This window comes from Ambystoma mexicanum, chromosome 5p (assembly GCF_040938575.1).
Source record: "Ambystoma mexicanum isolate Mex_15411 chromosome 5p, UKY_AmexF1_1, whole genome shotgun sequence".
Taxonomy (NCBI): domain Eukaryota; kingdom Metazoa; phylum Chordata; class Amphibia; order Caudata; family Ambystomatidae; genus Ambystoma; species Ambystoma mexicanum.
This window is the reverse complement of record NC_090930.1, coordinates 11,611,450-11,682,643: the sequence shown is the minus strand read 5'-3', so window position 1 is coordinate 11,682,643 and position 71,194 is coordinate 11,611,450.

Genomic DNA, 71,194 nt, shown 5'->3' with positions numbered 1-71,194 from the left:
CCTGAGAGTCTTGTCATTTCTACGATCCTTGAATGTTTCCTGAGAGTCTTGTATTTCTAATGTCCTTGAATGTTCCCCGAGAGTCTTGTATTTCTAATGTCCTTGAATGTTCACTGAGAGTCTTGTATTTCTAATGTCCTTGAATGTTTCCTGAGAGTCTTGTATTTCTAATGCCCTTGAATGTTTCCCTGAGAGTCTTGTCATTTCTACGATCCTTGAATGTTTCCTGAGAGTCTTGTATTTCTAATGTCCTTGAATGTTCCCCGAGAGTCTTGTATTTCTAATGTCCTTGAATGTTCACTGAGAGTCTTGTATTTCTACGATCCTTGAATGTTTCCTGAGAGTCTTGTATTTCTAATGTCCTTGAATGTTCCCTGAGAGTCTTGTATTTATAATGTCCTTGAATGTTCACTGAGAGTCTTGTATTTCTAATGTCCTTGAATGTTTCCTGAGGGTCTTGTATTTATAATGTCCTTGAATGTTCACTGAGAGTCTTGTATTTCTAATGTCCTTGAATGTTTCCTGAGATTCTTGTATTTCTAATGTCCTTGAATGTTTCCCTGACTGCCTTGTATTTCTAATGACTGCCTTGTATTTCTAATGTCCTTGAATGTTTCCCTGACTGCCTTGTATTTCTAATGTCCTTGAATGTTCCCTGAGAGTCTTGTATTTCTAATGTCCTTGAATGTTTCCTGAGAATCTTGTATTTCTAATGCCCTTGAATGTTTCCCCGAGAGTCTTGTCCTTTCTACGATCCTTGAATGTTTCCTGAGAGTCTTGTATTTCTAATGTCCTTGAATGTTCCCTGAGAGTCTTGTATTTCTAATGTCCTTGAATGTTCACTGAGAGTCTTGTATTTCTAATGTCCTTGAATGTTCCCTGAGAGTCTTGTATTTCTAATGTCCTTGAATGTTTCCTGAGAGTCTTGTATTTCTAATGCCCTTGAATGTTTCCCTGAGAGTCTTGTCATTTCTACGATCCTTGAATGTTTCCTGAGAGTCTTGTATTTCTAATGTCCTTGAATGTTCCCCGAGAGTCTTGTATTTCTAATGTCCTTGAATGTTCACTGAGAGTCTTGTATTTCTAATGTCCTTGAATGTTTCCTGAGAGTCTTGTATTTCTAATGCCCTTGAATGTTTCCCTGAGAGTCTTGTCATTTCTACGATCCTTGAATGTTTCCTGAGAGTCTTGTATTTCTAATGTCCTTGAATGTTCCCCGAGAGTCTTGTATTTCTAATGTCCTTGAATGTTCACTGAGAGTCTTGTATTTCTAATGTCCTTGAATGTTTCCTGAGAGTCTTGTATTTCTAATGTCCTTGAATGTTCACTGAGAGTCTTGTATTTCTAATGTCCTTGAATGTTTCCCTGACTGCCTTGTATTTCTAATGTCCTTGAATGTTCCCTGAGAGTCTTGTATTTCTAATGCCCTTGCATCTTTCCCTGAGAGTCTTGTCATTTCTACGATCCTTGAATGTTTCCTGAGAGTCCTGTATTTCTAATGTCCTTGAATGTTCCCTGAGAGTCTTGTATTTCTAATGTCCTTGAATGTTTCCTGAGAATCTTGTATTTCTAATGCCCTTGAATGTTTCCCCGAGAGTCTTGTCCTTTCTACGATCCTTGAATGTTTCCTGAGAGTCTTGTATTTCTAATGTCCTTGAATGTTCCCTGAGAGTCTTGTATTTCTAATGTCCTTGAATGTTCACTGAGAGTCTTGTATTTCTAATGTCCTTGAATGTTCCCTGAGAGTCTTGTATTTCTAATGTCCTTGAATGTTTCCTGAGAGTCTTGTATTTCTAATGCCCTTGAATGTTTCCCTGAGAGTCTTGTCATTTCTACGATCCTTGAATGTTTCCTGAGAGTCTTGTATTTCTAATGTCCTTGAATGTTCCCCGAGAGTCTTGTATTTCTAATGTCCTTGAATGTTCACTGAGAGTCTTGTATTTCTAATGTCCTTGAATGTTTCCTGAGAGTCTTGTATTTCTAATGCCCTTGAATGTTTCCCTGAGAGTCTTGTCATTTCTACGATCCTTGAATGTTTCCTGAGAGTCTTGTATTTCTAATGTCCTTGAATGTTCCCCGAGAGTCTTGTATTTCTAATGTCCTTGAATGTTCACTGAGAGTCTTGTATTTCTAATGTCCTTGAATGTTTCCTGAGAGTCTTGTATTTCTAATGTCCTTGAATGTTCACTGAGAGTCTTGTATTTCTAATGTCCTTGAATGTTTCCCTGACTGCCTTGTATTTCTAATGTCCTTGAATGTTCCCTGAGAGTCTTGTATTTCTAATGCCCTTGAATCTTTCCCTGAGAGTCTTGTCATTTCTACGATCCTTGAATGTTTCCTGAGAGTCCTGTATTTCTAATGTCCTTGAATGTTCCCTGAGAGTCTTGTATTTCTAATGTCCTTGAATGTTTCCTGAGAATCTTGTATTTCTAATGCCCTTGAATGTTTCCCTGTGAGTCTTGTCCTTTCTACAATCCTTGAATGTTTCCTGAGAGTCTTGTATTTCTAATGCCCTTGAATGTTTCCCTGAGAGTCTTGTATTTCTAATGTCCTTGAATGTTCACTGAGAGTCTTGTATTTCTAATGTCCTTGAATGTTTCCTGAGAGTCTTGTATTTCTAATGTCCTTGAATGTTCACTGAGAGTCTTGTATTTCTAATGTCCTTGAATGTTTCCCCGACTGCCTTGTATTTCTAATGTCCTTGAATGTTCCCTGAGAGTCTTGTATTTCTAATGCCCTTGAATCTTTCCCTGAGAGTCTTGTCATTTCTACGATCCTTGAATGTTTCCTGAGAGTCCTGTATTTCTAATGTCCTTGAATGTTCACTGAGAGTCTTGTATTTCTAATGTCCTTGAATGTTCATTGAGAGTCTTGTATTTCTAATGTCCTTGAATGTTCCCTGAGAGTCTTGTATTTCTAATGTCCTTGAATGTTCACTGAGAGTCTTGTATTTCTAATGTCCTTGAATGTTTCCTGAGAGTCTTGTATTTCTAATGTCCTTGAATGTTCACTGAGAGTCTTGTATTTCTAATGTCCTTGAATGTTCACTGAGAGTCTTGTATTTCTAATGTCCTTGAATGTTTCCTGAGAGTCTTGTATTTCTAATGCCCTTGAATGTTTCCCTGAGAGTCTTGTCATTTCTACGATCCTTGAATGTTTCCTGAGAGTCTTGTATTTCTAATGTCCTTGAATGTTCCCCGAGAGTCTTGTATTTCTAATGTCCTTGAATGTTCACTGAGAGTCTTGTATTTCTAATGTCCTTGAATGTTTCCTGAGAGTCTTGTATTTCTAATGCCCTTGAATGTTTCCCTGAGAGTCTTGTATTTCTAATGTCCTTGAATGTTCACTGAGAGTCTTGTATTTCTAATGTCCTTGAATGTTTCCTGAGAGTCTTGTATTTCTAATGTCCTTGAATGTTCACTGAGAGTCTTGTATTTCTAATGTCCTTGAATGTTTCCCCGACTGCCTTGTATTTCTAATGTCCTTGAATGTTCCCTGAGAGTCTTGTATTTCTAATGCCCTTGAATCTTTCCCTGAGAGTCTTGTCATTTCTACGATCCTTGAATGTTTCCTGAGAGTCCTGTATTTCTAATGTCCTTGAATGTTCACTGAGAGTCTTGTATTTCTAATGTCCTTGAATGTTCATTGAGAGTCTTGTATTTCTAATGTCCTTGAATGTTCCCTGAGAGTCTTGTATTTCTAATGTCCTTGAATGTTCACTGAGAGTCTTGTATTTCTAATGTCCTTGAATGTTTCCTGAGAGTCTTGTATTTCTAATGTCCTTGAATGTTCACTGAGAGTCTTGTATTTCTAATGTCCTTGAATGTTCACTGAGAGTCTTGTATTTCTAATGTCCTTGAATGTTTCCTGAGAGTCTTGTATTTCTAATGCCCTTGAATGTTTCCCTGAGAGTCTTGTCATTTCTACGATCCTTGAATGTTTCCTGAGAGTCTTGTATTTCTAATGTCCTTGAATGTTCCCCGAGAGTCTTGTATTTCTAATGTCCTTGAATGTTCACTGAGAGTCTTGTATTTCTAATGTCCTTGAATGTTTCCTGAGAGTCTTGTATTTCTAATGTCCTTGAATGTTCACTGAGAGTCTTGTATTTCTAATGTCCTTGAATGTTTCCCTGACTGCTTTGTATTTCTAATGTCCTTGAATGTTCCCTGAGAGTCTTGTATTTCTAATGCCCTTGAATCTTTCCCTGAGAGTCTTGTCATTTCTACGTTCCTTGAATGTTTCCTGAGAGTCCTGTATTTCTAATGTCCTTGAATGTTCACTGAGAGTCTTGTATTTCTAATGTCCTTGAATGTTCATTGAGAGTCTTGTATTTCTAATGTCCTTGAATGTTCCCTGAGAGTCTTGTATTTCTAATGTCCTTGAATGTTCACTGAGAGTCTTGTATTTCTAATGTCCTTGAATGTTTCCTGAGAGTCTTGTATTTCTAATGTCCTTGAATGTTCACTGAGAGTCTTGTATTTCTAATGTCCTTGAATGTTCACTGAGAGTCTTGTATTTCTAATGTCCTTGAATGTTTCCTGAGAGTCTTGTATTTCTAATGCCCTTGAATGTTTCCCTGAGAGTCTTGTCATTTCTACGATCCTTGAATGTTTCCTGAGAGTCTTGTATTTCTAATGTCCTTGAATGTTCCCCGAGAGTCTTGTATTTCTAATGTCCTTGAATGTTCACTGAGAGTCTTGTATTTATAATGCCCTTGAATGTTTCCTGAGCGTCTTGTCATTTCAAATGTCCTTGAATGTTTCACTGAGTGCCTTGTATTTCTAATGTCCTTGCATGTTTCCCTGAGTGCCTTGTATTTCTAATGTCCTTGCATGTTTCCCTGAGTGCCTTGTATTTCTAATCTCCTTGAATATTTCCATGAGGGCCTTGTATTTCTAATGCCCTTGAATGTTTCCCTGAGTGCCTTGAATTTCTAATGTCCTTGCATGTTTCCCTGAGTGCCTTGTATTTCTAATGTCCTTGAATGTTTCCGTGACTGCCTTGTATTTCTAATGCCCTTGAATGTTTCCTGATTGTCTTGTCATTTCTAATGTCCTTGAATGTTTCCCTGAGTGCCTTGTATTTCTAATGTCCTTGCATGTTTCCCTGAGTGCCTTGTATTTCTAATGTCCTTGAATGTTTCCCTGACTGCCTTGTATTTCTAATGCCCTTGAATGTTTCCTGAGAGTCTTGTATTTCTAATGTCCTTGAATGTTTCCTGAGAGTCTTGTATTTCTAATGCCCTTGAATGTTTCCTGAGAGTCTTGTATTTCTAATGTCCTTGAATGTTTCCCTGAGTGCCTTGTATTTCTAATGTCCTTGAATGTTTCCCTGAGTGCCTTGTATTTCTAATGTCCTTGAATGGTTCCCTGACTGCCTTGTATTTCTAATGCCCTTGAATGTTTCCTGAGCGTCTTGTCATTTCTAATGTCCTTGAATGTTTCCCTGAGTGTCTTGTATTTCTAATGTCCTTGCATGTTTCCCTGAGTGCCTTGTATTTCTAATGTCCTTGCATGTTTCACTGAGTGCCTTGTATTTCTAATCTCCTTGAATGTTTCCCTGACTGCCTTGTATTTCTAATGTCCTTGAATGTTCACTGAGAGTCTTGTATTTCTAATGTCCTTGAATGTTCCCTGAGAGTCTTGTATTTCTAATTTCCTTGAATGTTCACTGAGAGTCTTGTATTTCTAATGTCCTTGAATATTTCCCTGAGTGCCTTGTATTTCTAATGTCCTTGAATGTTTCCCTGACTGCCTTGTATTTCTAATGCCCTTGAATGTTTCCTGATTGTCTTGTCATTTCTAATGTCCTTGAATGTTTCCCTGAGTGCCTTGTATTTCTAATGTCCTTGCATGTTTCCTTGAGTGCTTTGTATTTCTAATGCCCTTGAATGTTTCCTGAGCGTCTTGTATTTCTAATGTCCTTGAATGTTCCCCGAGAGTCTTGTATTTCTAATGTCCTTGAATGTTCACTGAGAGTCTTGTATTTCTAATGTCCTTGAATGTTTCCTGAGAGTCTTGTATTTCTAATGTCCTTGAATGTTCACTGAGAGTCTTGTATTTCTAATGTCCTTGAATGTTTCCCCGACTGCCTTGTATTTCTAATGTCCTTGAATGTTCCCTGAGAGTCTTGTATTTCTAATGCCCTTGAATCTTTCCCTGAGAGTCTTGTCATTTCTACGATCCTTGAATGTTTCCTGAGAGTCCTGTATTTCTAATGTCCTTGAATGTTCACTGAGAGTCTTGTATTTCTAATGTCCTTGAATGTTCACTGAGAGTCTTGTATTTCTAATGTCCTTGAATGTTTCCTGAGAGTCTTGTATTTCTAATGTCCTTGAATGTTCACTGAGAGTCTTGTATTTCTAATGTCCTTGAATGTTCACTGAGAGTCTTGTATTTCTAATGTTTACTGAGAGTCTTGTATTTCTAATGCCCTTGAATGTTTCCCTGAGAGTCTTGTCATTTCTACGATCCTTGAATGTTTCCTGAGAGTCTTGTATTTCTAATGTCCTTGAATGTTCCCCGAGAGTCTTGTATTTCTAATGTCCTTGAATGTTCACTGAGAGTCTTGTATTTCTAATGTCCTTGAATGTTTCCTGAGAGTCTTGTATTTCTAATGTCCTTGAATGTTCACTGAGAGTCTTGTATTTCTAATGTCCTTGAATGTTTCCCTGACTGCCTTGTATTTCTAATGCCCTTGAATCTTTCCCTGAGAGTCTTGTCATTTCTACGATCCTTGAATGTTTCCTGAGAGTCCTGTATTTCTAATGTCCTTGAATGTTCACTGAGAGTCTTGTATTTCTAATGTCCTTGAATGTTCACTGAGAGTCTTGTATTTCTAATGTCCTTGAATGTTCCCTGAGAGTCTTGTATTTCTAATGTCCTTGAATGTTTCCTGAGAGTCTTGTATTTCTAATGCCCTTGAATGTTTCCCTGACAGTCTTGTCATTTCTACGATCCTTGAATGTTTCCTGAGAGTCTTGTATTTCTAATGTCCTTGAATGTTCCCTGAGAGTCTTGTATTTATAATGTCCTTGAATGTTCACTGAGAGTCTTGTATTTCTAATGTCCTTGAATGTTTCCTGAGGGTCTTGTATTTCTAATGTCCTTGAATGTTCACTGAGAGTCTTGTATTTCTAATGTCCTTGAATGTTTCCTGAGATTCTTGTATTTCTAATGTCCTTGAATGCTTCCCTGACTGCCTTGTATTTCTAATGACTGCCTTGTATTTCTAATGTCCTTGAATGTTTCCCTGACTGCCTTGTATTTCTAATGTCCTTGAATGTTCCCTGAGAGTCTTGTATTTCTAATGTCCTTGAATGTTTCCTGAGAATCTTGTATTTCTAATGCCCTTGAATGTTTCCCCGAGAGTCTTGTCCTTTCTACGATCCTTGAATGTTTCCTGAGAGTCTTGTATTTCTAATGTCCTTGAATGTTCCCTGAGAGTCTTGTATTTCTAATGTCCTTGAATGTTCACTGAGAGTCTTGTATTTCTAATGTCCTTGAATGTTCCCTGAGAGTCTTGTATTTCTAATGTCCTTGAATGTTTCCTGAGAGTCTTGTATTTCTAATGCCCTTGAATGTTTCCCTGAGAGTCTTGTCATTTCTACGATCCTTGAATGTTTCCTGAGAGTCTTGTATTTCTAATGTCCTTGAATGTTCCCCGAGAGTCTTGTATTTCTAATGTCCTTGAATGTTCACTGAGAGTCTTGTATTTCTAATGTCCTTGAATGTTTCCTGAGAGTCTTGTATTTCTAATGCCCTTGAATGTTTACCTGAGAGTCTTGTCATTTCTACGATCCTTGAATGTTTCCTGAGAGTCTTGTATTTCTAATGTCCTTGAATGTTCCCCGAGAGTCTTGTATTTCTAATGTCCTTGAATGTTCACTGAGAGTCTTGTATTTCTAATGTCCTTGAATGTTTCCTGAGAGTCTTGTATTTCTAATGTCCTTGAATGTTCACTGAGAGTCTTGTATTTCTAATGTCCTTGAATGTTTCCCTGACTGCCTTGTATTTCTAATGTCCTTGAATGTTCCCTGAGAGTCTTGTATTTCTAATGCCCTTGAATCTTTCCCTGAGAGTCTTGTCATTTATACGATCCTTGAATGTTTCCTGAGAGTCCTGTATTTCTAATGTCCTTGAATGTTCCCTGAGAGTCTTGTATTTCTAATGTCCTTGAATGTTTCCTGAGAATCTTGTATTTCTAATGCCCTTGAATGTTTCCCTGTGAGTCTTGTCCTTTCTACAATCCTTGAATGTTTCCTGAGAGTCTTGTATTTCTAATGCCCTTGAATGTTTCCCTGAGAGTCTTGTCATTTCTACGATCCTTGAATGTTTCCTGAGCGTCTTGTATTTCTAATGTCCTTGAATGTTCCCCCGAGAGTCTTGTATTTCTAATGTCCTTGAATGTTCACTGAGAGTCTTGTATTTCTAATGTCCTTGAATGTTTCCTGAGAGTCTTGTATTTCTAATGTCCTTGAATGTTCACTGAGAGTCTTGTATTTCTAATGTCCTTGAATGTTTCCCCGACTGCCTTGTATTTCTAATGTCCTTGAATGTTCCCTGAGAGTCTTGTATTTCTAATGCCCTTGAATCTTTCCCTGAGAGTCTTGTCATTTCTACGATCCTTGAATGTTTCCTGAGAGTCCTGTATTTCTAATGTCCTTGAATGTTCACTGAGAGTCTTGTATTTCTAATGTCCTTGAATGTTCACTGAGAGTCTTGTATTTCTAATGTCCTTGAATGTTTCCTGAGAGTCTTGTATTTCTAATGTCCTTGAATGTTCACTGAGAGTCTTGTATTTCTAATGTCCTTGAATGTTCACTGAGAGTCTTGTATTTCTAATGTCCTTGAATGTTCACTGAGAGTCTTGTATTTCTAATGTCCTTGAATGTTTCCTGAGATTCTTGTATTTCTAATGTCCTTGAATGTTTCCCTGACTGCCTTGTATTTCTAATGACTGCCTTGTATTTCTAATGTCCTTGAATGTTTCCCTGACTGCCTTGTATTTCTAATGTCCTTGAATGTTCCCTGAGAGTCTTGTATTTCTAATGTCCTTGAATGTTTCCTGAGAGTCTTGTATTTCTAATGTCCTTGAATGTTCACTGAGAGTCTTGTATTTCTAATGTCCTTGAATGTTTCCCTGACTGCCTTGTATTTCTAATGCCCTTGAATCTTTCCCTGAGAGTCTTGTCATTTCTACGATCCTTGAATGTTTCCTGAGAGTCCTGTATTTCTAATGTCCTTGAATGTTCACTGAGAGTCTTGTATTTCTAATGTCCTTGAATGTTCACTGAGAGTCTTGTATTTCTAATGTCCTTGAATGTTCCCTGAGAGTCTTGTATTTCTAATGTCCTTGAATGTTTCCTGAGAGTCTTGTATTTCTAATGCCCTTGAATGTTTCCCTGACAGTCTTGTATTTCTAATGTCCTTGAATGTTCACTGAGAGTCTTGTATTTCTAATGTCCTTGAATGTTTCCTGAGAGTCTTGTATTTCTAATGTCCTTGAATGTTCACTGAGAGTCTTGTATTTCTAATGTCCTTGAATGTTCACTGAGAGTCTTGTATTTCTAATGTCCTTGAATGTTCACTGAGAGTCTTGTATTTCTAATGTCCTTGAATGTTTCCTGAGATTCTTGTATTTCTAATATCCTTGAATGTTTCCCTGACTGCCTTGTATTTCTAATGACTGCCTTGTATTTCTAATGTCCTTGAATGTTTCCCTGACTGCCTTGTATTTCTAATGTCCTTGAATGTTCCCTGAGAGTCTTGTATTTCTAATGTCCTTGAATGTTTCCTGAGAATCTTGTATTTCTAATGCCCTTGAATGTTTCCCCGAGAGTCTTGTCCTTTCTACGATCCTTGAATGTTTCCTGAGAGTCTTGTATTTCTAATGTCCTTGAATGTTCCCTGAGAGTCTTGTATTTCTAATGTCCTTGAATGTTCACTGAGAGTCTTGTATTTCTAATGTCCTTGAATGTTCCCTGAGAGTCTTGTATTTCTAATGTCCTTGAATGTTTCCTGAGAGTCTTGTATTTCTAATGCCCTTGAATGTTTCCCTGAGAGTCTTGTCATTTCTACGATCCTTGAATGTTTCCTGAGAGTCTTGTATTTCTAATGTCCTTGAATGTTCCCCGAGAGTCTTGTATTTCTAATGTCCTTGAATGTTCACTGAGAGTCTTGTATTTCTAATGTCCTTGAATGTTTCCTGAGAGTCTTGTATTTCTAATGCCCTTGAATGTTTCCCTGAGAGTCTTGTCATTTCTACGATCCTTGAATGTTTCCTGAGAGTCTTGTATTTCTAATGTCCTTGAATGTTCCCCGAGAGTCTTGTATTTCTAATGTCCTTGAATGTTCCCTGAGAGTCTTGTATTTCTAATGTCCTTGAATGTTTCCTGAGAGTCTTGTATTTCTAATGTCCTTGAATGTTCACTGAGAGTCTTGTATTTCTAATGTCCTTGAATGTTTCCCTGACTGCCTTGTATTTCTAATGCCCTTGAATCTTTCCCTGAGAGTCTTGTCATTTCTACGATCCTTGAATGTTTCCTGAGAGTCCTGTATTTCTAATGTCCTTGAATGTTCACTGAGAGTCTTGTGTTTCTAATGTCCTTGAATGTTCACTGAGAGTCTTGTATTTCTAATGTCCTTGAATGTTCCCTGAGAGTCTTGTATTTCTAATGTCCTTGAATGTTTCCTGAGAGTCTTGTATTTCTAATGCCCTTGAATGTTTCCCTGACAGTCTTGTATTTCTAATGTCCTTGAATGTTCACTGAGAGTCTTGTATTTCTAATGTCCTTGAATGTTTCCTGAGAGTCTTGTATTTCTAATGTCCTTGAATGTTCACTGAGAGTCTTGTATTTCTAATGTCCTTGAATGTTCACTGAGAGTCTTGTATTTCTAATGTCCTTGAATGTTCACTGAGAGTCTTGTATTTCTAATGTCCTTGAATGTTTCCTGAGATTCTTGTATTTCTAATGTCCTTGAATGTTTCCCTGACTGCCTTGTATTTCTAATGACTGCCTTGTATTTCTAATGTCCTTGAATGTTTCCCTGACTGCCTTGTATTTCTAATGTCCTTGAATGTTCCCTGAGAGTCTTGTATTTCTAATGTCCTTGAATGTTTCCTGAGAATCTTTTATTTCTAATGCCCTTGAATGTTTCCCCGAGAGTCTTGTCCTTTCTACGATCCTTGAATGTTTCCTGAGAGTCTTGTATTTCTAATGTCCTTGAATGTTCCCTGAGAGTCTTGTATTTCTAATGTCCTTGAATGTTCACTGAGAGTCTTGTATTTCTAATGTCCTTGAATGTTCCCTGAGAGTCTTGTATTTCTAATGTCCTTGAATGTTTCCTGAGAGTCTTGTATTTCTAATGCCCTTGAATGTTTCCCTGAGAGTCTTGTCATTTCTACGATCCTTGAATGTTTCCTGAGAGTCTTGTATTTCTAATGTCCTTGAATGTTCCCCGAGAGTCTTGTATTTCTAATGTCCTTGAATGTTCACTGAGAGTCTTGTATTTCTAATGTCCTTGAATGTTTCCTGAGAGTCTTGTATTTCTAATGCCCTTGAATGTTTCCCTGAGAGTCTTGTCATTTCTACGATCCTTGAATGTTTCCTGAGAGTCTTGTATTTCTAATGTCCTTGAATGTTCCCCGAGAGTCTTGTATTTCTAATGTCCTTGAATGTTCACTGAGAGTCTTGTATTTCTACGATCCTTGAATGTTTCCTGAGAGTCTTGTATTTCTAATGTCCTTGAATGTTCCCTGAGAGTCTTGTATTTATAATGTCCTTGAATGTTCACTGAGAGTCTTGTATTTCTAATGTCCTTGAATGTTTCCTGAGGGTCTTGTATTTATAATGTCCTTGAATGTTCACTGAGAGTCTTGTATTTCTAATGTCCTTGAATGTTTCCTGAGATTCTTGTATTTCTAATGTCCTTGAATGTTTCCCTGACTGCCTTGTATTTCTAATGACTGCCTTGTATTTCTAATGTCCTTGAATGTTTCCCTGACTGCCTTGTATTTCTAATGTCCTTGAATGTTCCCTGAGAGTCTTGTATTTCTAATGTCCTTGAATGTTTCCTGAGAATCTTGTATTTCTAATGCCCTTGAATGTTTCCCCGAGAGTCTTGTCCTTTCTACGATCCTTGAATGTTTCCTGAGAGTCTTGTATTTCTAATGTCCTTGAATGTTCCCTGAGAGTCTTGTATTTCTAATGTCCTTGAATGTTCACTGAGAGTCTTGTATTTCTAATGTCCTTGAATGTTCCCTGAGAGTCTTGTATTTCTAATGTCCTTGAATGTTTCCTGAGAGTCTTGTATTTCTAATGCCCTTGAATGTTTCCCTGAGAGTCTTGTCATTTCTACGATCCTTGAATGTTTCCTGAGAGTCTTGTATTTCTAATGTCCTTGAATGTTCCCCGAGAGTCTTGTATTTCTAATGTCCTTGAATGTTCACTGAGAGTCTTGTATTTCTAATGTCCTTGAATGTTTCCTGAGAGTCTTGTATTTCTAATGCCCTTGAATGTTTCCCTGAGAGTCTTGTCATTTCTACGATCCTTGAATGTTTCCTGAGAGTCTTGTATTTCTAATGTCCTTGAATGTTCCCCGAGAGTCTTGTATTTCTAATGTCCTTGAATGTTCACTGAGAGTCTTGTATTTCTAATGTCCTTGAATGTTTCCCTGACTGCCTTGTATTTCTAATGTCCTTGAATGTTCCCTGAGAGTCTTGTATTTCTAATGCCCTTGCATCTTTCCCTGAGAGTCTTGTCATTTCTACGATCCTTGAATGTTTCCTGAGAGTCCTGTATTTCTAATGTCCTTGAATGTTCCCTGAGAGTCTTGTATTTCTAATGTCCTTGAATGTTTCCTGAGAATCTTGTATTTCTAATGCCCTTGAATGTTTCCCCGAGAGTCTTGTCCTTTCTACGATCCTTGAATGTTTCCTGAGAGTCTTGTATTTCTAATGTCCTTGAATGTTCCCTGAGAGTCTTGTATTTCTAATGTCCTTGAATGTTCACTGAGAGTCTTGTATTTCTAATGTCCTTGAATGTTCCCTGAGAGTCTTGTATTTCTAATGTCCTTGAATGTTTCCTGAGAGTCTTGTATTTCTAATGCCCTTGAATGTTTCCCTGAGAGTCTTGTCATTTCTACGATCCTTGAATGTTTCCTGAGAGTCTTGTATTTCTAATGTCCTTGAATGTTCCCCGAGAGTCTTGTATTTCTAATGTCCTTGAATGTTCACTGAGAGTCTTGTATTTCTAATGTCCTTGAATGTTTCCTGAGAGTCTTGTATTTCTAATGCCCTTGAATGTTTCCCTGAGAGTCTTGTCATTTCTACGATCCTTGAATGTTTCCTGAGAGTCTTGTATTTCTAATGTCCTTGAATGTTCCCCGAGAGTCTTGTATTTCTAATGTCCTTGAATGTTCACTGAGAGTCTTGTATTTCTAATGTCCTTGAATGTTTCCTGAGAGTCTTGTATTTCTAATGTCCTTGAATGTTCACTGAGAGTCTTGTATTTCTAATGTCCTTGAATGTTTCCCTGACTGCCTTGTATTTCTAATGTCCTTGAATGTTCCCTGGGAGTCTTGTATTTCTAATGCCCTTGAATCTTTCCCTGAGAGTCTTGTCATTTCTACGATCCTTGAATGTTTCCTGAGAGTCCTGTATTTCTAATGTCCTTGAATGTTCCCTGAGAGTCTTGTATTTCTAATGTCCTTGAATGTTTCCTGAGAATCTTGTATTTCTAATGCCCTTGAATGTTTCCCTGTGAGTCTTGTCCTTTCTACAATCCTTGAATGTTTCCTGAGAGTCTTGTATTTCTAATGCCCTTGAATGTTTCCCTGAGAGTCTTGTATTTCTAATGTCCTTGAATGTTCACTGAGAGTCTTGTATTTCTAATGTCCTTGAATGTTTCCTGAGAGTCTTGTATTTCTAATGTCCTTGAATGTTCACTGAGAGTCTTGTATTTCTAATGTCCTTGAATGTTTCCCCGACTGCCTTGTATTTCTAATGTCCTTGAATGTTCCCTGAGAGTCTTGTATTTCTAATGCCCTTGAATCTTTCCCTGAGAGTCTTGTCATTTCTACGATCCTTGAATGTTTCCTGAGAGTCCTGTATTTCTAATGTCCTTGAATGTTCACTGAGAGTCTTGTATTTCTAATGTCCTTGAATGTTCACTGAGAGTCTTGTATTTCTAATGTCCTTGAATGTTTCCTGAGAGTCTTGTATTTCTAATGTCCTTGAATGTTCACTGAGAGTCTTGTATTTCTAATGTCCTTGAATGTTCACTGAGAGTCTTGTATTTCTAATGTCCTTGAATGTTCACTGAGAGTCTTGTATTTCTAATGTCCTTGAATGTTTCCTGAGATTCTTGTATTTCTAATGTCCTTGAATGTTTCCCTGACTGCCTTGTATTTCTAATGACTGCCTTGTATTTCTAATGTCCTTGAATGTTTCCCTGACTGCCTTGTATTTCTAATGTCCTTGAATGTTCCCTGAGAGTCTTGTATTTCTAATGTCCTTGAATGTTTCCTGAGAGTCTTGTATTTCTAATGTCCTTGAATGTTCACTGAGAGTCTTGTATTTCTAATGTCCTTGAATGTTTCCCTGACTGCCTTGTATTTCTAATGCCCTTGAATCTTTCCCTGAGAGTCTTGTCATTTCTACGATCCTTGAATGTTTCCTGAGAGTCCTGTATTTCTAATGTCCTTGAATGTTCACTGAGAGTCTTGTATTTCTAATGTCCTTGAATGTTCACTGAGAGTCTTGTATTTCTAATGTCCTTGAATGTTCCCTGAGAGTCTTGTATTTCTAATGTCCTTGAATGTTTCCTGAGAGTCTTGTATTTCTAATGCCCTTGAATGTTTCCCTGACAGTCTTGTATTTCTAATGTCCTTGAATGTTCACTGAGAGTCTTGTATTTCTAATGTCCTTGAATGTTTCCTGAGAGTCTTGTATTTCTAATGTCCTTGAATGTTCACTGAGAGTCTTGTATTTCTAATGTCCTTGAATGTTCACTGAGAGTCTTGTATTTCTAATGTCCTTGAATGTTCACTGAGAGTCTTGTATTTCTAATGTCCTTGAATGTTTCCTGAGATTCTTGTATTTCTAATGTCCTTGAATGTTTCCCTGACTGCCTTGTATTTCTAATGACTGCCTTGTATTTCTAATGTCCTTGAATGTTTCCCTGACTGCCTTGTATTTCTAATGTCCTTGAATGTTCCCTGAGAGTCTTGTATTTCTAATGTCCTTGAATGTTTCCTGAGAATCTTGTATTTCTAATGCCCTTGAATGTTTCCCCGAGAGTCTTGTCCTTTCTACGATCCTTGAATGTTTCCTGAGAGTCTTGTATTTCTAATGTCCTTGAATGTTCCCTGAGAGTCTTGTATTTCTAATGTCCTTGAATGTTTCCCTGAGAGTCTTGTCATTTCTACGATCCTTGAATGTTTCCTGAGCGTCTTGTATTTCTAATGTCCTTGAATGTTCCCCCGAGAGTCTTGTATTTCTAATGTCCTTGAATGTTCACTGAGAGTCTTGTATTTCTAATGTCCTTGAATGTTTCCTGAGAGTCTTGTATTTCTAATGTCCTTGAATGTTCACTGAGAGTCTTGTATTTCTAATGTCCTTGAATGTTTCCCCGACTGCCTTGTATTTCTAATGTCCTTGAATGTTCCCTGAGAGTCTTGTATTTCTAATGCCCTTGAATCTTTCCCTGAGAGTCTTGTCATTTCTACGATCCTTGAATGTTTCCTGAGAGTCCTGTATTTCTAATGTCCTTGAATGTTCACTGAGAGTCTTGTATTTCTAATGTCCTTGAATGTTCACTGAGAGTCTTGTATTTCTAATGTCCTTGAATGTTTCCTGAGAGTCTTGTATTTCTAATGTCCTTGAATGTTCACTGAGAGTCTTGTATTTCTAATGTCCTTGAATGTTCACTGAGAGTCTTGTATTTCTAATGTCCTTGAATGTTCACTGAGAGTCTTGTATTTCTAATGTCCTTGAATGTTTCCTGAGATTCTTGTATTTCTAATGTCCTTGAATGTTTCCCTGACTGCCTTGTATTTCTAATGACTGCCTTGTATTTCTAATGTCCTTGAATGTTTCCCTGACTGCCTTGTATTTCTAATGTCCTTGAATGTTCCCTGAGAGTCTTGTATTTCTAATGTCCTTGAATGTTTCCTGAGAGTCTTGTATTTCTAATGTCCTTGAATGTTCACTGAGAGTCTTGTATTTCTAATGTCCTTGAATGTTTCCCTGACTGCCTTGTATTTCTAATGCCCTTGAATCTTTCCCTGAGAGTCTTGTCATTTCTACGATCCTTGAATGTTTCCTGAGAGTCCTGTATTTCTAATGTCCTTGAATGTTCACTGAGAGTCTTGTATTTCTAATGTCCTTGAATGTTCACTGAGAGTCTTGTATTTCTAATGTCCTTGAATGTTCCCTGAGAGTCTTGTATTTCTAATGTCCTTGAATGTTTCCTGAGAGTCTTGTATTTCTAATGCCCTTGAATGTTTCCCTGACAGTCTTGTATTTCTAATGTCCTTGAATGTTCACTGAGAGTCTTGTATTTCTAATGTCCTTGAATGTTTCCTGAGAGTCTTGTATTTCTAATGTCCTTGAATGTTCACTGAGAATCTTGTATTTCTAATGTCCTTGAATGTTCACTGAGAGTCTTGTATTTCTAATGTCCTTGAATGTTCACTGAGAGTCTTGTATTTCTAATGTCCTTGAATGTTTCCTGAGATTCTTGTATTTCTAATATCCTTGAATGTTTCCCTGACTGCCTTGTATTTCTAATGACTGCCTTGTATTTCTAATGTCCTTGAATGTTTCCCTGACTGCCTTGTATTTCTAATGTCCTTGAATGTTCCCTGAGAGTCTTGTATTTCTAATGTCCTTGAATGTTTCCTGAGAATCTTGTATTCCTAATGCCCTTGAATGTTTCCCCGAGAGTCTTGTCCTTTCTACGATCCTTGAATGTTTCCTGAGAGTCTTGTATTTCTAATGTCCTTGAATGTTCCCTGAGAGTCTTGTATTTCTAATGTCCTTGAATGTTCACTGAGAGTCTTGTATTTCTAATGTCCTTGAATGTTCCCTGAGAGTCTTGTATTTCTAATGTCCTTGAATGTTTCCTGAGAGTCTTGTATTTCTAATGCCCTTGAATGTTTCCCTGAGAGTCTTGTCATTTCTACGATCCTTGAATGTTTCCTGAGAGTCTTGTATTTCTAATGCCCTTGAATGTTTCCCCGAGAGTCTTGTATTTCTAATGTCCTTGAATGTTTCCTGAGAATCTTGTATTTCTAATGCCCTTGAATGTTTCCCCGAGAGTCTTGTCCTTTCTACGATCCTTGAATGTTTCCTGAGAGTCTTGTATTTCTAATGTCCTTGAATGTTCCCTGAGAGTCTTGTATTTCTAATGTCCTTGAATGTTCACTGAGAGTCTTGTATTTCTAATGTCCTTGAATGTTCCCTGAGAGTCTTGTATTTCTAATGTCCTTGAATGTTTCCTGAGAGTCTTGTATTTCTAATGCCCTTGAATGTTTCCCTGAGAGTCTTGTCATTTCTACGATCCTTGAATGTTTCCTGAGAGTCTTGTATTTCTAATGTCCTTGAATGTTCCCCGAGAGTCTTGTATTTCTAATGTCCTTGAATGTTCACTGAGAGTCTTGTATTTCTAATGTCCTTGAATGTTTCCTGAGAGTCTTGTATTTCTAATGCCCTTGAATGTTTCCCTGAGAGTCTTGTCATTTCTACGATCCTTGAATGTTTCCTGAGAGTCTTGTATTTCTAATGTCCTTGAATGTTCCCCGAGAGTCTTGTATTTCTAATGTCCTTGAATGTTCCCTGAGAGTCTTGTATTTCTAATGTCCTTGAATGTTTCCTGAGAGTCTTGTATTTCTAATGTCCTTGAATGTTCACTGAGAGTCTTGTATTTCTAATGTCCTTGAATGTTTCCCTGACTGCCTTGTATTTCTAATGCCCTTGAATCTTTCCCTGAGAGTCTTGTCATTTCTACGATCCTTGAATGTTTCCTGAGAGTCCTGTATTTCTAATGTCCTTGAATGTTCACTGAGAGTCTTGTATTTCTAATGTCCTTGAATGTTCACTGAGAGTCTTGTATTTCTAATGTCCTTGAATGTTCCCTGAGAGTCTTGTATTTCTAATGTCCTTGAATGTTTCCTGAGAGTCTTGTATTTCTAATGCCCTTGAATGTTTCCCTGACAGTCTTGTATTTCTAATGTCCTTGAATGTTCACTGAGAGTCTTGTATTTCTAATGTCCTTGAATGTTTCCTGAGAGTCTTGTATTTCTAATGTCCTTGAATGTTCACTGAGAGTCTTGTATTTCTAATGTCCTTGAATGTTCACTGAGAGTCTTGTATTTCTAATGTCCTTGAATGTTCACTGAGAGTCTTGTATTTCTAATGTCCTTGAATGTTTCCTGAGATTCTTGTATTTCTAATGTCCTTGAATGTTTCCCTGACTGCCTTGTATTTCTAATGACTGCCTTGTATTTCTAATGTCCTTGAATGTTTCCCTGACTGCCTTGTATTTCTAATGTCCTTGAATGTTCCCTGAGAGTCTTGTATTTCTAATGTCCTTGAATGTTTCCTGAGAATCTTGTATTTCTAATGCCCTTGAATGTTTCCCCGAGAGTCTTGTCCTTTCTACGATCCTTGAATGTTTCCTGAGAGTCTTGTATTTCTAATGTCCTTGAATGTTCCCTGAGAGTCTTGTATTTCTAATGTCCTTGAATGTTTCCCTGAGAGTCTTGTCATTTCTACGATCCTTGAATGTTTCCTGAGCGTCTTGTATTTCTAATGTCCTTGAATGTTCCCCCGAGAGTCTTGTATTTCTAATGTCCTTGAATGTTCACTGAGAGTCTTGTATTTCTAATGTCCTTGAATGTTTCCTGAGAGTCTTGTATTTCTAATGTCCTTGAATGTTCACTGAGAGTCTTGTATTTCTAATGTCCTTGAATGTTTCCCCGACTGCCTTGTATTTCTAATGTCCTTGAATGTTCCCTGAGAGTCTTGTATTTCTAATGCCCTTGAATCTTTCCCTGAGAGTCTTGTCATTTCTACGATCCTTGAATGTTTCCTGAGAGTCCTGTATTTCTAATGTCCTTGAATGTTCACTGAGAGTCTTGTATTTCTAATGTCCTTGAATGTTCACTGAGAGTCTTGTATTTCTAATGTCCTTGAATGTTTCCTGAGAGTCTTGTATTTCTAATGTCCTTGAATGTTCACTGAGAGTCTTGTATTTCTAATGTCCTTGAATGTTCACTGAGAGTCTTGTATTTCTAATGTCCTTGAATGTTCACTGAGAGTCTTGTATTTCTAATGTCCTTGAATGTTTCCTGAGATTCTTGTATTTCTAATGTCCTTGAATGTTTCCCTGACTGCCTTGTATTTCTAATGACTGCCTTGTATTTCTAATGTCCTTGAATGTTTCCCTGACTGCCTTGTATTTCTAATGTCCTTGAATGTTCCCTGAGAGTCTTGTATTTCTAATGTCCTTGAATGTTTCCTGAGAGTCTTGTATTTCTAATGTCCTTGAATGTTCACTGAGAGTCTTGTATTTCTAATGTCCTTGAATGTTTCCCTGACTGCCTTGTATTTCTAATGCCCTTGAATCTTTCCCTGAGAGTCTTGTCATTTCTACGATCCTTGAATGTTTCCTGAGAGTCCTGTATTTCTAATGTCCTTGAATGTTCACTGAGAGTCTTGTATTTCTAATGTCCTTGAATGTTCACTGAGAGTCTTGTATTTCTAATGTCCTTGAATGTTCCCTGAGAGTCTTGTATTTCTAATGTCCTTGAATGTTTCCTGAGAGTCTTGTATTTCTAATGCCCTTGAATGTTTCCCTGACAGTCTTGTATTTCTAATGTCCTTGAATGTTCACTGAGAGTCTTGTATTTCTAATGTCCTTGAATGTTTCCTGAGAGTCTTGTATTTCTAATGTCCTTGAATGTTCACTGAGAATCTTGTATTTCTAATGTCCTTGAATGTTCACTGAGAGTCTTGTATTTCTAATGTCCTTGAATGTTCACTGAGAGTCTTGTATTTCTAATGTCCTTGAATGTTTCCTGAGATTCTTGTATTTCTAATATCCTTGAATGTTTCCCTGACTGCCTTGTATTTCTAATGACTGCCTTGTATTTCTAATGTCCTTGAATGTTTCCCTGACTGCCTTGTATTTCTAATGTCCTTGAATGTTCCCTGAGAGTCTTGTATTTCTAATGTCCTTGAATGTTTCCTGAGAATCTTGTATTCCTAATGCCCTTGAATGTTTCCCCGAGAGTCTTGTCCTTTCTACGATCCTTGAATGTTTCCTGAGAGTCTTGTATTTCTAATGTCCTTGAATGTTCCCTGAGAGTCTTGTATTTCTAATGTCCTTGAATGTTCACTGAGAGTCTTGTATTTCTAATGTCCTTGAATGTTCCCTGAGAGTCTTGTATTTCTAATGTCCTTGAATGTTTCCTGAGAGTCTTGTATTTCTAATGCCCTTGAATGTTTCCCTGAGAGTCTTGTCATTTCTACGATCCTTGAATGTTTCCTGAGAGTCTTGTATTTCTAATGCCCTTGAATGTTTCCCCGAGAGTCTTGTATTTCTAATGTCCTTGAATGTTTCCTGAGAATCTTGTATTTCTAATGCCCTTGAATGTTTCCCCGAGAGTCTTGTCCTTTCTACGATCCTTGAATGTTTCCTGAGAGTCTTGTATTTCTAATGTCCTTGAATGTTCCCTGAGAGTCTTGTATTTCTAATGTCCTTGAATGTTCACTGAGAGTCTTGTATTTCTAATGTCCTTGAATGTTCCCTGAGAGTCTTGTATTTCTAATGTCCTTGAATGTTTCCTGAGAGTCTTGTATTTCTAATGCCCTTGAATGTTTCCCTGAGAGTCTTGTCATTTCTACGATCCTTGAATGTTTCCTGAGAGTCTTGTATTTCTAATGTCCTTGAATGTTCCCCGAGAGTCTTGTATTTCTAATGTCCTTGAATGTTCACTGAGAGTCTTGTATTTCTAATGTCCTTGAATGTTTCCTGAGAGTCTTGTATTTCTAATGCCCTTGAATGTTTCCCTGAGAGTCTTGTCATTTCTACGATCCTTGAATGTTTCCTGAGAGTCTTGTATTTCTAATGTCCTTGAATGTTCCCCGAGAGTCTTGTATTTCTAATGTCCTTGAATGTTCCCTGAGAGTCTTGTATTTCTAATGTCCTTGAATGTTTCCTGAGAGTCTTGTATTTCTAATGTCCTTGAATGTTCACTGAGAGTCTTGTATTTCTAATGTCCTTGAATGTTTCCCTGACTGCCTTGTATTTCTAATGCCCTTGAATCTTTCCCTGAGAGTCTTGTCATTTCTACGATCCTTGAATGTTTCCTGAGAGTCCTGTATTTCTAATGTCCTTGAATGTTCACTGAGAGTCTTGTATTTCTAATGTCCTTGAATGTTCACTGAGAGTCTTGTATTTCTAATGTCCTTGAATGTTCCCTGAGAGTCTTGTATTTCTAATGTCCTTGAATGTTTCCTGAGAGTCTTGTATTTCTAATGCCCTTGAATGTTTCCCTGACAGTCTTGTATTTCTAATGTCCTTGAATGTTCACTGAGAGTCTTGTATTTCTAATGTCCTTGAATGTTTCCTGAGAGTCTTGTATTTCTAATGTCCTTGAATGTTCACTGAGAGTCTTGTATTTCTAATGTCCTTGAATGTTCACTGAGAGTCTTGTATTTCTAATGTCCTTGAATGTTCACTGAGAGTCTTGTATTTCTAATGTCCTTGAATGTTTCCTGAGATTCTTGTATTTCTAATGTCCTTGAATGTTTCCCTGACTGCCTTGTATTTCTAATGACTGCCTTGTATTTCTAATGTCCTTGAATGTTTCCCTGACTGCCTTGTATTTCTAATGTCCTTGAATGTTCCCTGAGAGTCTTGTATTTCTAATGTCCTTGAATGTTTCCTGAGAATCTTTTATTTCTAATGCCCTTGAATGTTTCCCCGAGAGTCTTGTCCTTTCTACGATCCTTGAATGTTTCCTGAGAGTCTTGTATTTCTAATGTCCTTGAATGTTCCCTGAGAGTCTTGTATTTCTAATGTCCTTGAATGTTCACTGAGAGTCTTGTATTTCTAATGTCCTTGAATGTTCCCTGAGAGTCTTGTATTTCTAATGTCCTTGAATGTTTCCTGAGAGTCTTGTATTTCTAATGCCCTTGAATGTTTCCCTGAGAGTCTTGTCATTTCTACGATCCTTGAATGTTTCCTGAGAGTCTTGTATTTCTAATGTCCTTGAATGTTCCCCGAGAGTCTTGTATTTCTAATGTCCTTGAATGTTCACTGAGAGTCTTGTATTTCTAATGTCCTTGAATGTTTCCTGAGAGTCTTGTATTTCTAATGCCCTTGAATGTTTCCCTGAGAGTCTTGTCATTTCTACGATCCTTGAATGTTTCCTGAGAGTCTTGTATTTCTAATGTCCTTGAATGTTCCCCGAGAGTCTTGTATTTCTAATGTCCTTGAATGTTCACTGAGAGTCTTGTATTTCTACGATCCTTGAATGTTTCCTGAGAGTCTTGTATTTCTAATGTCCTTGAATGTTCCCTGAGAGTCTTGTATTTATAATGTCCTTGAATGTTCACTGAGAGTCTTGTATTTCTAATGTCCTTGAATGTTTCCTGAGGGTCTTGTATTTATAATGTCCTTGAATGTTCACTGAGAGTCTTGTATTTCTAATGTCCTTGAATGTTTCCTGAGATTCTTGTATTTCTAATGTCCTTGAATGTTTCCCTGACTGCCTTGTATTTCTAATGACTGCCTTGTATTTCTAATGTCCTTGAATGTTTCCCTGACTGCCTTGTATTTCTAATGTCCTTGAATGTTCCCTGAGAGTCTTGTATTTCTAATGTCCTTGAATGTTTCCTGAGAATCTTGTATTTCTAATGCCCTTGAATGTTTCCCCGAGAGTCTTGTCCTTTCTACGATCCTTGAATGTTTCCTGAGAGTCTTGTATTTCTAATGTCCTTGAATGTTCCCTGAGAGTCTTGTATTTCTAATGTCCTTGAATGTTCACTGAGAGTCTTGTATTTCTAATGTCCTTGAATGTTCCCTGAGAGTCTTGTATTTCTAATGTCCTTGAATGTTTCCTGAGAGTCTTGTATTTCTAATGCCCTTGAATGTTTCCCTGAGAGTCTTGTCATTTCTACGATCCTTGAATGTTTCCTGAGAGTCTTGTATTTCTAATGTCCTTGAATGTTCCCCGAGAGTCTTGTATTTCTAATGTCCTTGAATGTTCACTGAGAGTCTTGTATTTCTAATGTCCTTGAATGTTTCCTGAGAGTCTTGTATTTCTAATGCCCTTGAATGTTTCCCTGAGAGTCTTGTCATTTCTACGATCCTTGAATGTTTCCTGAGAGTCTTGTATTTCTAATGTCCTTGAATGTTCCCCGAGAGTCTTGTATTTCTAATGTCCTTGAATGTTCACTGAGAGTCTTGTATTTCTAATGTCCTTGAATGTTTCCTGAGAGTCTTGTATTTCTAATGTCCTTGAATGTTCACTGAGAGTCTTGTATTTCTAATGTCCTTGAATGTTTCCCTGACTGCCTTGTATTTCTAATGTCCTTGAATGTTCCCTGAGAGTCTTGTATTTCTAATGCCCTTGCATCTTTCCCTGAGAGTCTTGTCATTTCTACGATCCTTGAATGTTTCCTGAGAGTCCTGTATTTCTAATGTCCTTGAATGTTCCCTGAGAGTCTTGTATTTCTAATGTCCTTGAATGTTTCCTGAGAATCTTGTATTTCTAATGCCCTTGAATGTTTCCCCGAGAGTCTTGTCCTTTCTACGATCCTTGAATGTTTCCTGAGAGTCTTGTATTTCTAATGTCCTTGAATGTTCCCTGAGAGTCTTGTATTTCTAATGTCCTTGAATGTTCACTGAGAGTCTTGTATTTCTAATGTCCTTGAATGTTTCCTGAGAGTCTTGTATTTCTAATGCCCTTGAATGTTTCCCTGAGAGTCTTGTCATTTCTACGATCCTTGAATGTTTCCTGAGAGTCTTGTATTTCTAATGTCCTTGAATGTTCCCCGAGAGTCTTGTATTTCTAATGTCCTTGAATGTTCACTGAGAGTCTTGTATTTCTAATGTCCTTGAATGTTTCCTGAGAGTCTTGTATTTCTAATGCCCTTGAATGTTTCCCTGAGAGTCTTGTCATTTCTACGATCCTTGAATGTTTCCTGAGAGTCTTGTATTTCTAATGTCCTTGAATGTTCCCCGAGAGTCTTGTATTTCTAATGTCCTTGAATGTTCACTGAGAGTCTTGTATTTCTAATGTCCTTGAATGTTTCCTGAGAGTCTTGTATTTCTAATGTCCTTGAATGTTCACTGAGAGTCTTGTATTTCTAATGTCCTTGAATGTTTCCCTGACTGCCTTGTATTTCTAATGTCCTTGAATGTTCCCTGAGAGTCTTGTATTTCTAATGCCCTTGAATCTTTCCCTGAGAGTCTTGTCATTTCTACGATCCTTGAATGTTTCCTGAGAGTCCTGTATTTCTAATGTCCTTGAATGTTCCCTGAGAGTCTTGTATTTCTAATGTCCTTGAATGTTTCCTGAGAATCTTGTATTTCTAATGCCCTTGAATGTTTCCCTGTGAGTCTTGTCCTTTCTACAATCCTTGAATGTTTCCTGAGAGTCTTGTATTTCTAATGCCCTTGAATGTTTCCCTGAGAGTCTTGTATTTCTAATGTCCTTGAATGTTCACTGAGAGTCTTGTATTTCTAATGTCCTTGAATGTTTCCTGAGAGTCTTGTATTTCTAATGTCCTTGAATGTTCACTGAGAGTCTTGTATTTCTAATGTCCTTGAATGTTTCCCCGACTGCCTTGTATTTCTAATGTCCTTGAATGTTCCCTGAGAGTCTTGTATTTCTAATGCCCTTGAATCTTTCCCTGAGAGTCTTGTCATTTCTACGATCCTTGAATGTTTCCTGAGAGTCCTGTATTTCTAATGTCCTTGAATGTTCACTGAGAGTCTTGTATTTCTAATGTCCTTGAATGTTCACTGAGAGTCTTGTATTTCTAATGTCCTTGAATGTTTCCTGAGAGTCTTGCATTTCTAATGTCCTTGAATGTTCACTGAGAGTCTTGTATTTCTAATGTCCTTGAATGTTCACTGAGAGTCTTGTATTTCTAATGTCCTTGAATGTTCACTGAGAGTCTTGTATTTCTAATGTCCTTGAATGTTTCCTGAGATTCTTGTATTTCTAATGTCCTTGAATGTTTCCCTGACTGCCTTGTATTTCTAATGACTGCCTTGTATTTCTAATGTCCTTGAATGTTTCCCTGACTGCCTTGTATTTCTAATGTCCTTGAATGTTCCCTGAGAGTCTTGTATTTCTAATGTCCTTGAATGTTTCCTGAGAGTCTGGTATTTCTAATGTCCTTGAATGTTCACTGAGAGTCTTGTATTTCTAATGTCCTTGAATGTTTCCCTGACTGCCTTGTATTTCTAATGCCCTTGAATCTTTCCCTGAGAGTCTTGTCATTTCTACGATCCTTGAATGTTTCCTGAGAGTCCTGTATTTCTAATGTCCTTGAATGTTCACTGAGAGTCTTGTATTTCTAATGTCCTTGAATGTTCACTGAGAGTCTTGTATTTCTAATGTCCTTGAATGTTCCCTGAGAGTCTTGTATTTCTAATGTCCTTGAATGTTTCCTGAGAGTCTTGTATTTCTAATGCCCTTGAATGTTTCCCTGACAGTCTTGTATTTCTAATGTCCTTGAATGTTCACTGAGAGTCTTGTATTTCTAATGTCCTTGAATGTTTCCTGAGAGTCTTGTATTTCTAATGTCCTTGAATGTTCACTGAGAGTCTTGTATTTCTAATGTCCTTGAATGTTCACTGAGAGTCTTGTATTTCTAATGTCCTTGAATGTTCACTGAGAGTCTTGTATTTCTAATGTCCTTGAATGTTTCCTGAGATTCTTGTATTTCTAATGTCCTTGAATGTTTCCCTGACTGCCTTGTATTTCTAATGACTGCCTTGTATTTCTAATGTCCTTGAATGTTTCCCTGACTGCCTTGTATTTCTAATGTCCTTGAATGTTCCCTGAGAGTCTTGTATTTCTAATGTCCTTGAATGTTTCCTGAGAATCTTGTATTTCTAATGCCCTTGAATGTTTCCCCGAGAGTCTTGTCCTTTCTACGATCCTTGAATGTTTCCTGAGAGTCTTGTATTTCTAATGTCCTTGAATGTTCCCTGAGAGTCTTGTATTTCTAATGTCCTTGAATGTTCACTGAGAGTCTTGTATTTCTAATGTCCTTGATTGTTCCCTGAGAGTCTTGTATTTCTAATGTCCTTGAATGTTTCCTGAGAGTCTTGTATTTCTAATGCCCTTGAATGTTTCCCTGAGAGTCTTGTCATTTCTACGATCCTTGAATGTTTCCTGAGAGTCTTGTATTTCTAATGTCCTTGAATGTTCCCCGAGAGTCTTGTATTTCTAATGTCCTTGAATGTTCACTGAGAGTCTTGTATTTCTAATGTCCTTGAATGTTTCCCTGACTGCCTTGTATTTCTAATGCCCTTGAATCTTTCCCTGAGAGTCTTGTCATTTCTACGATCCTTGAATGTTTCCTGAGAGTCCTGTATTTCTAATGTCCTTGAATATTCAATGAGAGTCTTGTATTTCTAATGTCCTTGAATGTTCACTGAGAGTCTTGTATTTCTAATGTCCTTGAATGTTCCCTGAGAGTCTTGTATTTCTAATGTCCTTGAATGTTTCCTGAGAGTCTTGTATTTCTAATGCCCTTGAATGTTTCCCTGACAGTCTTGTATTTCTAATGTCCTTGAATGTTCACTGAGAGTCTTGTATTTCTAATGTCCTTGAATGTTTCCTGAGAGTCTTGTATTTCTAATGTCCTTGAATGTTCACTGAGAGTCTTGTATTTCTAATGTCCTTGAATGTTCACTGAGAGTCTTGTATTTCTAATGTCCTTGAATGTTCACTGAGAGTCTTGTATTTCTAATGTCCTTGAATGTTTCCTGAGATTCTTGTATTTCTAATGTCCTTGAATGTTTCCCTGACTGCCTTGTATTTCTAATGACTGCCTTGTATTTCTAATGTCCTTGAATGTTTCCCTGACTGCCTTGTATTTCTAATGTCCTTGAATGTTCCCTGAGAGTCTTGTATTTCTAATGTCCTTGAATGTTTCCTGAGAATCTTGTATTTCTAATGCCCTTGAATGTTTCCCCGAGAGTCTTGTCCTTTCTACGATCCTTGAATGTTTCCTGAGAGTCTTGTATTTCTAATGTCCTTGAATGTTCCCTGAGAGTCTTGTATTTCTAATGTCCTTGAATGTTCACTGAGAGTCTTGTATTTCTAATGTCCTTGATTGTTCCCTGAGAGTCTTGTATTTCTAATGTCCTTGAATGTTTCCTGAGAGTCTTGTATTTCTAATGCCCTTGAATGTTTCCCTGAGAGTCTTGTCATTTCTACGATCCTTGAATGTTTCCTGAGAGTCTTGTATTTCTAATGTCCTTGAATGTTCCCCGAGAGTCTTGTATTTCTAATGTCCTTGAATGTTCACTGAGAGTCTTGTATTTCTAATGTCCTTGAATGTTTCCTGAGAGTCTTGTATTTCTAATGCCCTTGAATGTTTCCCTGAGAGTCTTGTCATTTCTACGATCCTTGAATGTTTCCTGAGAGTCTTGTATTTCTAATGTCCTTGAATGTTCCCCGAGAGTCTTGTATTTCTAATGTCCTTGAATGTTCACTGAGAGTCTTGTATTTCTAATGTCCTTGAATGTTTCCTGAGAGTCTTGTATTTCTAATGTCCTTGAATGTTCACTGAGAGTCTTGTATTTCTAATGTCCTTGAATGTTTCCCTGACTGCCTTGTATTTCTAATGTCCTTGAATGTTCCCTGAGAGTCTTGTATTTCTAATGCCCTTGAATCTTTCCCTGAGAGTCTTGTCATTTCTACGATCCTTGAATGTTTCCTGAGAGTCCTGTATTTCTAATGTCCTTGAATGTTCCCTGAGAGTCTTGTATTTCTAATGTCCTTGAATGTTTCCTGAGAATCTTGTATTTCTAATGCCCTTGAATGTTTCCCTGTGAGTCTTGTCTTTTCTACAATCCTTGAATGTTTCCTGAGAGTCTTGTATTTCTAATGCCCTTGAATTTTTCCCTCAGAGTCTTGTCATTTCTACGATCCTTGAATGTTTCCTGAGCGTCTTGTATTTCTAATGTCCTTGAATGTTCCCCCGAGAGTCTTGTATTTCTAATGTCCTTGAATGTTCACTGAGAGTCTTGTATTTCTAATGTCCTTGAATGTTTCCTGAGAGTCTTGTATTTCTAATGTCCTTGAATGTTCACTGAGAGTCTTGTATTTCTAATGTCCTTGAATGTTTCCCCGACTGCCTTGTATTTCTAATGTCCTTGAATGTTCCCTGAGAGTCTTGTATTTCTAATGCCCTTGAATCTTTCCCTGAGAGTCTTGTCATTTCTACGATCCTTGAATGTTTCCTGAGAGTCCTGTATTTCTAATGTCCTTGAATGTTCACTGAGAGTCTTGTATTTCTAATGTCCTTGAATGTTCACTGAGAGTCTTGTATTTCTAATGTCCTTGAATGTTTCCTGAGAGTCTTGTATTTCTAATGTCCTTGAATGTTCACTGAGAGTCTTGTATTTCTAATGTCCTTGAATGTTCACTGAGAGTCTTGTATTTCTAATGTCCTTGAGTGTTTCCTGAGAGTCTTGTATTTCTAATGCCCTAGAATGTTTCCCTGAGAGTCTTGTCATTTCTACGATCCTTGAATGTTTCCTGAGAGTCTTGTATTTCAAATGTCCTTGAATGTTCCCCGAGAGTCTTGTATTTCTAATGTCCTTGAATGTTCACTGAGAGTCTTGTATTTCTAATGTCCTTGAATGTTTCCTGAGAGTCTTGTATTTCTAATGTCCTTGAATGTTCACTGAGAGTCTTGTATTTCTAATGTCCTTGAATGTTTCCCTGACTGCCTTGTATTTCTAACGCCCTTGAATCTTTCCCCTGAGAGTCTTGTCATTTCTACGATCCTTGAATGTTTCCTGAGAGTCCTGTATTTCTAATGTCCTTGAATGTTCACTGAGAGTCTTGTATTTCTAATGTCCTTGAATGTTCACTGAGAGTCTTGTATTTCTAATGTCCTTGAATGTTCCCTGAGAGTCTTGTGTTTCTAATGTCCTTGAATGTTTCCTGAGAGTCTTGTATTTCTAATGCCCTTGAATGTTTCCCTGACAGTCTTGTCATTTCTACGATCCTTGAATGTTTCCTGAGAGTCTTGTATTTCTAATGTCCTTGAATGTTCCCTGAGAGTCTTGTATTTCTAATGTCCTTGAATGTTCACTGAGAGTCTTGTATTTCTAATGTCCTTGAATGTTTCCTGAGGGTCTTGTATTTCTAATGTCCTTGAATGTTCACTGAGAGTCTTGTATTTCTAATGTCCTTGAATGTTTCCTGAGATTCTTGTATTTCTAATGTCCTTGAATGTTTCACTGACTGCCTTGTATTTCTAATGACTGCCTTGTATTTCTAATGTCCTTGAATGTTTCCCTGACTGCCTTGTATTTCTAATGTCCTTGAATATTCCCTGAGAGTCTTGTATTTCTAATGTCCTTGAATGTTTCCTGAGAATCTTGTATTTCTAATGCCCTTGAATGTTTCCCTGAGAGTCTTGTCCTTTCTACGATCCTTGAATGTTTCCTGAGAGTCTTGTATTTCTAATGTCCTTGAATGTTCCCTGAGAGTCTTGTATTTCTAATGTCCTTGAATGTTCACTGAGAGTCTTGTATTTCTAATGTCCTTGAATGTTCCCTGAGAGTCTTGTATTTCTAATGTCCTTGAATGTTTCCCTGAGAGTCTTGTATTTCTAATGTCCTTGAATGTTCACTGAGAGTCTTGTATTTCTAATGTCCTTGAATGTTTCCTGAGAGTCTTGTATTTCTAATGTCCTTGAATGTTCACTGAGAGTCTTGTATTTCTAATGTCCTTGAATGTTTCCCCGACTGCCTTGTATTTCTAATGTCCTTGAATGTTCCCTGAGAGTCTTGTATTTCTAATGCCCTTGAATCTTTCCCTGAGAGTCTTGTCATTTCTACGATCCTTGAATGTTTCCTGAGAGTCCTGTATTTCTAATGTCCTTGAATGTTCACTGAGAGTCTTGTATTTCTAATGTCCTTGAATGTTCACTGAGAGTCTTGTATTTCTAATGTCCTTGAATGTTTCCTGAGAGTCTTGCATTTCTAATGTCCTTGAATGTTCACTGAGAGTCTTGTATTTCTAATGTCCTTGAATGTTCACTGAGAGTCTTGTATTTCTAATGTCCTTGAATGTTCACTGAGAGTCTTGTATTTCTAATGTCCTTGAATGTTTCCTGAGATTCTTGTATTTCTAATGTCCTTGAATGTTTCCCTGACTGCCTTGTATTTCTAATGACTGCCTTGTATTTCTAATGTCCTTGAATGTTTCCCTGACTGCCTTGTATTTCTAATGTCCTTGAATGTTCCCTGAGAGTCTTGTATTTCTAATGTCCTTGAATGTTTCCTGAGAGTCTGGTATTTCTAATGTCCTTGAATGTTCACTGAGAGTCTTGTATTTCTAATGTCCTTGAATGTTTCCCTGACTGCCTTGTATTTCTAATGCCCTTGAATCTTTCCCTGAGAGTCTTGTCATTTCTACGATCCTTGAATGTTTCCTGAGAGTCCTGTATTTCTAATGTCCTTGAATGTTCACTGAGAGTCTTGTATTTCTAATGTCCTTGAATGTTCACTGAGAGTCTTGTATTTCTAATGTCCTTGAATGTTCCCTGAGAGTCTTGTATTTCTAATGTCCTTGAATGTTTCCTGAGAGTCTTGTATTTCTAATGCCCTTGAATGTTTCCCTGACAGTCTTGTATTTCTAATGTCCTTGAATGTTCACTGAGAGTCTTGTATTTCTAATGTCCTTGAATGTTTCCTGAGAGTCTTGTATTTCTAATGTCCTTGAATGTTCACTGAGAGTCTTGTATTTCTAATGTCCTTGAATGTTCACTGAGAGTCTTGTATTTCTAATGTCCTTGAATGTTCACTGAGAGTCTTGTATTTCTAATGTCCTTGAATGTTTCCTGAGATTCTTGTATTTCTAATGTCCTTGAATGTTTCCCTGACTGCCTTGTATTTCTAATGACTGCCTTGTATTTCTAATGTCCTTGAATGTTTCCCTGACTGCCTTGTATTTCTAATGTCCTTGAATGTTCCCTGAGAGTCTTGTATTTCTAATGTCCTTGAATGTTTCCTGAGAATCTTGTATTTCTAATGCCCTTGAATGTTTCCCCGAGAGTCTTGTCCTTTCTACGATCCTTGAATGTTTCCTGAGAGTCTTGTATTTCTAATGTCCTTGAATGTTCCCTGAGAGTCTTGTATTTCTAATGTCCTTGAATGTTCACTGAGAGTCTTGTATTTCTAATGTCCTTGATTGTTCCCTGAGAGTCTTGTATTTCTAATGTCCTTGAATGTTTCCTGAGAGTCTTGTATTTCTAATGCCCTTGAATGTTTCCCTGAGAGTCTTGTCATTTCTACGATCCTTGAATGTTTCCTGAGAGTCTTGTATTTCTAATGTCCTTGAATGTTCCCCGAGAGTCTTGTATTTCTAATGTCCTTGAATGTTCACTGAGAGTCTTGTATTTCTAATGTCCTTGAATGTTTCCCTGACTGCCTTGTATTTCTAATGCCCTTGAATCTTTCCCTGAGAGTCTTGTCATTTCTACGATCCTTGAATGTTTCCTGAGAGTCCTGTATTTCTAATGTCCTTGAATATTCAATGAGAGTCTTGTATTTCTAATGTCCTTGAATGTTCACTGAGAGTCTTGTATTTCTAATGTCCTTGAATGTTCCCTGAGAGTCTTGTATTTCTAATGTCCTTGAATGTTTCCTGAGAGTCTTGTATTTCTAATGCCCTTGAATGTTTCCCTGACAGTCTTGTATTTCTAATGTCCTTGAATGTTCACTGAGAGTCTTGTATTTCTAATGTCCTTGAATGTTTCCTGAGAGTCTTGTATTTCTAATGTCCTTGAATGTTCACTGAGAGTCTTGTATTTCTAATGTCCTTGAATGTTCACTGAGAGTCTTGTATTTCTAATGTCCTTGAATGTTCACTGAGAGTCTTGTATTTCTAATGTCCTTGAATGTTTCCTGAGATTCTTGTATTTCTAATGTCCTTGAATGTTTCCCTGACTGCCTTGTATTTCTAATGACTGCCTTGTATTTCTAATGTCCTTGAATGTTTCCCTGACTGCCTTGTATTTCTAATGTCCTTGAATGTTCCCTGAGAGTCTTGTATTTCTAATGTCCTTGAATGTTTCCTGAGAATCTTGTATTTCTAATGCCCTTGAATGTTTCCCCGAGAGTCTTGTCCTTTCTACGATCCTTGAATGTTTCCTGAGAGTCTTGTATTTCTAATGTCCTTGAATGTTCCCTGAGAGTCTTGTATTTCTAATGTCCTTGAATGTTCACTGAGAGTCTTGTATTTCTAATGTCCTTGATTGTTCCCTGAGAGTCTTGTATTTCTAATGTCCTTGAATGTTTCCTGAGAGTCTTGTATTTCTAATGCCCTTGAATGTTTCCCTGAGAGTCTTGTCATTTCTACGATCCTTGAATGTTTCCTGAGAGTCTTGTATTTCTAATGTCCTTGAATGTTCCCCGAGAGTCTTGTATTTCTAATGTCCTTGAATGTTCACTGAGAGTCTTGTATTTCTAATGTCCTTGAATGTTTCCTGAGAGTCTTGTATTTCTAATGCCCTTGAATGTTTCCCTGAGAGTCTTGTCATTTCTACGATCCTTGAATGTTTCCTGAGAGTCTTGTATTTCTAATGTCCTTGAATGTTCCCCGAGAGTCTTGTATTTCTAATGTCCTTGAATGTTCACTGAGAGTCTTGTATTTCTAATGTCCTTGAATGTTTCCTGAGAGTCTTGTATTTCTAATGTCCTTGAATGTTCACTGAGAGTCTTGTATTTCTAATGTCCTTGAATGTTTCCCTGACTGCCTTGTATTTCTAATGTCCTTGAATGTTCCCTGAGAGTCTTGTATTTCTAATGCCCTTGAATCTTTCCCTGAGAGTCTTGTCATTTCTACGATCCTTGAATGTTTCCTGAGAGTCCTGTATTTCTAATGTCCTTGAATGTTCCCTGAGAGTCTTGTATTTCTAATGTCCTTGAATGTTTCCTGAGAATCTTGTATTTCTAATGCCCTTGAATGTTTCCCTGTGAGTCTTGTCTTTTCTACAATCCTTGAATGTTTCCTGAGAGTCTTGTATTTCTAATGCCCTTGAATTTTTCCCTCAGAGTCTTGTCATTTCTACGATCCTTGAATGTTTCCTGAGCGTCTTGTATTTCTAATGTCCTTGAATGTTCCCCCGAGAGTCTTGTATTTCTAATGTCCTTGAATGTTCACTGAGAGTCTTGTATTTCTAATGTCCTTGAATGTTTCCTGAGAGTCTTGTATTTCTAATGTCCTTGAATGTTCACTGAGAGTCTTGTATTTCTAATGTCCTTGAATGTTTCCCCGACTGCCTTGTATTTCTAATGTCCTTGAATGTTCCCTGAGAGTCTTGTATTTCTAATGCCCTTGAATCTTTCCCTGAGAGTCTTGTCATTTCTACGATCCTTGAATGTTTCCTGAGAGTCCTGTATTTCTAATGTCCTTGAATGTTCACTGAGAGTCTTGTATTTCTAATGTCCTTGAATGTTCACTGAGAGTCTTGTATTTCTAATGTCCTTGAATGTTTCCTGAGAGTCTTGTATTTCTAATGTCCTTGAATGTTCACTGAGAGTCTTGTATTTCTAATGTCCTTGAATGTTCACTGAGAGTCTTGTATTTCTAATGTCCTTGAGTGTTTCCTGAGAGTCTTGTATTTCTAATGCCCTAGAATGTTTCCCTGAGAGTCTTGTCATTTCTACGATCCTTGAATGTTTCCTGAGAGTCTTGTATTTCAAATGTCCTTGAATGTTCCCCGAGAGTCTTGTATTTCTAATGTCCTTGAATGTTCACTGAGAGTCTTGTATTTCTAATGTCCTTGAATGTTTCCTGAGAGTCTTGTATTTCTAATGTCCTTGAATGTTCACTGAGAGTCTTGTATTTCTAATGTCCTTGAATGTTTCCCTGACTGCCTTGTATTTCTAACGCCCTTGAATCTTTCCCCTGAGAGTCTTGTCATTTCTACGATCCTTGAATGTTTCCTGAGAGTCCTGCATTTCTAATGTCCTTGAATGTTCACTGAGAGTCTTGTATTTCTAATGTCCTTGAATGTTCACTGAGAGTCTTGTATTTCTAATGTCCTTGAATGTTCCCTGAGAGTCTTGTGTTTCTAATGTCCTTGAATGTTTCCTGAGAGTCTTGTATTTCTAATGCCCTTGAATGTTTCCCTGACAGTCTTGTCATTTCTACGATCCTTGAATGTTTCCTGAGAGTCTTGTATTTCTAATGTCCTTGAATGTTCCCTGAGAGTCTTGTATTTCTAATGTCCTTGAATGTTCACTGAGAGTCTTGTATTTCTAATGTCCTTGAATGTTTCCTGAGGGTCTTGTATTTCTAATGTCCTTGAATGTTCACTGAGAGTCTTGTATTTCTAATGTCCTTGAATGTTTCCTGAGATTCTTGTATTTCTAATGTCCTTGAATGTTTCACTGACTGCCTTGTATTTCTAATGACTGCCTTGTATTTCTAATGTCCTTGAATGTTTCCCTGACTGCCTTGTATTTCTAATGTCCTTGAATATTCCCTGAGAGTCTTGTATTTCTAATGTCCTTGAATGTTTCCTGAGAATCTTGTATTTCTAATGCCCTTGAATGTTTCCCTGAGAGTCTTGTCCTTTCTACGATCCTTGAATGTTTCCTGAGAGTCTTGTATTTCTAATGTCCTTGAATGTTCCCTGAGAGTCTTGTATTTCTAATGTCCTTGAATGTTCACTGAGAGTCTTGTATTTCTAATGTCCTTGAATGTTCCCTGAGAGTCTTGTATTTCTAATGTCCTTGAATGTTTCCTGAGAGTCTTGTATTTCTAATGCCCTTGAATGTTTCCCTGAGAGTATTGTCATTTCTACGATCCTTGAATGTTTCCTGAGAGTCTTGTATTTCTAATGTCCTTGAATGTTCCCCGAGAGTCTTGTATTTCTAATGTCCTTGAATGTTCACTGAGAGTCTTGTATTTCTAATGTCCTTGAATGTTTCCTGAGAGTCTTGTATTTCTAATGCCCTTGAATGTTTCCCTGAGAGTCTTGTCATTTCTACGATCCTTGAATGTTTCCTGAGAGTCTTGTATTTCTAATGTCCTTGAATGTTCCCCGAGAGTCTTGTATTTCTAATGTCCTTGAATGTTCACTGAGAGTCTTGTATTTCTAATGTCCTTGAATGTTTCCTGAGAGTCTTGTATTTCTAATGTCCTTGAATGTTCACTGAGAGTCTTGTATTTCTAATGTCCTTGAATGTTTCCCTGACTGCCTTGTATTTCTAATGTCCTTGAATGTTCCATGAGAGTCTTGTATTTCTAATGCCCTTGAATCTTTCCCTGAGAGTCTTGTCATTTCTACGATCCTTGAATGTTTCCTGAGAGTCCTGTATTTCTAATGTCCTTGAATGTTCCCTTAGAGTCTTGTATTTCTAATGTCCTTGAATGTTTCCTGAGAATCTTGTATTTCTAATGCCCTTGAATGTTTCCCTGAGAGTCTTGTCCTTTCTACAATTCTTGAATGTTTCCTGAGAGTCTTGTATTTCTAATGCCCTTGAATGTTTCCCTGAGAGTCTTGTCATTTCTACGATCCTTGAATGTTTCCTGAGAGTCTTGTATTTCTAATGTCCTTGAATGTTCCCCGAGAGTCTTGTATTTCTAATGTCCTTGAATGTTCACTGAGAGTCTTGTATTTCTAATGTCCTTGAATGGTTCCTGAGAGTCTTGTATTTCTAATGTCCTTGAATGTTCACTGAGAGTCTTGTATTTCTAATGTCCTTGAATGTTTCCCCGGCTGCCTTGTATTTCTAATGTCCTTGAATGTTCCCTGAGAGTCTTGTATTTCTAATGCCCTTGAATCTTTCCCTGAGAGTCTTGTCATTTCTACGATCCTTGAATGTTTCCTGAGAGTCCTGTATTTCTAATGTCCTTGAATGTTCACTGAGAGTCTTGTATTTCTAATGTCCTTGAATGTTCACTGAGAGTCTTGTATTTCTAATGTCCTTGAATGTTTCCTGAGAGTCTTGTATTTCTAATGTCCTTGAATGTTCACTGAGAGTCTTGTATTTCTAATGTCCTTGAATGTTCACTGAGAGTCTTGTATTTCTAATGTCCTTGAGTGTTTCCTGAGAGTCTTGTATTTCTAATGCCCTTGAATGTTTCCCTGAGAGTCTTGTCATTTCTACGATCCTTGAATGTTTCCTGAGAGTCTTGTATTTCTAATGTCCTTGAATGTTCCCCGAAAGTCTTGTATTTCTAATGCCCTTGAATCTTTCCCTGAGAGTCTTGTCATTTCTACGATCCTTGAATGTTTCCTGAGAGTCCTGTATTTCTAATGTCCTTGAATGTTCCCTGAGAGTTTTGTATTTCTAATGTCCTTGAATGTTTCCTGAGAATCTTGTATTTCTATTGCCCTTGAATGTTTCCCTGTGAGTCTTGTCCTTTCTACAATCCTTGAATGTTTCCTGAGAGTCTTGTATTTCTAATGCCCTTGAATGTTTCCCTGAGAGTCTTGTCATTTCTACGATCCTTGAATGTTTCCTGAGCGTCTTGTATTTCTAATGTCCTTGAATGTTCCCCGAGAGTCTTGTATTTCTAATGTCCTTGAATGTTCACTGAGAGTCTTGTATTTCTAATGTCCTTGAATGTTTCCTGAGAGTCTTGTATTTCTAATGTCCTTGAATGTTCACTGAGAGTCTTGTATTTCTAATGTCCTTGAATGTTTCCCCGACTGCCTTGTATTTCTAATGTCCTTGAATGTTCCCTGAGAGTCTTGTATTTCTAATGCCCTTGAATCTTTCCCTGAGAGTCTTGTCATTTCTACGATCCTTGAATGTTTCCTCAGAGTCCTGTATTTCTAATGTCCTTGAATGTTCACTGAGAGTCTTGTATTTCTAATGTCCTTGAATGTTCACTGAGAGTCTTGTATTTCTAATGTCCTTGAATGTTTCCTGAGAGTCTTGTATTTCTAATGTCCTTGAATGTTCACTGAGAGTCTTGTATTTCTAATGTCCTTGAATGTTCACTGAGAGTCTTGTATTTCTAATGTCCTTGAATGTTCACTGAGAGTCTTGTATTTCTAATGTCCTTGAGTGTTTCCTGAGAGTCTTGTATTTCTAATGTCCTTGAATGTTCACTGAGAGTCTTGTATTTCTAATGTCCTTGAATGTTTCCTGAGAGTCTTGTATTTCTAATGCCCTTGAATGTTTCCCTGAGAGTCTTGTATTTCTAATGTCCTTGAATGTTCACTGAGAGTCTTGTATTTCTAATGTCCTTGAATGTTCCCTGAGAGTCTTGTGTTTCTAATGTCCTTGAATGTTTCCTGAGAGTCTTGTATTTCTAATGCCCTTGAATGTTTCCCTGACAGTCTTGTCATTTCTACGATCCTTGAATGTTTCCTGAGAGTCTTGTATTTCTAATGTCCTTGAATGTTCCCTGAGAGTCTTGTATTTCTAATGTCCTTGAATGTTCACTGAGAGTCTTGTATTTCTAATGTCCTTGAATGTTTCCTGAGGGTCTTGTATTTCTAATGTCCTTGAATGTTCACTGAGAGTCTTGTATTTCTAATGTCCTTGAATGTTTCCTGAGATTCTTGTATTTCTAATGTCCTTGAATGTTTCACTGACTGCCTTGTATTTCTAATGACTGCCTTGTATTTCTAATGTCCTTGAATGTTTCCCTGACTGCCTTGTATTTCTAATGTCCTTGAATATTCCCTGAGAGTCTTGTATTTCTAATGTCCTTGAATGTTTCCTGAGAATCTTGTATTTCTAATGCCCTTGAATGTTTCCCTGAGAGTCTTGTCCTTTCTACGATCCTTGAATGTTTCCTGAGAGTCTTGTATTTCTAATGTCCTTGAATGTTCCCTGAGAGTCTTGTATTTCTAATGTCCTTGAATGTTCACTGAGAGTCTTGTATTTCTAATGTCCTTGAATGTTCCCTGAGAGTCTTGTATTTCTAATGTCCTTGAATGTTTCCTGAGAGTCTTGTATTTCTAATGCCCTTGAATGTTTCCCTGAGAGTATTGTCATTTCTACGATCCTTGAATGTTTCCTGAGAGTCTTGTATTTCTAATGTCCTTGAATGTTCCCCGAGAGTCTTGTATTTCTAATGTCCTTGAATGTTCACTGAGAGTCTTGTATTTCTAATGTCCTTGAATGTTTCCTGAGAGTCTTGTATTTCTAATGCCCTTGAATGTTTCCCTGAGAGTCTTGTCATTTCTACGATCCTTGAATGTTTCCTGAGAGTCTTGTATTTCTAATGTCCTTGAATGTTCCCCGAGAGTCTTGTATTTCTAATGTCCTTGAATGTTCACTGAGAGTCTTGTATTTCTAATGTCCTTGAATGTTTCCTGAGAGTCTTGTATTTCTAATGTCCTTGAATGTTCACTGAGAGTCTTGTATTTCTAATGTCCTTGAATGTTTCCCTGACTGCCTTGTATTTCTAATGTCCTTGAATGTTCCATGAGAGTCTTGTATTTCTAATGCCCTTGAATCTTTCCCTGAGAGTCTTGTCATTTCTACGATCCTTGAATGTTTCCTGAGAGTCCTGTATTTCTAATGTCCTTGAATGTTCCCTTAGAGTCTTGTATTTCTAATGTCCTTGAATGTTTCCTGAGAATCTTGTATTTCTAATGCCCTTGAATGTTTCCCTGAGAGTCTTGTCCTTTCTACAATTCTTGAATGTTTCCTGAGAGTCTTGTATTTCTAATGCCCTTGAATGTTTCCCTGAGAGTCTTGTCATTTCTACGATCCTTGAATGTTTCCTGAGAGTCTTGTATTTCTAATGTCCTTGAATGTTCCCCGAGAGTCTTGTATTTCTAATGTCCTTGAATGTTCACTGAGAGTCTTGTATTTCTAATGTCCTTGAATGGTTCCTGAGAGTCTTGTATTTCTAATGTCCTTGAATGTTCACTGAGAGTCTTGTATTTCTAATGTCCTTGAATGTTTCCCCGGCTGCCTTGTATTTCTAATGTCCTTGAATGTTCCCTGAGAGTCTTGTATTTCTAATGCCCTTGAATCTTTCCCTGAGAGTCTTGTCATTTCTACGATCCTTGAATGTTTCCTGAGAGTCCTGTATTTCTAATGTCCTTGAATGTTCACTGAGAGTCTTGTATTTCTAATGTCCTTGAATGTTCACTGAGAGTCTTGTATTTCTAATGTCCTTGAATGTTTCCTGAGAGTCTTGTATTTCTAATGTCCTTGAATGTTCACTGAGAGTCTTGTATTTCTAATGTCCTTGAATGTTCACTGAGAGTCTTGTATTTCTAATGTCCTTGAGTGTTTCCTGAGAGTCTTGTATTTCTAATGCCCTTGAATGTTTCCCTGAGAGTCTTGTCATTTCTACGATCCTTGAATGTTTCCTGAGAGTCTTGTATTTCTAATGTCCTTGAATGTTCCCCGAAAGTCTTGTATTTCTAATGCCCTTGAATCTTTCCCTGAGAGTCTTGTCATTTCTACGATCCTTGAATGTTTCCTGAGAGTCCTGTATTTCTAATGTCCTTGAATGTTCCCTGAGAGTTTTGTATTTCTAATGTCCTTGAATGTTTCCTGAGAATCTTGTATTTCTATTGCCCTTGAATGTTTCCCTGTGAGTCTTGTCCTTTCTACAATCCTTGAATGTTTCCTGAGAGTCTTGTATTTCTAATGCCCTTGAATGTTTCCCTGAGAGTCTTGTCATTTCTACGATCCTTGAATGTTTCCTGAGCGTCTTGTATTTCTAATGTCCTTGAATGTTCCCCGAGAGTCTTGTATTTCTAATGTCCTTGAATGTTCACTGAGAGTCTTGTATTTCTAATGTCCTTGAATGTTTCCTGAGAGTCTTGTATTTCTAATGTCCTTGAATGTTCACTGAGAGTCTTGTATTTCTAATGTCCTTGAATGTTTCCCCGACTGCCTTGTATTTCTAATGTCCTTGAATGTTCCCTGAGAGTCTTGTATTTCTAATGCCCTTGAATCTTTCCCTGAGAGTCTTGTCATTTCTACGATCCTTGAATGTTTCCTCAGAGTCCTGTATTTCTAATGTCCTTGAATGTTCACTGAGAGTCTTGTATTTCTAATGTCCTTGAATGTTCACTGAGAGTCTTGTATTTCTAATGTCCTTGAATGTTTCCTGAGAGTCTTGTATTTCTAATGTCCTTGAATGTTCACTGAGAGTCTTGTATTTCTAATGTCCTTGAATGTTCACTGAGAGTCTTGTATTTCTAATGTCCTTGAATGTTCACTGAGAGTCTTGTATTTCTAATGTCCTTGAGTGTTTCCTGAGAGTCTTGTATTTCTAATGTCCTTGAATGTTCACTGAGAGTCTTGTATTTCTAATGTCCTTGAATGTTTCCTGAGAGTCTTGTATTTCTAATGCCCTTGAATGTTTCCCTGAGAGTCTTGTATTTCTAATGTCCTTGAATGTTCACTGAGAGTCTTGTATTTCTAATGTCCTTGAATGTTCCCTGAGAGTCTTGTATTTCTAATGTCCTTGAATGTTTCCTGAGAGTCTTGTATTTCTAATGCCCTTGAATGTTTCCCTGAGAGTCTTGTCATTTCTACGATCCTTGAATGTTTCCTGAGAGTCTTGTATTTCTAATGTCCTTGAATGTTCCCCGAGAGTCTTGTATTTCTAATGTCCTTGAATGTTCACTGAGAGTCTTGTATTTCTAATGTCCTTGAATGTTTCCTGAGAGTCTTGTATTTCTAATGCCCTTGAATGTTTCCTGAGAGTCTTGTATTTCTAATGCCCTTGAATGTTTCCCTGAGAGTCTTGTCATTTCTACGATCCTTGAATGTTTCCTGAGAGTCTTGTATTTCTAATGTCCTTGAATGTTCCCCGAGAGTCTTGTATTTCTAATGTCCTTGAATGTTCACTGAGAGTCTTGTATTTCTAATGTCCTTGAATGTTTCCTGAGAGTCTTGTATTTCTAATGCCCTTGAATGTTTCCCTGAGAGTCTTGTCATTTCTACGATCCTTGAATGTTTCCTGAGAGTCTTGTATTTCTAATGTCCTTGAATGTTCACTGAGAGTCTTGTATTTCTAATGTCCTTGAATGTTTCCTGAGGATCTTGTATTTCTAATGTCCTTGAATGTTCACTGAGAGTCTTGTATTTCTAATGTCCTTGAATGTTCACTGAGAGTCTTGTATTTCTAATGTCCTTGAGTGTTTCCTGAGAGTCTTGTATTTCTAATGCCCTTGAATGTTTCCCTGAGAGTCTTGTCATTTCTACGATCCTTGAATGTTTCCTGAGAGTCTTGTATTTCTAATGTCCTTGAATGTTCCCCGAGAGTCTTGTATTTCTAATGCCCTTGAATCTTTCCCTGAGAGTCTTGTCATTTCTACGATCCTTGAATGTTTCCTGAGAGTCTTGTATTTCTAATGCCCTTGAATGTTTCCCTGAGAGTCTTGTATTTCTAATGCCCTTGAATCTTTCCCTGAGAGTCTTGTCATTTCTACGATCCTTGAATGTTTCCTGAGAGTCCTGTATTTCTAATGTCCTTGAATGTTCACTGAGAGTCTTGTATTTCTAATGTCCTTGAATGTTCACTGAGAGTCTTGTATTTCTAATGTCCTTGAATGTTTCCTGAGAGTCTTGTATTTCTAATGTCCTTGAATGTTCACTGAGAGTCTTGTATTTCTAATGTCCTTGAATGTTCACTGAGAGTCTTGTATTTCTAATGTCCTTGAGTGTTTCCTGAGAGTCTTGTATTTCTAATGTCCTTGAATGTTCACTGAGAGTCTTGTATTTCTAATGTCCTTGAATGTTCACTGAGAGTCTTGTATTTCTAATGTCCTTGAGTGTTTCCTGAGAGTCTTGTATTTCTAATGCCCTTGAATGTTTCCCTGAGAGTCTTGTCATTTCTACGATCCTTGAATGTTTCCTGAGAGTCTTGTATTTCTAATGTCCTTGAATGTTCCCCGAGAGTCTTGTATTTCTAATGCCCTTGAATCTTTCCCTGAGAGTCTTGTCATTTCTACGATCCTTGAATGTTTCCTGAGAGTCTTGTATTTCTAATGCCCTTGAATGTTTCCCTGAGAGTCTTGTATTTCTAATGCCCTTGAATCTTTCCCTGAGAGTCTTGTCATTTCTACGATCCTTGAATGTTTCCTGAGAGTCCTGTATTTCTAATGTCCTTGAATGTTCACTGAGAGTCTTGTATTTCTAATGTCCTTGAATGTTCACTGAGAGTCTTGTATTTCTAATGTCCTTGAATGTTTCCTGAGAGTCTTGTATTTCTAATGTCCTTGAATGTTCACTGAGAGTCTTGTATTTCTAATGTCCTTGAATGTTCACTGAGAGTCTTGTATTTCTAATGTCCTTGAGTGTTTCCTGAGAGTCTTGTATTTCTAATGTCCTTGAATGTTCACTGAGAGTCTTGTATTTCTAATGTCCTTGAATGTTCCCTGAGAGTCTTGTATTTCTAATGTCCTTGAATGTTTCCTGAGAGTCTTGTATTTCTAATGCCCTTGAATGTTTCCCTGAGAGTCTTGTATTTCTAATGTCCTTGAATGTTCACTGAGAGTCTTGTATTTCTAATGTCCTTGAATGTTCCCTGAGAGTCTTGTATTTCTAATGTCCTTGAATGGTTCCTGAGAGTCTTGTATTTCTAATGTCCTTGAATGTTCACTGAGAGTCTTGTATTTCTAATGTCCTTGAATGTTTCCCCGGCTGCCTTGTATTTCTAATGTCCTTGAATGTTCCCTGAGAGTCTTGTATTTCTAATGCCCTTGAATCTTTCCCTGAGAGTCTTGTCATTTCTACGATCCTTGAATGTTTCCTGAGAGTCCTGTATTTCTAATGTCCTTGAATGTTCACTGAGAGTCTTGTATTTCTAATGTCCTTGAATGTTCACTGAGAGTCTTGTATTTCTAATGTCCTTGAATGTTTCCTGAGAGTCTTGTATTTCTAATGTCCTTGAATGTTCACTGAGAGTCTTGTATTTCTAATGTCCTTGAATGTTCACTGAGAGTCTTGTATTTCTAATGTCCTTGAGTGTTTCCTGAGAGTCTTGTATTTCTAATGCCCTTGAATGTTTCCCTGAGAGTCTTGTCATTTCTACGATCCTTGAATGTTTCCTGAGAGTCTTGTATTTCTAATGTCCTTGAATGTTCCCCGAAAGTCTTGTATTTCTAATGCCCTTGAATCTTTCCCTGAGAGTCTTGTCATTTCTACGATCCTTGAATGTTTCCTGAGAGTCCTGTATTTCTAATGTCCTTGAATGTTCCCTGAGAGTTTTGTATTTCTAATGTCCTTGAATGTTTCCTGAGAATCTTGTATTTCTATTGCCCTTGAATGTTTCCCTGTGAGTCTTGTCCTTTCTACAATCCTTGAATGTTTCCTGAGAGTCTTGTATTTCTAATGCCCTTGAATGTTTCCCTGAGAGTCTTGTCATTTCTACGATCCTTGAATGTTTCCTGAGCGTCTTGTATTTCTAATGTCCTTGAATGTTCCCCGAGAGTCTTGTATTTCTAATGTCCTTGAATGTTCACTGAGAGTCTTGTATTTCTAATGTCCTTGAATGTTTCCTGAGAGTCTTGTATTTCTAATGTCCTTGAATGTTCACTGAGAGTCTTGTATTTCTAATGTCCTTGAATGTTTCCCCGACTGCCTTGTATTTCTAATGTCCTTGAATGTTCCCTGAGAGTCTTGTATTTCTAATGCCCTTGAATCTTTCCCTGAGAGTCTTGTCATTTCTACGATCCTTGAATGTTTCCTCAGAGTCCTGTATTTCTAATGTCCTTGAATGTTCACTGAGAGTCTTGTATTTCTAATGTCCTTGAATGTTCACTGAGAGTCTTGTATTTCTAATGTCCTTGAATGTTTCCTGAGAGTCTTGTATTTCTAATGTCCTTGAATGTTCACTGAGAGTCTTGTATTTCTAATGTCCTTGAATGTTCACTGAGAGTCTTGTATTTCTAATGTCCTTGAATGTTCACTGAGAGTCTTGTATTTCTAATGTCCTTGAGTGTTTCCTGAGAGTCTTGTATTTCTAATGTCCTTGAATGTTCACTGAGAGTCTTGTATTTCTAATGTCCTTGAATGTTTCCTGAGAGTCTTGTATTTCTAATGCCCTTGAATGTTTCCCTGAGAGTCTTGTATTTCTAATGTCCTTGAATGTTCACTGAGAGTCTTGTATTTCTAATGTCCTTGAATGTTCCCTGAGAGTCTTGTATTTCTAATGTCCTTGAATGTTTCCTGAGAGTCTTGTATTTCTAATGCCCTTGAATGTTTCCCTGAGAGTCTTGTCATTTCTACGATCCTTGAATGTTTCCTGAGAGTCTTGTATTTCTAATGTCCTTGAATGTTCCCCGAGAGTCTTGTATTTCTAATGTCCTTGAATGTTCACTGAGAGTCTTGTATTTCTAATGTCCTTGAATGTTTCCTGAGAGTCTTGTATTTCTAATGCCCTTGAATGTTTCCTGAGAGTCTTGTATTTCTAATGCCCTTGAATGTTTCCCTGAGAGTCTTGTCATTTCTACGATCCTTGAATGTTTCCTGAGAGTCTTGTATTTCTAATGTCCTTGAATGTTCCCCGAGAGTCTTGTATTTCTAATGTCCTTGAATGTTCACTGAGAGTCTTGTATTTCTAATGTCCTTGAATGTTTCCTGAGAGTCTTGTATTTCTAATGCCCTTGAATGTTTCCCTGAGAGTCTTGTCATTTCTACGATCCTTGAATGTTTCCTGAGAGTCTTGTATTTCTAATGTCCTTGAATGTTCACTGAGAGTCTTGTATTTCTAATGTCCTTGAATGTTTCCTGAGGATCTTGTATTTCTAATGTCCTTGAATGTTCACTGAGAGTCTTGTATTTCTAATGTCCTTGAATGTTCACTGAGAGTCTTGTATTTCTAATGTCCTTGAGTGTTTCCTGAGAGTCTTGTATTTCTAATGCCCTTGAATGTTTCCCTGAGAGTCTTGTCATTTCTACGATCCTTGAATGTTTCCTGAGAGTCTTGTATTTCTAATGTCCTTGAATGTTCCCCGAGAGTCTTGTATTTCTAATGCCCTTGAATCTTTCCCTGAGAGTCTTGTCATTTCTACGATCCTTGAATGTTTCCTGAGAGTCTTGTATTTCTAATGCCCTTGAATGTTTCCCTGAGAGTCTTGTATTTCTAATGCCCTTGAATCTTTCCCTGAGAGTCTTGTCATTTCTACGATCCTTGAATGTTTCCTGAGAGTCCTGTATTTCTAATGTCCTTGAATGTTCACTGAGAGTCTTGTATTTCTAATGTCCTTGAATGTTCACTGAGAGTCTTGTATTTCTAATGTCCTTGAATGTTTCCTGAGAGTCTTGTATTTCTAATGTCCTTGAATGTTCACTGAGAGTCTTGTATTTCTAATGTCCTTGAATGTTCACTGAGAGTCTTGTATTTCTAATGTCCTTGAGTGTTTCCTGAGAGTCTTGTATTTCTAATGTCCTTGAATGTTCACTGAGAGTCTTGTATTTCTAATGTCCTTGAATGTTCCCTGAGAGTCTTGTATTTCTAATGTCCTTGAATGTTTCCTGAGAGTCTTGTATTTCTAATGCCCTTGAATGTTTCCCTGAGAGTCTTGTATTTCTAATGTCCTTGAATGTTCACTGAGAGTCTTGTATTTCTAATGTCCTTGAATGTTCCCTGAGAGTCTTGTATTTCTAATGTCCTTGAATGTTTCCTGAGAGTCTTGTATTTCTAATGCCCTTGAATGTTTCCCTGAGAGTCTTGTCATTTCTACGATCCTTGAATGTTTCCTGAGAGTCTTGTATTTCTAATGTCCTTGAATGTTCCCCGAGAGTCTTGTATTTCTAATGTCCTTGAATGTTCACTGAGAGTCTTGTATTTCTAATGTCCTTGAATGTTTCCTGAGAGTCTTGTATTTCTAATGCCCTTGAATGTTTCCTGAGAGTCTTGTATTTCTAATGCCCTTGAATGTTTCCCTGAGAGTCTTGTCATTTCTACGATCCTTGAATGTTTCCTGAGAGTCTTGTATTTCTAATGTCCTTGAATGTTCCCCGAGAGTCTTGTATTTCTAATGTCCTTGAATGTTCACTGAGAGTCTTGTATTTCTAATGTCCTTGAATGTTTCCTGAGAGTCTTGTATTTCTAATGCCCTTGAATGTTTCCCTGAGAGTCTTGTCATTTCTACGATCCTTGAATGTTTCCTGAGAGTCTTGTATTTCTAATGTCCTTGAATGTTCCCCGAGAGTCTTGTATTTCTAATGTCCTTGAATGTTCACTGAGAGTCTTGTATTTCTAATGTCCTTGAATGTTTCCTGAGAGTCTTGTATTTCTAATGTCCTTGAATGTTCACTGAGAGTCTTGTATTTCTAATGTCCTTGAATGTTTCCCTAACTGCCTTGTATTTCTAATGTCCTTGAATGTTCCCTGAGAGTCCTGTATTTCTAATGCCCTTGAATCTTTCCCTGAGAGTCTTGTCATTTCTACGATCCTTGAATGTTTCCTGAGAGTCCTGTATTTCTAATGTCCTTGAATGTTCCCTGAGAGTCTTGTATTTCTAATGTCCTTGAATGTTTCCTGAGAATCTTGTATTTCTAATGCCCTTGAATGTTTCCCTGTGAGTCTTGTCCTTTCTACAATCCTTGAATGTTTCCTGAGAGTCTTGTATTTCTAATGCCCTTGAATGTTTCCCTGAGAGTCTTGTCATTTCTACGATCCTTGAATGTTTCCTGAGCGTCTTGTATTTCTAATGTCCTTGAATGTTCCCCGAGAGTCTTGTATTTCTAATGTCCTTGAATGTTCACTGAGAGTCTTGTATTTCTAATGTCCTTGAATGTTTCCTGAGAGTCTTGTATTTCTAATGTCCTTGAATGTTCACTGAGAGTCTTGTATTTCTAATGTCCTTGAATGTTTCCCCGACTGCCTTGTATTTCTAATGTCCTTGAATGTTCCCTGAGAGTCTTGTATTTCTAATGCCCTTGAATCTTTCCCTGAGAGTCTTGTCATTTCTACGATCCTTGAATGTTTCCTGAGAGTCCTGTATTTCTAATGTCCTTGAATGTTCACTGAGAGTCTTGTATTTCTAATGTCCTTGAATGTTCACTGAGAGTCTTGTATTTCTAATGTCCTTGAATGTTTCCTGAGAGTCTTGTATTTCTAATGTCCTTGAATGTTCACTGAGAGTCTTGTATTTCTAATGTCCTTGAATGTTCACTGAGAGTCTTGTATTTCTAATGTCCTTGAGTGTTTCCTGAGAGTCTTGTATTTCTAATGCCCTTGAATGTTTCCCTGAGAGTCTTCTCATTTCTACGATCCTTGAATGTTTCCTGAGAGTCTTGTATTTCTAATGTCCTTGAATGTTCCCCGAGAGTCTTGTATTTCTAATGTCCTTGAATGTTCACTGAGAGTCTTGTATTTCTAATGTCCTTGAATGTTTCCTGAGAGTCTTGTATTTCTAATGTCCTTGAATGTTCACTGAGAGTCTTGTATTTCTAATGTCCTTGAATGTTTCCCTGACTGCCTTGTATTTCTAATGCCCTTGAATCTTTCCCTGAGAGTCTTGTCATTTCTACGATCCTTGAATGTTTCCTGAGAGTCCTGTATTTCTAATGTCCTTGAATGTTCACTGAGAGTCTTGTATTTCTAATGTCCTTGAATGTTCACTGAGAGTCTTGTATTTCTAATGTCCTTGAATGTTCCCTGAGAGTCTTGTATTTCTAATGTCCTTGAATGTTTCCTGAGAGTCTTGTATTTCTAATGCCCTTGAATGTTTCCCTGACAGTCTTGTCATTTCTACGATCCTTGAATGTTTCCTGAGAGTCTTGTATTTCTAATGTCCTTGAATGTTCCCTTAGAGTCTTGTATTTCTAATGTCCTTGAATGTTCACTGAGAGTCTTGTATTTCTAATGTCCTTGAATGTTTCCTGAGGGTCTTGTATTTCTAATGTCCTTGAATGTTCACTGAGAGTCTTGTATTTCTAATGTCCTTGAATGTTTCCTGAGATTCTTGTATTTCTAATGTCCTTGAATGTTTCCCTGACTGCCTTGTATTTCTAATGACTGCCTTGTATTTCTAATGTCCTTGAATGTTTCCCTGACTGCCTTGTATTTCTAATGTCCTTGAATGTTCCCTGAGAGTCTTGTATTTCTAATGTCCTTGAAAGTTTCCTGAGAATCTTGTATTTCTAATGCCCTTGAATGTTTCCCTGAGAGTCTTGTCCTTTCTACGATCCTTGAATGTTTCCTGAGAGTCTTGTATTTCTAATGTCCTTGAATGTTCCCTGAGAGTCTTGTATTTCTAATGTCCTTGAATGTTCACTGAGAGTCTTGTATTTCTAATGTCCTTGAAAGTTCCCTGAGAGTCTTGTATTTCTAATGTCCTTGAATGTTTCCTGAGAGTCTTGTATTTCTAATGCCCTTGAATGTTTCCCTGAGAGTATTGTCATTTCTACGATCCTTGAATGTTTCCTGAGAGTCTTGTATTTCTAATGTCCTTGAATGTTCACTGAGAGTCTTGTATTTCTAATGTCCTTGAATGTTCCCTGAGAGTCTTGTATTTCTAATGTCCTTGAATGTTACCTGAGAGTCTTGTATTTCTAATGCCCTTGAATGTTTCCCTGAGAGTCTTGTCATTTCTACGATCCTTGAATGTTTCCTGAGAGTCTTGTATTTCTAATGTCCTTGAATGTTCCCTGAGAGTCCTGTATTTCTAATGCCCTTGAATCTTTCCCTGAGAGTCTTGTCATTTCTACGATCCTTGAATGTTTCCTGAGAGTCCTGTATTTCTAATGTCCTTGAATGTTCCCTGAGAGTCTTGTATTTCTAATGTCCTTGAATGTTTCCTGAGAATCTTGTATTTCTAATGCCCTTGAATGTTTCCCTGTGAGTCTTGTCCTTTCTACAATCCTTGAATGTTTCCTGAGAGTCTTGTATTTCTAATGCCCTTGAATGTTTCCCTGAGAGTCTTGTCATTTCTACGATCCTTGAATGTTTCCTGAGCGTCTTGTATTTCTAATGTCCTTGAATGTTCCCCGAGAGTCTTGTATTTCTAATGTCCTTGAATGTTCACTGAGAGTCTTGTATTTCTAATGTCCTTGAATGTTTCCTGAGAGTCTTGTATTTCTAATGTCCTTGAATGTTCACTGAGAGTCTTGTATTTCTAATGTCCTTGAATGTTTCCCCGACTGCCTTGTATTTCTAATGTCCTTGAATGTTCCCTGAGAGTCTTGTATTTCTAATGCCCTTGAATCTTTCCCTGAGAGTCTTGTCATTTCTACGATCCTTGAATGTTTCCTGAGAGTCCTGTATTTCTAATGTCCTTGAATGTTCACTGAGAGTCTTGTATTTCTAATGTCCTTGAATGTTCACTGAGAGTCTTGTATTTCTAATGTCCTTGAGTGTTTCCTGAGAGTCTTGTATTTCTAATGCCCTTGAATGTTTCCCTGAGAGTCTTCTCATTTCTACGATCCTTGAATGTTTCCTGAGAGTCTTGTATTTCTAATGTCCTTGAATGTTCCCCGAGAGTCTTGTATTTCTAATGTCCTTGAATGTTCACTGAGAGTCTTGTATTTCTAATGTCCTTGAATGTTTCCTGAGAGTCTTGTATTTCTAATGTCCTTGAATGTTCACTGAGAGTCTTGTATTTCTAATGTCCTTGAATGTTTCCCTGACTGCCTTGTATTTCTAATGCCCTTGAATCTTTCCCTGAGAGTCTTGTCATTTCTACGATCCTTGAATGTTTCCTGAGAGTCCTGTATTTCTAATGTCCTTGAATGTTCACTGAGAGTCTTGTATTTCTAATGTCCTTGAATGTTCACTGAGAGTCTTGTATTTCTAATGTCCTTGAATGTTCCCTGAGAGTCTTGTATTTCTAATGTCCTTGAATGTTTCCTGAGAGTCTTGTATTTCTAATGCCCTTGAATGTTTCCCTGACAGTCTTGTCATTTCTACGATCCTTGAATGTTTCCTGAGAGTCTTGTATTTCTAATGTCCTTGAATGTTCCCTTAGAGTCTTGTATTTCTAATGTCCTTGAATGTTCACTGAGAGTCTTGTATTTCTAATGTCCTTGAATGTTTCCTGAGGGTCTTGTATTTCTAATGTCCTTGAATGTTCACTGAGAGTCTTGTATTTCTAATGTCCTTGAATGTTTCCTGAGATTCTTGTATTTCTAATGTCCTTGAATGTTTCCCTGACTGCCTTGTATTTCTAATGACTGCCTTGTATTTCTAATGTCCTTGAATGTTTCCCTGACTGCCTTGTATTTCTAATGTCCTTGAATGTTCCCTGAGAGTCTTGTATTTCTAATGTCCTTGAAAGTTTCCTGAGAATCTTGTATTTCTAATGCCCTTGAATGTTTCCCTGAGAGTCTTGTCCTTTCTACGATCCTTGAATGTTTCCTGAGAGTCTTGTATTTCTAATGTCCTTGAATGTTCCCTGAGAGTCTTGTATTTCTAATGTCCTTGAATGTTCACTGAGAGTCTTGTATTTCTAATGTCCTTGAATGTTCCCTGAGAGTCTTGTATTTCTAATGTCCTTGAATGTTTCCTGAGAGTCTTGTATTTCTAATGCCCTTGAATGTTTCCCTGAGAGTATTGTCATTTCTACGATCCTTGAATGTTTCCTGAGAGTCTTGTATTTCTAATGTCCTTGAATGTTCACTGAGAGTCTTGTATTTCTAATGTCCTTGAATGTTCCCTGAGAGTCTTGTATTTCTAATGTCCTTGAATGTTTCCTGAGAGTCTTGTATTTCTAATGCCCTTGAATGTTTCCCTGAGAGTCTTGTCATTTCTACGATCCTTGAATGTTTCCTGAGAGTCTTGTATTTCTAATGTCCTTGAATGTTCCCTGAGAGTCTTGTATTTCTAATGTCCTTGAATGTTTCCTGAGAGTCTTGTATTTCTAATGCCCTTGAATGTTTCCCTGAGAGTCTTGTCATTTCTACGATCCTTGAATGTTTCCTGAGAGTCTTGTATTTCTAATGTCCTTGAATGTTCCCCGAAAGTCTTGTATTTCTAATGCCCTTGAATCTTTCCCTGAGAGTCTTGTCATTTCTACGATCCTTGAATGTTTCCTGAGAGTCCTGTATTTCTAATGTCCTTGAATGTTCCCTGAGAGTTTTGTATTTCTAATGTCCTTGAATGTTTCCTGAGAATCTTGTATTTCTATTGCCCTTGAATGTTTCCCTGTGAGTCTTGTCCTTTCTACAATCCTTGAATGTTTCCTGAGAGTCTTGTATTTCTAATGCCCTTGAATGTTTCCCTGAGAGTCTTGTCATTTCTACGATCCTTGAATGTTTCCTGAGCGTCTTGTATTTCTAATGTCCTTGAATGTTCCCCGAGAGTCTTGTATTTCTAATGTCCTTGAATGTTCACTGAGAGTCTTGTATTTCTAATGTCCTTGAATGTTTCCTGAGAGTCTTGTATTTCTAATGTCCTTGAATGTTCACTGCGAGTCTTGTATTTCTAATGTCCTTGAATGTTTCCCCGACTGCCTTGTATTTCTAATGTCCTTGAATGTTCCCTGAGAGTCTTGTATTTCTAATGCCCTTGAATCTTTCCCTGAGAGTCTTGTCATTTCTACGATCCTTGAATGTTTCCTGAGAGTCCTGTATTTCTAATGTCCTTGAATGTTCACTGAGAGTCTTGTATTTCTAATGTCCTTGAATGTTCACTGAGAGTCTTGTATTTCTAATGTCCTTGAATGTTTCCTGAGAGTCTTGTATTTCTAATGTCCTTGAATGTTCACTGAGAGTCTTGTATTTCTAATGTCCTTGAATGTTCACTGAGAGTCTTGTATTTCTAATGTCCTTGAGTGTTTCCTGAGAGTCTTGTATTTCTAATGTCCTTGAATGTTCACTGAGAGTCTTGTATTTCTAATGTCCTTGAATGTTCCCTGAGAGTCTTGTATTTCTAATGTCCTTGAATGTTTCCTGAGAGTCTTGTATTTCTAATGCCCTTGAATGTTTCCCTGAGAGTCTTGTATTTCTAATGTCCTTGAATGTTCACTGAGAGTCTTGTATTTCTAATGTCCTTGAATGTTCCCTGAGAGTCTTGTATTTCTAATGTCCTTGAATGTTTCCTGAGAGTCTTGTATTTCTAATGCCCTTGAATGTTTCCCTGAGAGTCTTGTCATTTCTACGATCCTTGAATGTTTCCTGAGAGTCTTGTATTTCTAATGTCCTTGAATGTTCCCCGAGAGTCTTGTATTTCTAATGTCCTTGAATGTTCACTGAGAGTCTTGTATTTCTAATGTCCTTGAATGTTTCCTGAGAGTCTTGTATTTCTAATGCCCTTGAATGTTTCCTGAGAGTCTTGTATTTCTAATGCCCTTGAATGTTTCCCTGAGAGTCTTGTCATTTCTACGATCCTTGAATGTTTCCTGAGAGTCTTGTATTTCTAATGTCCTTGAATGTTCCCCGAGAGTCTTGTATTTCTAATGTCCTTGAATGTTCACTGAGAGTCTTGTATTTCTAATGTCCTTGAATGTTTCCTGAGAGTCTTGTATTTCTAATGCCCTTGAATGTTTCCCTGAGAGTCTTGTCATTTCTACGATCCTTGAATGTTTCCTGAGAGTCTTGTATTTCTAATGTCCTTGAATGTTCACTGAGAGTCTTGTATTTCTAATGTCCTTGAATGTTTCCTGAGAGTCTTGTATTTCTAATGTCCTTGAATGTTCACTGAGAGTCTTGTATTTCTAATGTCCTTGAATGTTCACTGAGAGTCTTGTATTTCTAATGTCCTTGAGTGTTTCCTGAGAGTCTTGTATTTCTAATGCCCTTGAATGTTTCCCTGAGAGTCTTGTCATTTCTACGATCCTTGAATGTTTCCTGAGAGTCTTGTATTTCTAATGTCCTTGAATGTTCCCCGAGAGTCTTGTATTTCTAATGCCCTTGAATCTTTCCCTGAGAGTCTTGTCATTTCTACGATCCTTGAATGTTTCCTGAGAGTCCTGTATTTCTAATGTCCTTGAATGTTCCCTGAGAGTTTTGTATTTCTAATGTCCTTGAATGTTTCCTGAGAATCTTGTATTTCTATTGCCCTTGAATGTTTCCCTGTGAGTCTTGTCCTTTCTACAATCCTTGAATGTTTCCTGAGAGTCTTGTATTTCTAATGCCCTTGAATGTTTCCCTGAGAGTCTTGTCATTTCTACGATCCTTGAATGTTTCCTGAGCGTCTTGTATTTCTAATGTCCTTGAATGTTCCCCGAGAGTCTTGTATTTCTAATGTCCTTGAATGTTCACTGAGAGTCTTGTATTTCTAATGTCCTTGAATGTTTCCTGAGAGTCTTGTATTTCTAATGTCCTTGAATGTTCACTGAGAGTCTTGTATTTCTAATGTCCTTGAATGTTTCCCCGACTGCCTTGTATTTCTAATGTCCTTGAATGTTCCCTGAGAGTCTTGTATTTCTAATGCCCTTGAATCTTTCCCTGAGAGTCTTGTCATTTCTACGATCCTTGAATGTTTCCTGAGAGTCCTGTATTTCTAATGTCCTTGAATGTTCACTGAGAGTCTTGTATTTCTAATGTCCTTGAATGTTCACTGAGAGTCTTGTATTTCTAATGTCCTTGAATGTTTCCTGAGAGTTTGTATTTCTAATGTCCTTGAATGTTCACTGAGAGTCTTGTATTTCTAATGTCCTTGAATGTTCACTGAGAGTCTTGTATTTCTAATGTCCTTGAGTGTTTCCTGAGAGTCTTGTATTTCTAATGTCCTTGAATGTTCACTGAGAGTCTTGTATTTCTAATGTCCTTGAATGTTCCCTGAGAGTCTTGTATTTCTAATGTCCTTGAATGTTTCCTGAGAGTCTTGTATTTCTAATGCCCTTGAATGTTTCCCTGAGAGTCTTGTATTTCTAATGTCCTTGAATGTTCACTGAGAGTCTTGTATTTCTAATGTCCTTGAATGTTCCCTGAGAGTCTTGTATTTCTAATGTCCTTGAATGTTTCCTGAGAGTCTTGTATTTCTAATGCCCTTGAATGTTTCCCTGAGAGTCTTGTCATTTCTACGATCCTTGAATGTTTCCTGAGAGTCTTGTATTTCTAATGTCCTTGAATGTTCCCCGAGAGTCTTGTATTTCTAATGTCCTTGAATGTTCACTGAGAGTCTTGTATTTCTAATGTCCTTGAATGTTTCCTGAGAGTCTTGTATTTCTAATGCCCTTGAATGTTTCCTGAGAGTCTTGTATTTCTAATGCCCTTGAATGTTTCCCTGAGAGTCTTGTCATTTCTACGATCCTTGAATGTTTCCTGAGAGTCTTGTATTTCTAATGTCCTTGAATGTTCCCCGAGAGTCTTGTATTTCTAATGTCCTTGAATGTTCACTGAGAGTCTTGTATTTCTAATGTCCTTGAATGTTTCCTGAGAGTCTTGTATTTCTAATGCCCTTGAATGTTTCCCTGAGAGTCTTGTCATTTCTACGATCCTTGAATGTTTCCTGAGAGTCTTGTATTTCTAATGTCCTTGAATGTTCCCCGAGAGTCTTGTATTTCTAATGTCCTTGAATGTTCACTGAGAGTCTTGTATTTCTAATGTCCTTGAATGTTTCCTGAGAGTCTTGTATTTCTAATGTCCTTGAATGTTCACTGAGAGTCTTGTATTTCTAATGTCCTTGAATGTTTCCCTAACTGCCTTGTATTTCTAATGTCCTTGAATGTTCCCTGAGAGTCCTGTATTTCTAATGCCCTTGAATCTTTCCCTGAGAGTCTTGTCATTTCTACGATCCTTGAATGTTTCCTGAGAGTCCTGTATTTCTAATGTCCTTGAATGTTCCCTGAGAGTCTTGTATTTCTAATGTCCTTGAATGTTTCCTGAGAATCTTGTATTTCTAATGCCCTTGAATGTTTCCCTGTGAGTCTTGTCCTTTCTACAATCCTTGAATGTTTCCTGAGAGTCTTGTATTTCTAATGCCCTTGAATGTTTCCCTGAGAGTCTTGTCATTTCTACGATCCTTGAATGTTTCCTGAGCGTCTTGTATTTCTAATGTCCTTGAATGTTCCCCGAGAGTCTTGTATTTCTAATGTCCTTGAATGTTCACTGAGAGTCTTGTATTTCTAATGTCCTTGAATGTTTCCTGAGAGTCTTGTATTTCTAATGTCCTTGAATGTTCACTGAGAGTCTTGTATTTCTAATGTCCTTGAATGTTTCCCCGTCTGCCTTGTATTTCTAATGTCCTTGAATGTTCCCTGAGAGTCTTGTATTTCTAATGCCCTTGAATCTTTCCCTGAGAGTCTTGTCATTTCTACGATCCTTGAATGTTTCCTGAGAGTCCTGTATTTCTAATGTCCTTGAATGTTCACTGAGAGTCTTGTATTTCTAATGTCCTTGAATGTTCACTGAGAGTCTTGTATTTCTAATGTCCTTGAATGTTTCCTGAGAGTCTTGTATTTCTAATGTCCTTGAATGTTCACTGAGAGTCTTGTATTTCTAATGTCCTTGAATGTTCACTGAGAGTCTTGTATTTCTAATGTCCTTGAGTGTTTCCTGAGAGTCTTGTATTTCTAATGCCCTTGAATGTTTCCCTGAGAGTCTTCTCATTTCTACGATCCTTGAATGTTTCCTGAGAGTCTTGTATTTCTAATGTCCTTGAATGTTCCCCGAGAGTCTTGTATTTCTAATGTCCTTGAATGTTCACTGAGAGTCTTGTATTTCTAATGTCCTTGAATGTTTCCTGAGAGTCTTGTATTTCTAATGTCCTTGAATGTTCACTGAGAGTCTTGTATTTCTAATGTCCTTGAATGTTTCCCTGACTGCCTTGTATTTCTAATGCCCTTGAATCTTTCCCTGAGAGTCTTGTCATTTCTACGATCCTTGAATGTTTCCTGAGAGTCCTGTATTTCTAATGTCCTTGAATGTTCACTGAGAGTCTTGTATTTCTAATGTCCTTGAATGTTCACTGAGAGTCTTGTATTTCTAATGTCCTTGAATGTTCCCTGAGAGTCTTGTATTTCTAATGTCCTTGAATGTTTCATGAGAGTCTTGTATTTCTAATGCCCTTGAATGTTTCCCTGACAGTCTTGTCATTTCTACGATCCTTGAATGTTTCCTGAGAGTCTTGTATTTCTAATGTCCTTGAATGTTCCCTTAGAGTCTGGTATTTCTAATGTCCTTGAATGTTCACTGAGAGTCTTGTATTTCTAATGTCCTTGAATGTTTCCTGAGGGTCTTGTATTTCTAATGTCCTTGAATGTTCACTGAGAGTCTTGTATTTCTAATGTCCTTGAATGTTTCCTGAGATTCTTGTATTTCTAATGTCCTTGAATGTTTCCCTGACTGCCTTGTATTTCTAATGACTGCCTTGTATTTCTAATGTCCTTGAATGTTTCCCTGACTGCCTTGTATTTCTAATGTCCTTGAATGTTCCCTGAGCGTCTTGTATTTCTAATGTCCTTGAAAGTTTCCTGAGAATCTTGTATTTCTAATGCCCTTGAATGTTTCCCTGAGAGTCTTGTCCTTTCTACGATCCTTGAATGTTTCCTGAGAGTCTTGTATTTCTAATGTCCTTGAATGTTCCCTGAGAGTCTTGTATTTCTAATGTCCTTGAATGTTCACTGAGAGTCTTGTATTTCTAATGTCCTTGAATGTTCCCTGAGAGTCTTGTATTTCTAATGCCCTTGAATGTTTCCCTGAGAGTATTGTCATTTCTACGATCCTTGAATGTTTCCTGAGAGTCTTGTATTTCTAATGTCCTTGAATGTTCACTGAGAGTCTTGTATTTCTAATGTCCTTGAATGTTCCCTGAGAGTCTTGTATTTCTAATGTCCTTGAATGTTTCCTGAAAGTCTTGTATTTCTAATGCCCTTGAATGTTTCCCTGAGAGTCTTGTCATTTCTACGATCCTTGAATGTTTCCTGAGAGTCTTGTATTTCTAATGTCCTTGAATGTTCCCCGAGAGTCTTGTATTTCTAATGTCCTTGAATGTTCACTGAGAGTCTTGTATTTCTAATGTCCTTGAATGTTTCCTGAGAGTCTTGTATTTCTAATGCCCTTGAATGTTTCCCTGAGAGTCTTGTCATTTCTACGATCCTTGAATGTTTCCTGAGAGTCTTGTATTTCTAATGTCCTTGAATGTTCCCCGAGAGTCTTGTATTTCTAATGTCCTTGAATGTTCACTGAGAGTCTTGTATTTCTACGATCCTTGAATGTTTCCTGAGAGTCTTGTATTTCTAATGTCCTTGAATGTTCCCTGAGAGTCTTGTATTTATAATGTCCTTGAATGTTCACTGAGAGTCTTGTATTTCTAATGTCCTTGAATGTTTCCTGAGGGTCTTGTATTTCTAATGTCCTTGAATGTTCACTGAGAGTCTTGTATTTCTAATGTCCTTGAATGTTTCCTGAGATTCTTGTATTTCTAATGTCCTTGAATGTTTCCCTGACTGCCTTGTATTTCTAATGACTGCCTTGTATTTCTAATGTCCTTGAATGTTTCCCTGACTGCCTTGTATTTCTAATGTCCTTGAATGTTCCCTGAGAGTCTTGTATTTCTAATGTCCTTGAATGTTTCCTGAGAATCTTGTATTTCTAATGCCCTTGAATGTTTCCCCGAGAGTCTTGTCCTTTCTACGATCCTTGAATGTTTCCTGAGAGTCTTGTATTTCTAATGTCCTTGAATGTTCCCTGAGAGTCTTGTATTTCTAATGTCCTTGAATGTTCACTGAGAGTCTTGTATTTCTAATGTCCTTGAATGTTCCCTGAGAGTCTTGTATTTCTAATGTCCTTGAATGTTTCCTGAGAGTCTTGTATTTCTAATGCCCTTGAATGTTTCCCTGAGAGTCTTGTCATTTCTACGATCCTTGAATGTTTCCTGAGAGTCTTGTATTTCTAATGTCCTTGAATGTTCCCCGAGAGTCTTGTATTTCTAATGTCCTTGAATGTTCACTGAGAGTCTTGTATTTCTAATGTCCTTGAATGTTTCCTGAGAGTCTTGTATTTCTAATGCCCTTGAATGTTTCCCTGAGAGTCTTGTCATTTCTACGATCCTTGAATGTTTCCTGAGAGTCTTGTATTTCTAATGTCCTTGAATGTTCCCCGAGAGTCTTGTATTTCTAATGTCCTTGAATGTTCACTGAGAGTCTTGTATTTCTAATGTCCTTGAATGTTTCCTGAGAGTCTTGTATTTCTAATGTCCTTGAATGTTCACTGAGAGTCTTGTATTTCTAATGTCCTTGAATGTTTCCCTGACTGCCTTGTATTTCTAATGTCCTTGAATGTTCCCTGAGAGTCTTGTATTTCTAATGCCCTTGAATCTTTCCCTGAGAGTCTTGTCATTTCTACGATCCTTGAATGTTTCCTGAGAGTCCTGTATTTCTAATGTCCTTGAATGTTCCCTGAGAGTCTTGTATTTCTAATGTCCTTGAATGTTTCCTGAGAATCTTGTATTTCTAATGCCCTTGAATGTTTCCCTGTGAGTCTTGTCCTTTCTACAATCCTTGAATGTTTCCTAAGAGTCTTGCATTTCTAATGCCCTTGAATGTTTCCCTGAGAGTCTTGTCATTTCTACGATCCTTGAATGTTTCCTGAGCGTCTTGTATTTCTAATGTCCTTGAATGATCCCCCGAGAGTCTTGTATTTCTAATGTCCTTGAATGTTCACTGAGAGTCTTGTATTTCTAATGTCCTTGAATGTTTCCTGAGAGTCTTGTATTTCTAATGTCCTTGAATGTTCACTGAGAGTCTTGTATTTCTAATGTCCTTGAATGTTTCCCCGACTGCCTTGTATTTCTAATGTCCTTGAATGTTCCCTGAGAGTCTTGTATTTCTAATGCCCTTGAATCTTTCCCTGAGAGTCTTGTCATTTCTACGATCCTTGAATGTTTCCTGAGAGTCCTGTATTTCTAATGTCCTTGAATGTTCACTGAGAGTCTTGTATTTCTAATGTCCTTGAATGTTCACTGAGAGTCTTGTATTTCTAATGTCCTTGAATGTTTCCTGAGAGTCTTGTATTTCTAATGTCCTTGAATGTTCACTGAGAGTCTTGTATTTCTAATGTCCTTGAATGTTCACTGAGAGTCTTGTATTTCTAATGTCCTTGAATGTTTCCTGAGATTCTTGTATTTCTAATGTCCTTGAATGTTTCCCTGACTGCCTTGTATTTCTAATGACTGCCTTGTATTTCTAATGTCCTTGAATGTTTCCCTGACTGCCTTGTATTTCTAATGTCCTTGAATGTTCCCTGAGAGTCTTGTATTTCTAATGTCCTTGAATGTTTCCTGAGAGTCTTGTATTTCTAATGTCCTTGAATGTTCACTGAGAGTCTTGTATTTCTAATGTCCTTGAATGTTTCCCTGACTGCCTTGTATTTCTAATGCCCTTGAATCTTTCCCTGAGAGTCTTGTCATTTCTACGATCCTTGAATGTTTCCTGAGAGTCCTGTATTTCTAATGTCCTTGAATGTTCACTGAGAGTCTTGTATTTCTAATGTCCTTGAATGTTCACTGAGAGTCTTGTATTTCTAATGTCCTTGAATGTTCCCTGAGAGTCTTGTATTTCTAATGTCCTTGAATGTTTCCTGAGAGTCTTGTATTTCTAATGCCCTTGAATGTTTCCCTGACAGTCTTGTATTTCTAATGTCCTTGAATGTTCACTGAGAGTCTTGTATTTCTAATGTCCTTGAATGTTTCCTGAGAGTCTTGTATTTCTAATGTCCTTGAATGTTCACTGAGAGTCTTGTATTTCTAATGTCCTTGAATGTTCACTGAGAGTCTTGTATTTCTAATGTCCTTGAATGTTCACTGAGAGTCTTGTATTTCTAATGTCCTTGAATGTTTCCTGAGATTCTTGTATTTCTAATGTCCTTGAATGTTTCCCTGACTGCCTTGTATTTCTAATGACTGCCTTGTATTTCTAATGTCCTTGAATGTTTCCCTGACTGCCTTGTATTTCTAATGTCCTTGAATGTTCCCTGAGAGTCTTGTATTTCTAATGTCCTTGAATGTTTCCTGAGAATCTTGTATTTCTAATGCCCTTGAATGTTTCCCCGAGAGTCTTGTCCTTTCTACGATCCTTGAATGTTTCCTGAGAGTCTTGTATTTCTAATGTCCTTGAATGTTCCCTGAGAGTCTTGTATTTCTAATGTCCTTGAATGTTCACTGAGAGTCTTGTATTTCTAATGTCCTTGAATGTTACCTGAGAGTCTTGTATTTCTAATGTCCTTGAATGTTTCCTGAGAGTCTTGTATTTCTAATGCCCTTGAATGTTTCCCTGAGAGTCTTGTCATTTCTACGATCCTTGAATGTTTCCTGAGAGTCTTGTATTTCTAATGTCCTTGAATGTTCCCCGAGAGTCTTGTATTTCTAATGTCCTTGAATGTTCACTGAGAGTCTTGTATTTCTAATGTCCTTGAATGTTTCCTGAGAGTCTTGTATTTCTAATGCCCTTGAATGTTTCCCTGAGAGTCTTGTCATTTCTACGATCCTTGAATGTTTCCTGAGAGTCTTGTATTTCTAATGTCCTTGAATGTTCCCCGAGAGTCTTGTATTTCTAATGTCCTTGAATGTTCACTGAGAGTCTTGTATTTCTAATGTCCTTGAATGTTTCCTGAGAGTCTTGTATTTCTAATGTCCTTGAATGTTCACTGAGAGTCTTGTATTTCTAATGTCCTTGAATGTTTCCCTGACTGCCTTGTATTTCTAATGTCCTTGAATGTTCCCTGAGAGTCTTGTATTTCTAATGCCCTTGAATCTTTCCCTGAGAGTCTTGTCATTTCTACGATCCTTGAATGTTTCCTGAGAGTCCTGTATTTCTAATGTCCTTGAATGTTCCCTGAGAGTCTTGTATTTCTAATGTCCTTGAATGTTTCCTGAGAATCTTGTATTTCTAATGCCCTTGAATGTTTCCCTGTGAGTCTTGTCCTTTCTACAATCCTTGAATGTTTCCTGAGAGTCTTGTATTTCTAATGCCCTTGAATGTTTCCCTGAGAGTCTTGTCATTTCTACGATCCTTGAATGTTTCCTGAGCGTCTTGTATTTCTAATGTCCTTGAATGTTCCCCCGAGATTCTTGTATTTCTAATGTCCTTGAATGTTGACTGAGAGTCTTGTATTTCTAATGTCCTTGAATGTTTCCTGAGAGTCTTGTATTTCTAATGTCCTTGAATGTTCACTGAGAGTCTTGTATTTCTAATGTCCTTGAATGTTTCCCCGACTGCCTTGTATTTCTAATGTCCTTGAATGTTCCCTGAGAGTCTTGTATTTCTAATGCCCTTGAATCTTTCCCTGAGAGTCTTGTCATTTCTACGATCCTTGAATGTTTCCTTAGAGTCCTGTATTTCTAATGTCCTTGAATGTTCACTGAGAGTCTTGTATTTCTAATGTCCTTGAATGTTCACTGAGAGTCTTGTATTTCTAATGTCCTTGAATGTTTCCTGAGAGTCTTGTATTTCTAATGTCCTTGAATGTTCACTGAGAGTCTTGTATTTCTAATGTCCTTGAATGTTCACTGAGAGTCTTGTATTTCTAATGTCCTTGAGTGTTTCCTGAGAGTCTTGTATTTCTAATGCCCTAGAATGTTTCCCTGAGAGTCTTGTCATTTCTACGATCCTTGAATGTTTCCTGAGAGTCTTGTATTTCTAATGTCCTTGAATGTTCCCCGAGAGTCTTGTATTTCTAATGTCCTTGAATGTTCACTGAGAGTCTTGTATTTCTAATGTCCTTGAATGTTTCCTGAGAGTCTTGTATTTCTAATGTCCTTGAATGTTCACTGAGAGTCTTGTATTTCTAATGTCCTTGAATGTTTCCCTGACTGCCTTGTATTTCTAATGCCCTTGAATCTTTCCCCTGAGAGTCTTGTCATTTCTACGATCCTTGAATGTTTCCTGAGAGTCCTGTATTTCTAATGTCCTTGAATGTTCACTGAGAGTCTTGTATTTCTAATGTCCTTGAATGTTCACTGAGAGTCTTGTATTTCTAATGTCCTTGAATGTTCCCTGAGAGTCTTGTATTTCTAATGTCCTTGAATGTTTCCAGAGAGTCTTGTATTTCTAATGCCCTTGAATGTTTCCCTGACAGTCTTGTCATTTCTACGATCCTTGAATGTTTCCTGAGAGTCTTGTATTTCTAATGTCCTTGAATGTTCCCTGAGAGTCTTGTATTTCTAATGTCCTTGAATGTTCACTGAGAGTCTTGTATTTCTAATGTCCTTGAATGTTTCCTGAGGGTCTTGTATTTCTAATGTCCTTGAATGTTCACTGAGAGTCTTGTATTTCTAATGTCCTTGAATGTTTCCTGAGATTCTTGTATTTCTAATGTCCTTGAATGTTTCCCTGACTGCCTTGTATTTCTAATGACTGCCTTGTATTTCTAATGTCCTTGAATGTTTCCCTGACTGCCTTGTATTTCTAATGTCCTTGAATGTTCCCTGAGAGTCTTGTATTTCTAATGTCCTTGAATGTTTCCTGAGAATCTTGTATTTCTAATGCCCTTGAATGTTTCCCTGAGAGTCTTGTCCTTTCTACGATCCTTGAATGTTTCCTGAGAGTCTTGTATTTCTAATGTCCTTGAATGTTCCCTGAGAGTCTTGTATTTCTAATGTCCTTGAATGTTCACTGAGAGTCTTGTATTTCTAATGTCCTTGAATGTTCCCTGAGAGTCTTGTATTTCTAATGTCCTTGAATGTTTCCTGAGAGTCTTGTATTTCTAATGCCCTTGAATGTTTCCCTGAGAGTATTGTCATTTCTACGATCCTTGAATGTTTCCTGAGAGTCTTGTATTTCTAATGTCCTTGAATGTTCACTGAGAGTCTTGTATTTCTAATGTCCTTGAATGTTCCCTGAGAGTCTTGTATTTCTAATGTCCTTGAATGTTTCCTGAGAGTCTTGTATTTCTAATGCCCTTGAATGTTTCCCTGAGAGTCTTGTCATTTCTACGATCCTTGAATGTTTCCTGAGAGTCTTGTATTTCTAATGTCCTTGAATGTTCCCCGAGAGTCTTGTATTTCTAATGTCCTTGAATGTTCACTGAGAGTCTTGTATTTCTAATGTCCTTGAATGTTTCCTGAGAGTCTTGTATTTCTAATGCCCTTGAATGTTTCCCTGAGAGTCTTGTCATTTCTACGATCCTTGAATGTTTCCTGAGAGTCTTGTATTTCTAATGTCCTTGAATGTTCCCCGAGAGTCTTGTATTTCTAATGTCCTTGAATGTTTCCTGAGAATCTTGTATTTCTATTGCCCTTGAATGTTTCCCTGTGAGTCTTGTCCTTTCTACAATCCTTGAATGTTTCCTGAGAGTCTTGTATTTCTAATGCCCTTGAATGTTTCCCTGAGAGTCTTGTCATTTCTACGATCCTTGAATGTTTCCTGAGCGTCTTGTATTTCTAATGTCCTTGAATGTTCCCCGAGAGTCTTGTATTTCTAATGTCCTTGAATGTTCACTGAGAGTCTTGTATTTCTAATGTCCTTGAATGTTTCCTGAGAGTCTTGTATTTCTAATGTCCTTGAATGTTCACTGAGAGTCTTGTATTTCTAATGTCCTTGAATGTTTCCCCGACTGCCTTGTATTTCTAATGTCCTTGAATGTTCCCTGAGAGTCTTGTATTTCTAATGCCCTTGAATCTTTCCCTGAGAGTCTTGTCATTTCTACGATCCTTGAATGTTTCCTGAGAGTCCTGTATTTCTAATGTCCTTGAATGTTCACTGAGAGTCTTGTATTTCTAATGTCCTTGAATGTTCACTGAGAGTCTTGTATTTCTAATGTCCTTGAATGTTTCCTGAGAGTCTTGTATTTCTAATGTCCTTGAATGTTCACTGAGAGTCTTGTATTTCTAATGTCCTTGAATGTTCACTGAGAGTCTTGTATTTCTAATGTCCTTGAGTGTTTCCTGAGAGTCTTGTATTTCTAATGTCCTTGAATGTTCACTGAGAGTCTTGTATTTCTAATGTCCTTGAATGTTCCCTGAGAGTCTTGTATTTCTAATGTCCTTGAATGTTTCCTGAGAGTCTTGTATTTCTAATGCCCTTGAATGTTTCCCTGAGAGTCTTGTATTTCTAATGTCCTTGAATGTTCACTGAGAGTCTTGTATTTCTAATGTCCTTGAATGTTCCCTGAGAGTCTTGTATTTCTAATGTCCTTGAATGTTTCCTGAGAGTCTTGTATTTCTAATGCCCTTGAATGTTTCCCTGAGAGTCTTGTCATTTCTACGATCCTTGAATGTTTCCTGAGAGTCTTGTATTTCTAATGTCCTTGAATGTTCCCCGAGAGTCTTGTATTTCTAATGTCCTTGAATGTTCACTGAGAGTCTTGTATTTCTAATGTCCTTGAATGTTTCCTGAGAGTCTTGTATTTCTAATGCCCTTGAATGTTTCCTGAGAGTCTTGTATTTCTAATGCCCTTGAATGTTTCCCTGAGAGTCTTGTCATTTCTACGATCCTTGAATGTTTCCTGAGAGTCTTGTATTTCTAATGTCCTTGAATGTTCCCAGAGAGTCTTGTATTTCTAATGTCCTTGAATGTTCACTGAGAGTCTTGTATTTCTAATGTCCTTGAATGTTTCCTGAGAGTCTTGTATTTCTAATGCCCTTGAATGTTTCCCTGAGAGTCTTGTCATTTCTACGATCCTTGAATGTTTCCTGAGAGTCTTGTATTTCTAATGTCCTTGAATGTTCCCCGAGAGTCTTGTATTTCTAATGTCCTTGAATGTTCACTGAGAGTCTTGTATTTCTAATGTCCTTGAATGTTTCCTGAGAGTCTTGTATTTCTAATGTCCTTGAATGTTCACTGAGAGTCTTGTATTTCTAATGTCCTTGAATGTTTCCCTGACTGCCTTGTATTTCTAATGTCCTTGAATGTTCCCTGAGAGTCCTGTATTTCTAATGCCCTTGAATCTTTCCCTGAGAGTCTTGTCATTTCTACGATCCTTGAATGTTTCCTGAGAGTCCTGTATTTCTAATGTCCTTGAATGTTCCCTGAGAGTCTTGTATTTCTAATGTCCTTGAATGTTTCCTGAGAATCTTGTATTTCTAATGCCCTTGAATGTTTCCCTGTGAGTCTTGTCCTTTCTACAATCCTTGAATGTTTCCTGAGAGTCTTGTATTTCTAATGCCCTTGAATGTTTCCCTGAGAGTCTTGTCATTTCTACGATCCTTGAATGTTTCCTGAGCGTCTTGTATTTCTAATGTCCTTGAATGTTCCCCGAGAGTCTTGTATTTCTAATGTCCTTGAATGTTCACTGAGAGTCTTGTATTTCTAATGTCCTTGAATGTTTCCTGAGAGTCTTGTATTTCTAATGTCCTTGAATGTTCACTGAGAGTCTTGTATTTCTAATGTCCTTGAATGTTTCCCCGACTGCCTTGTATTTCTAATGTCCTTGAATGTTCCCTGAGAGTCTTGTATTTCTAATTCCCTTGAATCTTTCCCTGAGAGTCTTGTCATTTCTACGATCCTTGAATGTTTCCTGAGAGTCCTGTATTTCTAATGTCCTTGAATGTTCACTGAGAGTCTTGTATTTCTAATGTCCTTGAATGTTCACTGAGAGTCTTGTATTTCTAATGTCCTTGAATGTTTCCTGAGAGTCTTGTATTTCTAATGTCCTTGAATGTTCACTGAGAGTCTTGTATTTCTAATGTCCTTGAATGTTCACTGAGAGTCTTGTATTTCTAATGTCCTTGAGTGTTTCCTGAGAGTCTTGTATTTCTAATGCCCTTGAATGTTTCCCTGAGAGTCTTCTCATTTCTACGATCCTTGAATGTTTCCTGAGAGTCTTGTATTTCTAATGTCCTTGAATGTTCCCCGAGAGTCTTGTATTTCTAATGTCCTTGAATGTTCACTGAGAGTCTTGTATTTCTAATGTCCTTGAATGTTTCCTGAGAGTCTTGTATTTCTAATGTCCTTGAATGTTCATTGAGAGTCTTGTATTTCTAATGTCCTTGAATGTTTCCCTGACTGCCTTGTATTTCTAATGCCCTTAAATCTTTCCCTGAGAGTCTTGTCATTTCTACGATCCTTGAATGTTTCCTGAGAGTCCTGTATTTCTAATGTCCTTGAATGTTCACTGAGAGTCTTGTATTTCTAATGTCCTTGAATGTTCACTGAGAGTCTTGTATTTCTAATGTCCTTGAATGTTCCCTGAGAGTCTTGTATTTCTAATGTCCTTGAATGTTTCCTGAGAGTCTTGTATTTCTAATGCCCTTGAATGTTTCCCTGACAGTCTTGTCATTTCTACGATCCTTGAATGTTTCCTGAGAGTCTTGTATTTCTAATGTCCTTGAATGTTCCCTGAGAGTCTTGTATTTCTAATGTCCTTGAATGTTCACTGAGAGTCTTGTATTTCTAATGTCCTTGAATGTTTCCTGAGGGTCTTGTATTTCTAATGTCCTTGAATGTTCACTGAGAGTCTTGTATTTCTAATGTCCTTGAATGTTTCCTGAGATTCTTGTATTTCTAATGTCCTTGAATGTTTCCCTGACTGCCTTGTATTTCTAATGACTGCCTTGTATTTCTAATGTCCTTGAATGTTTCCCTGACTGCCTTGTATTTCTAATGTCCTTGAATGTTCCCTGAGAGTCTTGTATTTCTAATGTCCTTGAATGTTTCCTGAGAATCTTGTATTTCTAATGCCCTTGAATGTTTACCTGAGAGTCTTGTCCTTTCTACGATCCTTGAATGTTTCCTGAGAGTCTTGTATTTCTAATGTCCTTGAATGTTCCCTGAGAGTCTTGTATTTCTAATGTCCTTGAATGTTCACTGAGAGTCTTGTATTTCTAATGTCCTTGAATGTTCCCTGAGAGTCTTGTATTTCTAATGTCCTTGAATGTTTCCTGAGAGTCTTGTATTTCTAATGCCCTTGAATGTTTCCCTGAGAGTATTGTCATTTCTACGATCCTTGAATGTTTCCTGAGAGTCTTGTATTTCTAATGTCCTTGAATGTTCACTGAGAGTCTTGTATTTCTAATGTCCTTGAATGTTCCCTGAGAGTCTTGTATTTCTAATGTCCTTGAATGTTTCCTGAGAGTCTTGTATTTCTAATGCCCTTGAATGTTTCCCTGAGAGTCTTGTCATTTCTACGATCCTTGAATGTTTCCTGAGAGTCTTGTATTTCTAATGTCCTTGAATGTTCCCCGAGAGTCTTGTATTTCTAATGTCCTTGAATGTTCACTGAGAGTCTTGTATTTCTAATGTCCTTGAATGTTTCCTGAGAATCTTGTATTTCTAATGCCCTTGAATGTTTCCCTGAGAGTCTTGTCCTTTCTACAATGCTTGAATGTTTCCTGAGAGTCTTGTATTTCTAATGCCCTTGAATGTTTCCCTGAGAGTCTTGTCATTTCTACGATCCTTGAATGTTTCCTGAGAGTCTTGTATTTCTAATGTCCTTGAATGTTCCCCGAGAGTCTTGTATTTCTAATGTCCTTGAATGTTCACTGAGAGTCTTGTATTTCTAATGTCCTTGAATGGTTCCTGAGAGTCTTGTATTTCTAATGTCCTTGAATGTTCACTGAGAGTCTTGTATTTCTAATGTCCTTGAATGTTTCCCCGGCTGCCTTGTATTTCTAATGTCCTTGAATGTTCCCTGAGAGTCTTGTATTTCTAATGCCCTTGAATCTTTCCCTGAGAGTCTTGTCATTTCTACGATCCTTGAATGTTTCCTGAGAGTCCTGTATTTCTAATGTCCTTGAATGTTCACTGAGAGTCTTGTATTTCTAATGTCCTTGAATGTTCACTGAGAGTCTTGTATTTCTAATGTCCTTGAATGTTTCCTGAGAGTCTTGTATTTCTAATGTCCTTGAATGTTCACTGAGAGTCTTGTATTTCTAATGTCCTTGAATGTTCACTGAGAGTCTTGTATTTCTAATGTCCTTGAGTGTTTCCTGAGAGTCTTGTATTTCTAATGCCCTTGAATGTTTCCCTGAGAGTCTTGTCATTTCTACGATCCTTGAATGTTTCCTGAGAGTCTTGTATTTCTAATGTCCTTGAATGTTCCCCGAGAGTCTTGTATTTCTAATGCCCTTGAATCTTTCCCTGAGAGTCTTGTCATTTCTACGATCCTTGAATGTTTCCTGAGAGTCCTGTATTTCTAATGTCCTTGAATGTTCCCTGAGAGTTTTGTATTTCTAATGTCCTTGAATGTTTCCTGAGAATCTTGTATTTCTATTGCCCTTGAATGTTTCCCTGTGAGTCTTGTCCTTTCTACAATCCTTGAATGTTTCCTGAGAGTCTTGTATTTCTAATGCCCTTGAATGTTTCCCTGAGAGTCTTGTCATTTCTACGATCCTTGAATGTTTCCTGAGCGTCTTGTATTTCTAATGTCCTTGAATGTTCCCCGAGAGTCTTGTATTTCTAATGTCCTTGAATGTTCACTGAGAGTCTTGTATTTCTAATGTCCTTGAATGTTTCCTGAGAGTCTTGTATTTCTAATGTCCTTGAATGTTCACTGAGAGTCTTGTATTTCTAATGTCCTTGAATGTTTCCCCGACTGCCTTGTATTTCTAATGTCCTTGAATGTTCCCTGAGAGTCTTGTATTTCTAATGCCCTTGAATCTTTCCCTGAGAGTCTTGTCATTTCTACGATCCTTGAATGTTTCCTGAGCGTCTTGTATTTCTAATGTCCTTGAATGTTCCCCGAGAGTCTTGTATTTCTAATGTCCTTGAATGTTCACTGAGAGTCTTGTATTTCTAATGTCCTTGAATGTTTCCTGAGAGTCTTGTATTTCTAATGTCCTTGAATGTTCACTGAGAGTCTTGTATTTCTAATGTCCTTGAATGTTCACTGAGAGTCTTGTATTTCTAATGTCCTTGAATGTTTCCTGAGAGTCTTGTATTTCTAATGTCCTTGAATGTTCACTGAGAGTCTTGTATTTCTAATGTCCTTGAATGTTCACTGAGAGTCTTGTATTTCTAATGTCCTTGAGTGTTTCCTGAGAGTCTTGTATTTCTAATGCCCTTGAATGTTTCCCTGAGAGTCTTGTCATTTCTACGATCCTTGAATGTTTCCTGAGAGTCTTGTATTTCTAATGTCCTTGAATGTTCCCCGAGAGTCTTGTATTTCTAATGTCCTTGAATGTTCACTGAGAGTCTTGTATTTCTAATGTCCTTGAATGTTTCCTGAGAGTCTTGTATTTCTAATGTCCTTGAATGTTCAATGAGAGTCTTGTATTTCTAATGTCCTTGAATGTTTCCCTGACTGCCTTGTATTTCTAATGCCCTTGAATCTTTCCCTGAGAGTCTTGTCATTTCTACGATCCTTGAATGTTTCCTGAGAGTCCTGTATTTCTAATGTCCTTGAATGTTCACTGAGAGTCTTGTATTTCTAATGTCCTTGAATGTTCACTGAGAGTCTTGTATTTCTAATGTCCTTGAATGTTCCCTGAGAGTCTTGTATTTCTAATGTCCTTGAATGTTTCCTGAGAGTCTTGTATTTCTAATGCCCTTGAATGTTTCCCTGACAGTCTTGTCATTTCTACGATCCTTGAATGTTTCCTGAGAGTCTTGTATTTCTAATGTCCTTGAATGTTCCCTGAGAGTCTTGTATTTCTAATGTCCTTGAATGTTCACTGAGAGTCTTGTATTTCTAATGTCCTTGAATGTTTCCTGAGGGTCTTGTATTTCTAATGTCCTTGAATGTTCACCGAGAGTCTTGTATTTCTAATGTCCTTGAATGTTTCCTGAGATTCTTGTATTTCTAATGTCCTTGAATGTTTCCCTGACTGCCTTGTATTTCTAATGACTGCCTTGTATTTCTAATGTCCTTGAATGTTTCCCTGACTGCCTTGTATTTCTAATGTCCTTGAATGTTCCCTGAGAGTCTTGTATTTCTAATGTCCTTGAATGTTTCCTGAGAATCTTGTATTTCTAATGCCCTTGAATGTTTCCCTGAGAGTCTTGTCCTTTCTACGATCCTTGAATGTTTCCTGAGAGTCTTGTATTTCTAATGTCCTTGAATGTTCCCCGAGAGTCTTGTATTTCTAATGTCCTTGAATGTTCCCCGAGAGTCTTGTATTTCTAATGTCCTTGAATGTTTCCCTGACTGCCTTGTATTTCTAATGTCCTTGAATGTTCCCTGAGAGTCTTGTATTTCTAATGCCCTTGAATCTTTCCCTGAGAGTCTTGTCATTTCTACGATCCTTGAATGTTTCCTGAGAGTCTTGTATTTCTAATGTCCTTGAATGTTCCCCGAGAGTCTTGGATTTCTAATGTCCTTGAATGTTCACTGAGAGTCTTGTATTTCTAATGTCCTTGAATGTTTCCTGAGAGTCTTGTATTTCTAATGTCCTTGAATGTTCACTGAGAGTCTTGTATTTCTAATGTCCTTGAATGTTTCCCTGACTGCCTTGTATTTCTAATGTCCTTGAATGTTCCCTGAGAGTCTTGTATTTCTAATGCCCTTGAATCTTTCCCTGAGAGTCTTGTCATTTCTACGATCCTTGAATGTTTCCTGAGAGTCCTGTATTTCTAATGTCCTTGAATGTTCCCTGAGAGTCTTGTATTTCTAATGTCCTTGAATGTTTCCTGAGAATCTTGTATTTCTAATGCCCTTGAATGTTTCCCTGAGAGTCTTGTCCTTTCTACAATTCTTGAATGTTTCCTGAGAGTCTTGTATTTCTAATGCCCTTGAATGTTTCCCTGAGAGTCTTGTCATTTCTACGATCCTTGAATGTTTCCTGAGAGTCTTGTATTTCTAATGTCCTTGAATGTTCCCCGAGAGTCTTGTATTTCTAATGTCCTTGAATGTTCACTGAGAGTCTTGTATTTCTAATGTCCTTGAATGGTTCCTGAGAGTCTTGTATTTCTAATGTCCTTGAATGTTCACTGAGAGTCTTGTATTTCTAATGTCCTTGAATGTTTCCCCGGCTGCCTTGTATTTCTAATGTCCTTGAATGTTCCCTGAGAGTCTTGTATTTCTAATGCCCTTGAATCTTTCCCTGAGAGTCTTGTCATTTCTACGATCCTTGAATGTTTCCTGAGAGTCCTGTATTTCTAATGTCCTTGAATGTTCACTGAGAGTCTTGTATTTCTAATGTCCTTGAATGTTCACTGAGAGTCTTGTATTTCTAATGTCCTTGAATGTTTCCTGAGAGTCTTGTATTTCTAATGTCCTTGAATGTTCACTGAGAGTCTTGTATTTCTAATGTCCTTGAATGTTCACTGA